Source organism: Lutra lutra, chromosome 8, assembly GCF_902655055.1.
Source record: "Lutra lutra chromosome 8, mLutLut1.2, whole genome shotgun sequence".
NCBI classification, from domain to species: Eukaryota; Metazoa; Chordata; class Mammalia; order Carnivora; family Mustelidae; genus Lutra; species Lutra lutra.
The window spans coordinates 54679395-54749109 of record NC_062285.1 but is presented as its reverse complement, the minus strand read 5'-3'; the positions used below and the strand labels follow the sequence as shown (position 1 = coordinate 54749109).

At 53.0% G+C, this 69715-nt stretch overlaps 2 protein-coding genes and 2 long non-coding RNA genes across 19 annotated transcripts in view; 1 reads left to right on the top strand and 3 right to left on the bottom strand.

Moving 5' to 3' along the window:
- Positions 1-11084: 11084 nt before the first annotated feature.
- On the bottom strand, positions 11085-16388 carry LOC125106624 (uncharacterized). Its single transcript, XR_007129372.1, has 2 exons — positions 16084-16388; positions 11085-11404 (listed from the first exon to the last, which is right to left on the bottom strand). It is a non-coding gene; the product is annotated as an uncharacterized LOC125106624 (long non-coding RNA).
- Positions 16389-16391: 3 nt separating this feature from the next.
- LOC125106625 (uncharacterized) lies at positions 16392-39296 on the top strand. Of its 6 annotated transcripts, none has more exons than XR_007129378.1 (4): positions 16392-16934; positions 25506-31599; positions 33488-36464; positions 37635-39296. It is a non-coding gene; the product is annotated as an uncharacterized LOC125106625 (long non-coding RNA). The 6 variants fall into 6 exon arrangements; XR_007129376.1 differs by lacking the exon at positions 16392-16934 and having other exon boundaries at positions 21167-25608; positions 30784-31599; XR_007129374.1 differs by lacking the exon at positions 16392-16934 and having other exon boundaries at positions 21167-31599; positions 33488-33651; positions 34409-36464.
- Positions 39297-54603: 15307 nt separating this feature from the next.
- Positions 54604-55188, bottom strand: LOC125106623 (protein CFAP276-like). The gene has a single exon (XM_047740944.1). It carries the CDS (start codon positions 55186-55188, stop codon positions 54673-54675), a length of 516 nt encoding a protein of 171 aa, XP_047596900.1. The 3' UTR covers positions 54604-54672.
- Positions 55189-68077: 12889 nt separating this feature from the next.
- The window catches only part of SMUG1 (single-strand-selective monofunctional uracil-DNA glycosylase 1), a 5961-nt gene continuing 4323 nt past the window's right edge, over positions 68078-69715 (bottom strand). For all 11 annotated transcript variants that reach the window (XM_047740941.1, XM_047740936.1, XM_047740935.1 and 8 more), the window contains one exon: positions 68078-69112. In XM_047740941.1, coding sequence (XP_047596897.1) covers positions 68585-69112 — 528 coding nt within the window. In that variant the 3' untranslated portion in view covers positions 68078-68584. The remainder of the gene's footprint in view (positions 69113-69715) is intronic.

Sequence of the window (69715 nt, the reverse complement as noted above, 5' to 3'; positions counted from 1 at the left end):
GGAGTGGAACTCACAAGAAGGCACCCTTGAGGGAGGGGCTAGTCTGGTTCAATTTCCACCCCCACCTCTTGTTGGTCCCCTGGCCACAACTGCAGGGACCTACTCTGTGGGGTCAGGATGAGGCCCACCCTCTCCCAACTCTCCAACTCAAGGACTTCTTGGATCATAGAACAGGAGAGCTGGAAGAGGCCAACAGAACATCAGGTCTAGCCCCTCCTACTACCCACGGGGCAACTGAGGTCCAGAAAAGGTTTGTATATGTGGCCATTGGTGACAGAGCCAAGGCGAGCATCCCAGACAGTTAGTGGCAGAGTTAGAATTAGACTCCCAGTCTCTTGTCCTACTTAAATACACACATTAGTATATGAAGCACCTTTCACAAACATTATCTAGGGTGGGTTTACAATTCCCATATACAGATGAGAAAAACGAGGCTCAGGAAGATTAGTGATTTGTCCAAAGTCCCACACTGGTAAACAACAGATCCAGGATTTGAACCCCAGCTTGATTGGCTCCAATTCCAGTGCTCACTGTGCATTTCCCTGCCCTCAACACACACACACACAGAGTCAGGTTGGGCCACTTTCCCGGACATTCACTTTTCATCCCTGGGACATCTGCAGTCAGAAGTCTTTTCTCTCTTCAACCTACCTCTTCCTACCCAGGACAGTGTTCTTTGCCCCAGAAGAAGGCAGTGGGGGTGTCCCTGCTACGGTTCTGGGCACGGGCTGTCATGATCTGAAGCCACGCAGAGCCTGTTCTCCTGCACACAACCCTGCTCCTGTCCACGGTCACTGAGGCCTCAGCCATAAATCCCCAGGTCTCAGCTCATAACCATTAGCAAGCGATTGGGCTCATCAGGACGCGTTTATGAGACTCAGGTCAGATAAATGGATTGCCGGAGGTCGGGAGCAAGGAATCTCCTCGCCTTGCCTTGCTTCTGAGGTGTCCCCACCACCCAGAGGCCGGCAGATTTCATTTGACTTAACAGCTGCAGGTAGAAGTAGGGGTGTTGTCGCGGTGGGGTGAGGCTGTATTTCCCAGGTGTGGCAAAGGGCCAGGAGATGTCAAGCCTCAGAGAGCTCACAGTTGTCGGGGCTAGAGACACACACACACACACACACACACACACACACAGAGGCACACGCATAAGCCCATGCACACTCTCACATCCCAGCTCAGATTCACATCCAAACTGCTCAGCCACCACCACCACCACCTCCCAGCACACTCACTTCAATGATGTCCTCACACGGCTCCACCTTTGAGGCTTATCTAGATCAATGCTATTCAAACATCACTGTGCAAGCAAGTGACTAGGCATTTCATTAAAATGGTGATTCTGGGGCGCCTGGGTGGCTCAGTTGGTTAAGCGACTGCCTTCAGCTCAGGTCATGATCCTGGAGTCCCGGGATCGAGTCCCGCATTGGGCTCCCAGCTCCACAGGGAGTCTGCTTCTCCCTTTGACCTTCTCCTCGCTCATGCTCTCTCTCACTGTCTCTCTCTCTTCCAAATAAATAAATAAAATGTTTAAAAAAAAATGGCGATTCTGACTCAGTAGTTCTGGAATGGAACCTGGCATTGTTTTTCTAATCAGCTCCCAGGTGAAGCCCATGCTGCATCTCCAAGGATTTTATTTTTTTCTTTTAAGATTTTATTTATTTATTTGAGACAGAGAACAAGAGTGAGAGAGAGCACAAGCAGGGGGAGTGGGAGAGGGAGAAGCAGACTCCCTTCTGAGCACGGAGCGTGACATGGGGTTTGATCCCAGAACCCGGGATCAGGACCTGAGCCAAAGGCAGATGCTTAACCCAGTGAGCCACCCAGGCATCCTGCTGCATCTCCAAGGATGTTAAACAGTGTTCCTACGTATTGAAGGGCTGGGAGTTTCAGAACTTGGAAGAGATGGGGGTGTGTGGTTTGGAACACCCCTCTCCTCTGGGAGATTCTGCTATGCACACCCAGTCAACTGAGCCAGTTCTGGAATGCTGTTCCCCCTTTCTTCTCACAGCTCTCTCTTGCCCTTCAAATCTGAGCCAAATGTCACTTCCTCAGAGAAACAACCAACCACCCAATTTAATGGGTCCCTACTGCACCCAGTCTGTGATTTCCTTAGCCCTCTTCAGAGCAAGTACCACAATTTGCACCTACCTATTTGCCCACCTGTTTTGGTCTGCCTCATCCCTTTGAAATATAGGTTCCCTGGGTTCAGGGATTATGGGCAGGCTCTGTTCATTTATGAATTCTCAGTACCCAGTGACTAGCATATAGTATGTACTCAGTAAATATTGCTGAATGAATGAATGAATGAATGAGGCACTTTCGTGTTGAGAAGTGATGGGGGAAAGAACATCTGAATAAGGATGGGAGGCCAAAGGCAATTAGAGAAAGCTTCTTGGAGGAAGGAAAATGGGAGGAAAAGAACATTGCATGAAGAACTTTGGAGACACGACCAAAGGAAAGGAGGGAGACAAGTGCTTTTGGGCAACAGATTGGCACTCTGGTCCCATCTGACATAGCAGGGGAGGGGAAAGGGCCTGGAGGGAGAGCTGATGGTGTCAGGGCCGGTGCTGCAGGGTCTTAGAAACCACGGCGGGCAGCAGGAAGGCATATGGTCCTCCTTGAACCTCATGGGCAAGGTTCTTCCCTTATTTCTCCTTTCCCATGCCTGCCAGATTCTCACCGAGCCCCTCTTCCATGCAGGGCACTGTGCCGGGTACTGCATTTACAAGGATGAACACAGTGGCTCTGGGTCCTGCCCTCATGGAGTGCTCAGTCTATCAGGAGCGACTGACATTCAACAGATTGAATTGTTTGAGCTGGGCTAAGCCAAAGGAAAGGTGCCTGATGAGGGGTGTGAGGGATAGTGGAGAAGTTTCCCTATGACATGACAGTCACCCCAAGTCCTGAGCAGGGAGGCTCCGCTTACATCCTGGGCTTTCCTGCATTCCTGGGCACTGCCCCTTTAAGAGGCACGCCTCTTCCCTGAGCAAAGGAGGTTCCGGGCAGGCAGCCGAGCCTGCCAAGGTTGTGGGCTATAAATCAATGCTGGCACTCCCTTGGCAGTGGGCGCTCCTCTGAGTTGCCCAGATGGCGGGCAGGCCTGTGGCTCCAGGGGCAGCCAGGCTCACGAGAGGGGGGAGGCGGGCAAAGTGGGGACACAGCTGGGCCCTGGGCCCCGATGGCAGCTGTCCACCTCTGTCTAAGGGCCTTGGGCCAGAAAAAAATGCCAAGGTCCTTCTGTGCCCGTCACAGAGACCTTCTGACTCCTGAGTCACAGGCTGGCACTGGCCTTTGGGGTCACAGCCCTGACACTTTCCAGTGATCCAAGCCTCACAGACATCCTCTGAGACCAAAGGCCATGGGGTTTTCCTTCTGGATGACCTCTTGGAGTCATAGTCTGTTCTAGCAGCCAACCTGAAAGTTCTGCCAGTGGTTTGACCCTCTTCCCTCTTGCCAAGGCATAGCCAAGGCCTACTCGTTAACTCTCTGAAGGACCACAGCTTCCCATTTGGTGGGGGCTTTGGGACTGTGCTGACAGGTCCCCTCTGCCCTCACTTTAAGCCTCCCAGAAAGACAGGGGAAGATTTCTCAAGGTCGGCTGCAGAGGGTGGAACTCCACCCTCTTGGGGGTTGGCATCCCTCAGCCACCCTCACAGGTGCTGTAACAGAGGGAACATATGTCGCTCCCACCCCAGAGGACAGTAACAACATCTCAGCCGCCACAGCCCCACAGAGTTGGGCCCAGCAGGCCTTGACAGAACTGGAAAGGCAGCCTCTCTCCTGGGCCTGGGCCTGGGCCTGGGCCTGGGTTGTGTGTGGAAGGGTGGAAGCAAAGCCTGGAGACCCTTCCCACAAAGGAATAGACAGGCTTGACTGCTCTCCCTTCTTCCCCCACTCCCAAATAACCAACATGTATCTAGCAGAGTGGAAAATTCCTGGGTTGTAAGACATGCTAGAGATTTCCAGGGGTGTTCTTGTCCTCAGATTCTCCTGTGAAAAGTCAGAGCTTGCAAGAGCTTAGAAATCTTCTCCCACATGCTCATTGTACCAATGAGGAAATAGACCCAGAGGAGGAGATCCAGGTCTTTGGGCATTCAGGCTATGTCTACTATATGATGCTTGCTTCCTGAACAGAGACTCCCTGAGCCACCACTTAGCAGGATATATTATGCTCTCGCTGTAATGGAGCAGATTGAGGTTAGACAACAAGTAGGACTTTCTCAGAAAACTAGATTATGGAAGAGGCTAAGACAAAGTAAAGGAATTGAGCTCTCCGAAAGAGTAAGGTGGAAGCAGGGGGGGATGGAATTTTGCACAAAGGAAATCTAGAGAATGTCGGAGAAGGGGGCTGGCATGGAGCCGGGACAGGGCCTCTGAGATGTGGGGCTTCTGGGGTTTTTCTTTGAAGACCTCTGGCCCTCACCTGTTCCAGGCTTCTGGGAATCTATGGTAGTTTAAATTCGGTCCTTACCTTGGCTGATTCTCTTGGCTTATTTCTTGCTCTCCCGGGATGGCTTATCTGGCTGCCAGAGTCATTTGCCGTCTCTAATTTGTGTTTAAATTAAAGTTCCCACAAACAGGGGCTTAATGTGCTGTTACCAAGAGCTCCCAGGCCCCCCGCAGCTCTGGGAAGTTGAGGGGGCTGGGGGAAAGAGGCCATTTTGCACACATGGAGGCTGTGCCCACTGGGCATAGGAACCTAGAGTGGGTCATCCCACTGGATGGCTCTGGTGCTTGTTGCTATCCGCAAAATGGGGGTGCCTCGGGGCAGGGCGAGGCAAATCTTACTCACAAAGAGTTTGGTGACCAGTAGATGGGTCAAGGGGCTCCCTGGTGGTTGTTCATCTTTTTTTGGGACCTTGGAAAGAAGGGGGGGGGTAAACAATAAGAAGAGGGCAGAGGGGAGAGAAGGTGGAGGTACAGGCTTCACCTTTTAGCACTTACACGGAGTATTCACTGTGTGCCAGTGCTGTTCTCAGGGACCCCACAGCCGCAGACTCACTTAACTGTCTCCACACCCTGATGACGTAGGGGTTGCTGTTATCATCAGCCCCGTTTTTATAGATGGGGAAACTGAGACATAGAGCAGTCAAGTCCCATGTCACACCGCTGGTAAAAGGTGGATCCGGGATTCACATCTGTGGGATCTGGCTACAGAGTCCCAGGGCTGTGCTGCCACTGAGGCAAGATTTGTCTGTCACCCTCTAACCCCTTGATCACACAGTGGGGCTTTTCTTTGATTGCCAGAGTGATGGAGACAGAAGGAAGCTCCCGCATGCTCCCTCTTCCCTCTCTGAGCCACAGACTTCTCATCAGGAAGGTATGTGCAGGGATTCAGGTCTCAGGAGCCCAGAGGGGACAGGGGGGCAGAGCAGACAGTGGAGGTGGGCCCTCGGCACCAGCCCCTTTCCTGCCAGTTGGCCTGACAATGGCCTTCCTGCGGAATCGTCCCACACTGCCTCTTGCTTCTGCTTTCCCGGGACCCACAGGCAGTGATCCTGCAATGAAAACACTTAGCAGGGACGCCTGGGTGGCTCAGTTGGTTAAGCAGCTGCCTTCGGCTCAGGTCATGATCCCAGCGTCCTGGGATCGAGTCCCACATCGGGCTCCTTGCTTGGCGGGGAGCCTGCTTCTCCCTCTGCCTCTGCCTGCCATTCTGTCTGCCTGTGCTCGCTCGCTCTCCTCTCTCTCTGACAAATAAATAAAATCTTAAAAAAAAAAAAACAAAAAACAAAAAAACAAACACTTAGCAGAGCACTGTCCCTCACCCTGCTCCAAACCCTGTCTCTTCCTCTGGGGAGCCCCTGCAGAAGAAGGGTAATAAAGCTAACCTCGATCTCTAAACTGCCTGTGCCCTGTCCTCTGCGGGAAACAAATGACGCACTCAGAAGGGCTTCACTGAACAGAGTTTAATGACATGAGAGTCTTCAAGGTATAGATAGGATTGAGGGAACCAGTAAGGACTGATGAGAGGCACCAGGAAGTCCCAAGGGACAAGAAACAGAAGTGGTGCCCCCAAAACCTGACAAAGCCCCGGGGTTGGGGGGCAGTGGGCAGCAAAGCCGTCATCCCAGAGGAAGCACAACCCCAGCCAGGACTGTGGGCAGGCAAGAGGGCAGGCAGCAGGGGATGGGAAAGAAATAGGCTGGCTCCTCTCTCCTTCCCTGCCAGGACCCCTGCGGGCCAAACCCAGCCCAAAACAAGAGGTCGGGAGCCCAGAAGAGGCTGTCAGCACAGGGCAGCTGCGTGGGGCCTGGAACAGCTTGGCCAATACCAGAGGCAAACAAAATCACCCACCCTGTTCACCTGGGATCCCCCGATGACAGCGACTTTATGGCCAGCTCTGTTCCCACCTATGGCCAAAGAGTAACTGACAGGGAAGGAAATTCAAGACTCCTTGTGTGACAGAAATGGTCCAGCTCAGGAGAAAGGTGACAATGGAGGCAGAAAGAAGGTAGATGGACAGTGGGCTGCCTGGGCCAGGTGGGAAGTGCCCCTGAGCGCAGGGAGAGATAAGGAGGGCAGCCGGGGGTGGCGGGGAGGCAGAGGGGTTGGTGATGTCAAGGGGCGAGGAGAAATGACTCTACGGTTTCAGGATTCAGTATGAATCACTGTCATCTTGTTCCTGCCCTCCCTTCTAGACAGTGAGCCCCTGTAGGGTAGGGATTTAGTCTTCTCCATCCTCCATACCTAGCTCAATCCCTCTTAGGTGCACAGTGGGAATGTGTTGAAGAAATAAGTAGATAATAAGTAAATGAGCAAACAAGCCAATTCACCCCTCACGTGCACACACTGGGCCCTCGTCGGGGAACACTGGTGAGCAAGTAACACACAACACTCCGGCAAGTTTTCTTTCCAGCACCCAGCACCTCGGATTTTCAGGGCCGCCGTTTGGTCACAGGCCACTCAAGCCCCCAGACAGCTCTGCTTCGACAGCACCTGTCCAAACGCACAGTGACTTCACTTGGCTGCTCCTGATGAGGGAATAGGGAAACAGCGAGTTACTTCATTTCACACAGCAGCCTTCCTATGAGCTCTTTCTCCAGAGGAATCCTGATCTGTGGCTGGAGCTGGATTCCCGGCTGGAGCCTTTGGCAGGAGATGGGAGGCGAGAATGACAGTGCCAAGGAGACAGCTGAAGGATCGTCACCCTGGGAGCCACGGCTGTGGCTTGCTTTTTTCCAATGGGCCATAAAGACTGAGGGAGGCAGGGGGGAAGGGGAGGGGATTCACCAGAAAAAACAAACTAGAGTTCCCAAGTGTAGTCACCGTGCCAAGCCCACCTGGGGCGGTGATTACACACAGACTGCTTCGTAATCCCTGCTCTGCCTCTTGCTGGCTGTGCAACCTTGGGCAAGACACTCCACCACTAGGCCTCAGTTTCCCCATCTTCAGAGAGATGTGGGGAATACTGACACCTACTTCGGATGGTGGTAGAGAAGAATAGATGAGTTAGCAGCTGTGAAATACTTCACGAAGAGCCTGGTCCATAGTAAGCCCTGTATGAATGGCATTACCCAAAATTGAGCCGGACGCTTGGGTTCTAGCCCCCACAAACTCCCTTTTCCTGGAACAAGGCCAGCCATGGATACCTCTCAGGTTTGTTGTGACAAGGGAACTAATGCATGGGGAAATTATAAGGTGTGAAAGTTTGTTATTTGTCATCAAGACCACGTTAGCGGCCTGATTTAGCAGGAGACAGGGAGGGACACGAAAGCGCTGTCACTCATCAGCTTCTGATTATCTGCCTTGTTGAGGTCCCCTTCTTGTCAGCGTCATCAGCTCTTTGGCTGGTTCAAGTCTTTGGTTGACAACATCCAGGCCTCTTATGGGTCCCTCCCACATAGCCAGGGCTGGGTGGAAAAGGCTGGTCCTTCCCTTCCCACCCACACAGCAGGTACAGCCCACAGACACAAACAATCAGAGAGGGGTTGACACCTCCATCTTGGCCTGCTTTCCTCTGAGCAGGAGGGGACAGGCCGAGCAGGGACAGGACAGGGGAGGGTGGCCAGTTCCTCTGTGCCAGGGCCTCAGAAAGAGAGGTATTTGTCTTGGTCATACAGAGCTGGAACGAAAAAAAATACACATCCCAGAGTCCAGTACAAATGTTGCGCCACTTACAGTTGCCTGTGCAATTCCAAATAGTTGCTTAACCTCTTCCAGTCTCAGTCTTTCTCATCCTCAAAATGGGGATAATTTTACCTAATGAAAAGGGTGAAAATCAGTGATATCTATAAACCCCTTGGCATATGGCAGGTCCAATAACTGGTAGCTCTTTAAGCTAATATTTTGCATTATCCATGCACCGCCACCTCCGAAGGATGGAGGAAAGGTGGTGGGCAGCACAGAGTGATCTATGACGCCGACGTTTACGGTTTTTTTCCAGAGAACATCCTGAGGACTAAGTGTACACTTGTTCATTCATTCAACAAGTGTTGCAGAATTTGTCCAAGTTGATTTTGCTCAATTGTCTTTGTTGGACCGTCACCACTGGAACTGCAGGGTCCGCAAGGGCAGGCAATGTCTAAGGAGTTCTCTGGATGCCTAATGGATACTTGCCAGAAGAGTGAAATGGATGGAGCAAGACTGAAATGGGTCAGACAAGGAGGTAGATGTGAGAGGCCTGCCTTCCCACCTCAGTCATGCCTCCGAAACTTTCTCCTGACCAGGAGCCTCCACACACTTTCCTTCAGCTGTAAGATACTGGAGGATCACTGGAGACCAGGCTCAAGGAAACTTTTCCCCTGCGGGAAGACATACATTCACCTGCTTACGTGTCTTTGAAAGACCTGGAGAAGGGGCTGGGTCCCCCAGGCCGAGGAGTACAGCAAGTGTCCAAAATAATAATGATAAAAGAGGAATTGATAGGAAGGCCTGGGTGACTCTGTCAGCTAAGTGTCCAACTCTTGGTTTCGCCTCAGGTCATGATCTCAGGGTCGTGGGATCGAGTTCTTTATTGGGCTCCACACTCAACTTGGAATCTGGAGATTCCTTCCCTTTGCGTCTTCTTCCCCCTCTTTCCTGCCCCCCGATTGTGCACCCCCCCATCTCTCTAATAGAAAAAATCTTTAAAAAAACAAAAAAAGGCATTGCTAGAGAATGAAAGGAGTAGCCCCCCTCTGAGTAACCTAATGAGGGGAGGAAAATTCCGGCTTAGTAGCATGTAATTAACAAAAAACAAGACATGACCTGCTTTCATGGGCATCGGGTACTCCCACCTGGGAGATGCAGTCATTCTTGCCCACAGACCTCATTCTGTGTGATCCAGGCTGTCTAGAGACATCAGAGTAAAGGGGGAATCATAATATCCAAAAAAGGTGGAAACAACCCACTATTACTATCCAGCAACTGGTGAGTGGACAAACCAGATGTAGCCTAGCCGCACAATGGAATATTAGTCAGCCACAAAAACGAATGAGACTCTGAAGTGTCCATCCGCTCTGCACCAGGGATGGCCCCTTTCAGACATCAGGCTGCGTGAAATCAGCCACACATCGTGATTCCCTTCACATCAAAGTCCAGAACAGGAAAATCGATAGCAATAGAAAGCAGATTAGAGGTTGTTTAGGGTTTCGAAGGAGGAATGGGAGACATGTGGATGATAACTAAAGGCTGTGAGATTTCTTTTTGTGGTAATGAAAATGTTCTCGAACTGTGTTGATAGTTGCACACAACTGTGAACACACTAAAACCACCAAATGACTCGCTTTAATGGCGAACTGCGTGGTATGTGAATTCTCTCTCAAGAAACTTTAGAGAGAGAGCATGAGAAGGGAGAAGGGCTTTTGAGAGAGAGCAGGAGGGCTGTGGTCAGAAACAAAGGCCAAGCCCTGTTGGCCCTGGCTGCCTACCCCCCGCAAGCCAGAGCCTGCAAGTCACATAGGCAGTGTTAGGGTAACCCCCAAGCCATGACTTGGGAAGATAAATTGGCCCCAGAAGGTACGGGGCTGGGTCTCTTCTCCCCTGACAGCTCCCTCTCTGTGTTTTTTCTGGCACAAGAAACATTCTGTCTTCTTGTATAAATAGGGGAAATTTATGAGACTTTTCCCCCTTCTCCTCCCTGGTGGGCTCCTCAGAAGGGGCTTAGTGGGGAGGAGGGAGATATAAATGTGGAAAGACTTGAAGGAGTCAGGGATCTTGGCTCAGGCCCTGCTCTCCTCTCCCTCTGCATGTTTGACCATCTGGGTGAGGAGGCAGTGGGAGAAAAGGTACAGGCCCAGGGAGGCGGCTCTCAGAGGCAGATATCCAATGGGAGGGGCACGGAGGACATTAGGGAAACATGGCTTAGGTATCCTGAAGCATTATCAGATGAGAGAGAGGGCCCCTGCCTGGTTTCTGTCCCTGCTGCGTGTTGAGGCAGCTGATACAGTGGGAAGAGAATTCATCTTGGATTCGGAAAATTACAGAAGAACTAAGTAGGCAAACTTAAGCAAGTCATTTCCTCTCTCTGAGCCTCATCTCTAATAAAAGGGGGGAAGGATTACACTTATCAGGGGGGTTAAAGCTGGTGTTAGTGATGGGGCCCTCTTTTCAAATACAATCTAAAGCAACAACCCACCTCTAACATGGGTGTCCAGCGAGTTTCTTAGGTAGAAGGGAGGGTGGGGATGAGAGATGCCCTGGGCCCTGTGAGGACTGTGATGGGGTTTGGCCAAGCACAAGAGGATCTCCAAGGTCTCCTCCTTCTCCTTCTGCAGGAGCAGACTTGGCCCATACTAGAGAGCTCATGCTCTGCACACTCCGGGGTTGGGACCACAGTTTGACCGCTTACTGTGTGTCCACAGGCACATCACATAGTCCCTTCGGGCCTCAGTTTCCTCATTTTTTTTTTTAGTTTCCTCTTTTGTAAATTAGAATAATAGTGATCCCTATCTCAGAGGGCTGTCATGCTGATCATATGAACCAACATGCCTAATATCTGACAATCATTAATGTTGCTATTAGAACTAGTCTATGGTCCAATGTGATCCTGTGGGGGGCGGGGAGAAGGGGGGATCTGGAAGTGACAAAGCTGGTGTAGGAAAGTACATTAGGAAGGACGAAGGCAACACTATCAGAACGAAGGCCCCCAAGCACAGTCGCACACAGAAACCAAGTTTATTTCTCATGTAACACTCTAGATGGAGCAGTTCCTGACCATGGACTGCTCTGCTCCACCTTATCAATCAGAAACGTGGCTTCCTTCCGTATCGTTGCTCAGCTCTCTCCCAGGGATTCCTCCTCTGCTGGCTGCGTGGTCAAAGCGCTGTCTCAGGTGAACGTGGTCCAGCTCATGGAATGGGGAGCTTACCCAATGTCTTCAGGCTCTCAAGGCGTTACTTGGCTCTCATTCTCCTGTGGCCACATCTGGAAGCCAGGGCACCTGGGAAATGGGGTGTCCAGATGGGAGGCTCTCATTCAACTAGGAGAGAAGGGATTTTATCGAACCACTGACAGTCCTAAGCCAGGGCTCAGACCCACACCGGCACCACCCTTTCCCTCTTCCCTCTCAAAGGAGGGGAAATAGAGACCGAGGTCCAGAAAGCAATGGGATCCTCATGAGGTCTATGTGATCCCCAGTGGCTATCCCTCCATGAGCAGCAGTCACAGGACAGTGACTTGGAGCCCTTGCTCTGGAGAGGATACCCTCCTGTCCATCTTCTTCATAAAGATGTGAGATGAGCTTCTGCTCCCACTGCCCACCCGCTCCTTTCACATGGTCTTGGTCCACTCTCCACCGCCTATTCCCCGTCACTATATGTGACTGCAAATGTGGGGGTGCAGTAGGAATGGAAGGCAAGACCTGGGCCAGGAGGCCATGCTGTGCAGGCAGCTCAGGCACATCCAGCTGCTAAAGGCGTGACCTGAAATGGGGAAGCTCTCTGAGCCGCAACTGACTCTTTTAGAAATAAGAATAAGAAGCTTACTTGGGGCGCCTGGGTGGCTCAGTGGGTTAAGCCGCTGCCTTCGGCTCAGGTCATGATCCCAGGTCCTGGGTTCGAGCCCCGCATCGGGCTTTCTGCTCAGCAGGGAGCCTGCTTCCTCCTCTCTCTCTGCCTGCCTCTATGCTTACTTGTGATTTCTCTCTGTCAAATAAATAAATAAAATCTTAAAAAAAAAAAAAAAAAAAGAATAAGAAGCTTACTTGTCAAGGTTGTTGAGAGCATCACACAGGATACACCTGTCTATAATGTCTGTACCCGGCACAGAGGAGGCCTTCAAGACATGGTGATTTTACTTGGCTCCAGCACAGCAGACCTGGCCCCGTAGCCAGGCCTCACCCACCATTTGCATGGCATCTCCTCCCTCCCCTGCCTGACCAGTGTACCACTCCCCCCCTCTTCTTTACCTCCCAGCCTCACCCCCTTCCCACCTGAACCTTGGTCCATGCTTCCACCTCCAGCAAGTCTTGTCTGATGAAAACGTTCCCACTCAGCCCCTTCCCAACCCCGGCCCTCACTCCCCACCACCCTCTGCTGACTGCTCCACCATCCTGGCTTCCACCTTTCCACCACTTTCCATGTGTCCTGCCTCTACCTCCAGGTCACTCCCCCCGCACCAAACTTCAGGAAGTGTGCAGCAATGTTAGGGGGTTCAGACTGCTCATCGGGCAGATCAGAGTTCAGATTCCAACTTTGCCAATTTCTGACTATGACTTCAGCAAAGTCACGTCTCTTTGGGTCCCTCTGGAGGGGTTTGGGTATTTGGGGGCTGGTACATAGCTCTTGGGGATTTAGGAAATGTCAGTCTCCTCTGCTATCCATCACATCCCCCAGCCCACACTCCAGGGACAGACTCTCTGCCAAAGGGAGGTATTAGACCAAGAAACCCTCTCAGGGTTCGGGCCGGGGGAGGCTAGAAGGGACTTCCCCTTGAAATCTGTGGGCACTGAACAGAGCCGCCAACCCAAGAGCCACAGCAGAGGCCAAGAAAGAACTCAGGTATCCCAGCCCCCACGGTCTCACTACTCTCACCACATACACAAGCCCCCCCAGGATCCCCATTCTCCTACCCTCACCACATACACCCCAGTTGTTAGACACATTCAGGGATGGGGGTGAGATCAGATCCTGATCTGATCAGGGTCTTAGAGAATCCATGGAGCTCTTAACCTCTAAGAGGTTCCATGCCTCTATCTCCAACCTTCCCGGATCAGAAAAGCAACATCAATAACAAATGCTTTTACTGTGCTTCCCGCTCCACTGACATCATTCTAGACACTTCACACACACGCACTCAGTCTGTACAACAGCCTACGGGCTGGGACCATTAATTCCGTTTTGCAGATGAGGAAACTGTCCTCTGGAGAGGTGAAGTAACTTGCCTAAGGTTACACAGCTAGCCTAAGGCAGGGCTGAGATTCAAAACCAGACAGTGGGACTCCAGAAACCATGATCTTAACCGCTCTGCTGGAATAAGGGAATTCACTTGTAGTTTCTATGTGCCAAGTACTGTGGAAAACATAGCACCTGTATTTCATTTACTCCAAAACAACGCCCTGAGATGGCTACTGTAAATATTATTCTCGTTTTACATATCAAGAAAGTTAAGATCAAAAAAGTTTTAGGCAACTCACCTAAAGTCCCACAGCTAGATAGCTTCAGAACCCCTACCTGTTTTGTCTCACATCTCCCACCCTCGCCCCCAGCTCCTCCTTCTTTAGATGGGTTTTAGCACCTTCCTTCACAAATCTGCTTTACCCCCACAACCCACAACCACTCCCATTCACTTCTGTCCCTTTCCCTCCCCACCTCCCCCTGCTATGGCCCCACAGTCCCTGCCTCTCCCCCACTAAGACTGACAAACCTTTCAGTCCCTCTCCCTCAGCTCTCCTCAGTTCCTCTGCCCTCTCCCACAGTTCCCACTGAATCAGATAAATTTCACCAGAAGAAAAAAAAAAAAAAGACCATCAGACATTCCCCAATCAGGCCCCCACTGCGCCTGGATGTGGAGCCCCCAGAGGAGGCACCTCAGTGGCTCTGTTGGAGAGTCAGAAATAAAACCCTCATTCTCCTCCCCCACCCCCATTTCCCATCACTCATCTGGGAATCCAGGGCGAAGAAGGGAGCTAAAGTGCAGAGCGTTCATTTAATATTAACAAATTGAAATGAATTCTTTTAATGCCAATTAACTTGGAGCGGCCCCTTATTAATAGTAATTTAGATTCATACTTGGGAGAAGCGGGTAAGGGGGCTGGGCCAAATGTGCCCAGAATGTCAATGTGACAACGGAGCTGGAGAACTCAGAGGGGAGGGGCAGCCGCAGTTTGACTTCTGCTGAGTTGGGTTCTGTTTCCCTCAGAGAAATGGACAAAATCACAGGAGGTGGATCTTTGGAAAGAGATTACTCTGGAATTTCGATTTTTGTGCTTACAATGATTCTGAAGAGGCTAAACTGTTATCACACAATTTTGGTGGTTTACTTCACAGTTATGTTGAAAAAAAAAAAAAAAGATGGGGCACCTGGGTGGCTCAGTGGGTTAAAGCCTCTGCCTTCGGCTCAGGTCATGATCCCAGGGTCCTGGGATCGAGCCCCACATCGGGCTCTCTGCTCAGTGAGGAGCCTGCTTCCTCCTCTCTCTCTCTGTCTGTCTCTCTGCCTGCTTGTGATCTGTCTGTCAAATAAATAAATAAAAATCTTTAAAAAAAAAAAAAAGAAAAGAAAGAAAAAAAAAAAAAAAAAGAATTTCCTCAGAGCTGAGATTTACCCCAAACTATCCTAAGCCTGACCTCACTGACCAGCGTGTGATGGAGCCCCCAGGCGAGCTCACTCTTCCTTCTTTGTGTTCAGTCCAGCCAGAACCGAGATCAAAATGGGGTGCCCTAATCCCTGCCACCTCCACCTTAATCAAAAGTAAAAGAAAGGACTAAACATTGCGTTTCTTCTGGGAATCTTCTTCCAGAAGGTAAAAAATACCAATAGACTTACCCTGAGCTAGCAGCTTACATTTAGGGGAGAAAAAAATATCTGCCTGTACTTCCTTAGAATTTAGGGAAAAGATGAAAATGAAAAATCCAACTTTGTATACAAAGAGTTGCTCAGAATAAAACCAAGGAGAAAGAGCTCAGTCCCAGACTAAAAAGTCAAACATATATTCTGCTTGCACTGATTTTACTGGGTGGTCCTACTAAAGGTGCCCAGAACTAGAACCTTGAACGTAGGCTTTGACCCAAGCAGATCATTTCTTCTTCCTGGGTGTCCCTCCTTGGCTAGGAGGGTGAGTCAAATTTGAAGCTGGGAATTGTAGACCTTGGGGGTGAGAGTCCTGAGAGGAGGAAAAAGGAGTGCAAAGGGGGCTGGGGAAGGGTTAAGAAAATATATAAGACTGTGAAGTTTATAAAATAAAAACTTTAAAAATGGTTTAACAGATAAAAGATCAAATTTAAAGAACAAGTCAGGGTTTAAAAGGAGGTAAGATACAACAAAATTGAGAGCTTAAAATAAACAAAAATGAAGATAAGGCATAAAACACTTCAAGTAAATTATTCTTCAAAAGAGGAGGGGTTGGAATTAATCAAAAGAGACCTTGTTCACACCCCCCATAGAGTTTCCCAAACAATAAATTCATTTACCAAACAAAAAGAGAATACAAACTTAACAGTTTCACACGGAGGGGAAAAAAAAAATTATGGAGAGTCAATAATGGCTAAAAAATGAATGAGGAAGGAAAAAAAGAAACAAACAAACAAAATTGAAATCTGCTGATTATTTGTAAATACTGAAATTGGAAGATGGAATGGAGAAAGGCGGGAAACTGACATCTTTAGAGAAGTGAAACTTGCAAAAACAGAAGGTGTAACTCATTCTCAAAGAAAAGTAAACTCTCCATAAGTAGAATGCTTCTCCCCAAAAGAAGAAAATATAAAACGGATGTAAAAAGTACCACTCACCCTTCCTCCAGAAAAGTGTATTAATCTGAAATTAATCTCCCCCCAAATCTGAAATAGATTATACAAAAAATAAATAAAAGGATTGCTTTCTTTCAACTGAGAAAAACAAAACCGGATTTAAATTGCCTAATGGGGCAGGAAGGGGGACGTTGTTTGCAGGTGCCAGATAGGATGGGGGAGGGGATGCTTCAGGGGAGGAAGACCCGCTTACCTTTTTCTGGAGCAGTGGCCGCTAGACCGAGGTGGGCGCGGGACACAGTGAGTGTCTACGTGCGTGTTAGGTCAAAAAAGAAAGAGGGAATCCGGGTGCCCCAGTACGAAAGAGGAGAGTAGAAGGACTGGGGGTACCCACCTCCCCACCTCCGCGCATCTCCCTCCCTCCTGTACCCAGGCCTAGAGAGCTACTGAAAGTTACAAATTGCTTCCTTTATTAGCTCATCCCGGGCGTCCTGGTCATTGGCCAACCCTGGACCACGTGGTCCTCGTACCAATCGATCGAATTTCTAGTTGCAATTCTCTGTCTGTCCCTTGGCTCTGGGCAGGAAAGGCGGGGGACCGGTGGCGCGGGGGTTGGGGAGGGGCTAAAGAGGGGGGTCTCTTCGCCCCCTCACCCTCCTTTTCCGCCTTGTCCCGGGCCTGAATGGCCGCCCCAGAAGGGGTTGAGAGAATGTTGTTGGCTGGGACACTCCCGGGAGGGCACAAACTGGAGGAAGCGGACAGACACTACCATGGACCCAGGGCCCTCTCCTCCCAGTTCCCCGGGCGGGGTCGGCCACGCTGGCCACACCCTCTTAGAGCGCCCGCCGGGTCCGGGCGGTCCCGGGGCTAGCAGCCCGGCCCCCTTGTGCCGGGCGCTTGAATGTCCTCTCTACGGATCACAGCTTCGGCCCACACTTTGGGGAAGGTGCTTCCCTGGGGCTCGCTCTGGATCAGGCGCCTGCGCCCTCAGGGGCACCCTTCTCACGCCACTGCCGAGTTTGCGCCCCTCCTGGGACAGTTTGAGAAGTGAACAAACTTTTGAACGGATAAAAATCAAGAGGAGTCCGTCTGGAGCAGGAGCAGGTGAGCTGGGCTCAGGAGGGGTACATGCCCTTCAGCCTGAGGACAATCTGTCTCTCCCTCTCTCTGTCTCTGTGTGTGTCTCTCCTCCTGACTCCATTCCCCCTTCCCCTGCAGGCTGATACTAATCTGCCCTCCCTCGGAGGAATTGGGGCTGGGGCAGGGCGTCTGTCAGTTAAGTGGGTCCCGAGCAGCTTTCCTTCGCGGAATTTGGGGACTAAGGTGGCAGCTGGCAGAGGTGGAAGGATTGCTTCTGAAACTGGGGAGGGCGGGAGAAATTGGGGGCCTAAAGACCCGAAGAGTCTGGGTGTGATAACTGCTTTCTCCAAACGCAACTTGCGGGAACTTCAGAAAAGTTTTTTGAAGGAAGATGGAGAGGGGAGCAGAGTTGGGGTTTTGAGGTTTAACGTGGGAGGGAGGAGAGCTTCGCTTCCCACGCTGAAGGAGGGATGAATTTGCTTGTTTCCCCAATCAGGGTGGATTATCAATGCCCCGGACCTGCTCTCCCAGCAAACTCTGAGAGACGCTTGGAGATCCCCATAGGGGTCTCCGCAGAAGGGGAGAGAAGTACCAGCCGAAAATAGCAGTTTCCCACTCTCCCGCGGAGGGGGTGGGGGGCGGGGTTATCAGTCCCGAGCCCCAGCTCTGGACAACCTCAACCCCAGCTGCTCCGGGACCATTGGATGATTTTAAGTTAGGATGACACGAGAGAGGGAACAATTCCCAAATTTCTTCCTCTTTTCCTTGGAAACCCATTTTGTTGCAGAGATCCAACTCCCGAAGATGCAAGAGTGCCCCTCTCCATCCTCCACCCCTACCACCCCCATCATAATCTTCCTCCTTTCTCCAGAGCTCAAGGGAGAGCAAGGAAAAGAGCCCCTTACTCTGACTGGGGGGCTGAGATTGCCCCCATCCACACAAGGGAAGTCCCCGGAGAAAGAGATGGTTCTTTTAAAAGGAGTCAAGGGCAGAGGGTGGTTTCAGAGGGCGCAGCTGAACTTGGGCATGCCCTGGTTGAGAGTGGGGGGAGTAGGCAGGTCCCCGGTGGGGTGCTGGGCCTTCCTTGCAGGATGGTCTGAGAAAGCAGGTGAGGGCAGAGGCCGTGGTGGGTGTACCAGCAGAGCCTGGGGAATTTTCCAGCCCCGCGTGCTGGGAATGGGAGGCCCAGCTTGGGCTGGCAGGTCCCCGCAGCATCTGAGGTTTGTGGGTCCTTCCCTGCACAGCCGGGCAGGCAGCAGCTGGCAAATTTGGACCAGTTCTTGGAGAGGGTCGGAAGGGGTTGTGTATCCCAGGAGGGACCATTCTCATAGTAGTGCATGGTGTCCCTGGCCAGTGCCCAGCCCACACCTCCAGAGGCTGCTTGGCCCTGCTCTGTAGGGAGCTCAAACCTGCCCAGGCCTTTGTTTTCCCAGCGGGCGCCTGAGGTTTTTCCGCTGGTAATGCAGTGGCTGTCCAGGACCTGCTCCTCCTGGAGCCTCCGGAATTGGGCCTGCCCCCCCTAACAGGTTTAAGAGGGCCCAGCCCGCACTGCCTAAAGACCTGATCTCCAGAGTGTGGGCCTTGAGAAGTCCAGGGGCAGACAGGAAAGTGATTGATACCCCCAAACTAAGCCCTTTTCTTTCCTTCCATTTTGTGGACCTACCAATCTCTCCAGCCCAGAGGAGTGGGGTGGAAGAAAGGTCTCATCCCGCCGCAATTCCAGAACTGACCCGGGAGCCAACTGGGGCTTTTCTTTGGCGGCTGCCCAGGCTCTGGGTACACTAAAGAGAAGGTGCCTGGTTCTAGGCTTCACCCCCCTCTTGATGAATCCAGTCCTTTCGCCTCTATCTCCCCAACACTCCCCTCACCAAGATCTGTGGGGTTCTCTCTTTTACTCTGTCCTTTCTCCTCTTCCTCTTTCTCTTTTTTATCAGGATTGACAGAGAGACAACAATTTGCTAAGTCTTGTCTAAGCCTATACTGGGAAGCTGCGGACTCAGCCCCGACTTCTCAACTAGGGGGAACCGCCCCATTCCCAGACCCTTGAATTCTGCCCCCAAGTTGAGGGAAGTTGACAAAGAATGGGTGAAGGATGGCTGGCCTGCCATGGGACAGAGCCCCAACCCGGGGAGGGTGCAGTTTTTAGCTATTTGCCTGTTGCAGAGAGAGGATTTAGAAACAAAGGAAGAGAGGGGGGGAAATGGTGGAGGAAACAGCACAAAGAACTGGAAAATTTGTGAACAACAAAGATAAAAGACTGGTGGGGGAAGAAAAGATTTGAAAAAGCCCTAGTACTGGGGACAGAAGTGCCTCCACGAGGGTGGGTGGGACAGAGGTGAACATGAAGAAATTCTGGTAAAGAACAGAATGATAAAGCAGAACTTGTTTGTTTTGTGGGGGGGGGGGAGGCAGAAGGGAAGGAAAGAGAAAACAAAGGAATGAAAGAGGGAGCTTAAAGTAAAGGAAGCAGGAAGGAAAAAAGTAAAAGAGAAAAGAAACAGAAGGGAATAGACAGGAAAGGAGGATGGGAGGTGAAGGGAGGGAAAAAGACAGAAAGAAAGCAGGGTAGCTTGGGGGGGCAGAAAGAAAGCCAAGAAAGGAAAAAGTGAGAATTAGAGAGACAGAGGAAAGAAAGGAGAGCAGGAAATCAGAAATCAGGTTTACAGAAAGGGGATCCCAATTAGGAGGAGGGAGGGAGGAGGGGGAAGGAGGTGGGAAAGAAGCCTGCTGTGGTCGCTGTGGCTGAGCGGGGGTGGGGGGGGGTGGAGGGGGTGGGGGGGTGGGGGTGGGGGGGGTGGTCTCCTGGTGCCCCACCGGCACCCGCTAGGCTACATTGGCCTTGACCTCCCCCCACTGGCTGCCCTGTGGGAGGGAGGTGGAGGTTCTCACCAGCCCTCTGCAACCAGCTTCTCTGAGAAGCAGCTGCCTGAGCTGGAGAAGGGCTTCCTTCCGCAGCCTTACCTACCTCCAGCCCAGCCCAGTGGGCCTTGAGGCTCAGCGGGTCCAGATCCACTTCCAAAACCAGAACATGAAGCCAAAAAGGTGGTTTAGAGAGGGATGGCTGGCCAAATCGCCATGGCTGTCTCCTCACCCACAGCCCCCAGCGCCTCCACCCTGACCTTGCTGCAGGGGCTGTCTGCAGGCGGGCTGCCTGGTTCTGCCATGCTCTGGCTGTGACCTTGGGCCTCAGTTTGATCAGAGGTCAAATGAGTCCTTTGTGCTGGAGGGTTCTTCTATAATTGTGGTTACAATGCCTGTCTGTGTTTGTGCAGGTGAGAGAGGGGTAAAGAGAAGGCCTGCCCCCCCACTCCCCCCACCCTCACCACCCCAGGAAAGGTATCTTCATTTTCTTCATTGGTGAGAAGAAAATTCTTTCTTGGCCAGCCTGACCTCCACCCATGCTCCAAAGAACTTCCTTCCAGGGCAGAGGCTTTCTCTCCACCAGAAAGGGTTGTATTCATCTGTACGAGGCTTGGCGTGAGGTTTTCCAGGGCTGAAGGGGCCAGAGAAGGAAGTCATTCTTGAAAGAGAATGAACACATTTCCTACTAGGGCGAGCGGACTCTAGGTCTGCAGAACACTGCACTGAACTCATGCACACGTAGATGTTAATTGGCAAAAGGGCTTTAGATTCAGCTGCAGAGGAATGAAGGGGGGGGCGGGGGCATGGGGGGGGCGTGGGTGTGTGTTTCTGGAGCCTGTTGGGCCTGCACTCCCGGGCCCTGTTCACGCGCTTCCCTGGACAGCTGCCCCGTTTGATTCAAGGGGCTTTGCTTCTTTTCTTTTCCCTTTCCTTTTTTTTTTCTTTTCTTTTTTTAAGAGGGTTTCTTTTTTTTTTTTTTTTAAGATTTTATTTATTTATTTGACAGACAGAGATCACAGTAGGCAGAGAGACAGAGAAAGAGGAGGGAAGCAGTCTCCCCACCGAGCAGAGAGCCTGATGCGGGGCTCAATCCCAGGACCGTGGGATCATGACCTGAGCTGAAGGCAGAGGCTTTAACCCACTGAGCCACCCAGGTGCCCCTTTAAGAGGGTTTCTTTTTTTTTTTTTTTTTTTTTTAAGATTTTTTTTTTAATTTATTTGACAGAGAGAGATCACAGGTGGGCGGAGAGGCAGGCAGAGAGAGAGAGAGAGGAGAAAGCAGGCTCCCTGCAGAGCAGAGAGCCCGATGTGGGACTCGATCCCAAGACCCTGAGATCATGAACTGAGCTGAAGGCAGAGGCTTAACCACTGAGCCACCCAGGTGCCCCTAAGAGGGTTTCTTAAAGCCAGTTAGGTACCTCCTTTGTTTCCCAGCAGTGCAAAGGGGAAAGTCACTGAGATGAGCCCGATCTCCAAGGGCAGTCAAAGCCTTGGGAATGGGCTGGGGGACCTCAAACAACCAGCTGCCACTAGGTTCCCAGTAGGCCTTGCACTTCTTCTCAGGACCCTGGGTCCAGCACTTCCCCACACTGCGCTTCTAGCTGCCCCCGCCTCAAGCTGCTGCTTCCCTTCATCTATCTTTCTCTCTCCCTCTATCTCTCTTGCTCCCTTTCTTCCTTCCTGTTCTTTCTGTTCTCTCTTTCCCTCATCACTGAGCCCAAGATGGGGCTTTGAGAATCAGGCTTTGCTCTGAGACCTTCAGGCATGCTACTAGGAGACCTGCCCTCGGGAGGACATGGATGCAAATATGAGGATGGGAAGATAAGGGTCAAATCAGGGAGTCAGTTTGGCTGATCAGGTGTGGGATGAATCCGCTGGTTTTCTCTAGCAGTCCTGATTATCCTGCATCCCTGCCGCTCATCCCAGAGAATCTGTTCCCACCTCATCCACCTGCTGGCCTGCCCTTGGCCATAGGGCTGAAGTTGCTGGTGCCCCCAAGGCCATTCTTTCCCAGGATGAGGGAGGGCTTACAGGAGCTCCCCTTGCCTCAGCGGGTAGGGGTGCCGGGGAGGGGGTGTGGGGAGGTCAGGGACTCTAGGTCAAAGCCTCAAACTAGGAAAGAAGCAAAGCCTATCTCCTGATGCACTTCGGGGTCCTCTCTCCCTTGGGTGGAGAGGTTGGTTGGCTCTTGGCTCTTGGCTGTCTCTCCAAGGAAGACACCTGATCAGCCAGGCCCCCAGCCTGCCACATCTGCTTGGCAAAGAAGGGAGACCTCTCCTTCAAGGTCTGGTGAAAGGGATGCAGACTGTGTGCCCCAAGCAGCTTCCTTGCCTCAACCGGCCCTTCAGGGAAGGAGGGAACCTACTTGACTTCACAGGATCCCGATCTCAGCCAGCAGAGCTGTGACAACTGCAGCCACATTCTGGAGCCTGACACTGGAGGAAGCTTCTGCCACTCGGCTCTCCTTGCTGCCTCTTTGCTGCCTTGGCCCCTGCTCATTCCACTGTGTTGTGGCTTTCTCCCTCATTCCCGGGGTGGGAGGGATGACAGGGAAGTAAGATGTTCCTCCCCTTCCCCCTAGTCTTTCCCCATGCCCCACCAAGCCTCAAAGCTACTGATCATAATCAACCACTGCTCCCAGCCCTGCTCAGAAGGGACTCGCAGTGAATTCAGATTCTCTTCTGGGCAGGAGGAAGAACAAATGCTCCTTCCTCAGTCCTCCCTGGCTCATTGATCCATTCGAAGGCCACTGGGGGGTCAAAGTTGAGACCGGATTGCTTCAATTGGTTTAAAATTAGCATTTTTAAAAATCATACCGAAGGCCCAGATTTCTCACATGGGAGGAATGGGAGGTCTCAGGGTGCTGGGCTGGCTCAGTCCGTAGAGTATGTGACTTTGGATTTCAGGGTCATGAGTTCAAGCCCACATTGGACCTAGAACTTAATTTAAAAAAAAAAAAAGGAATAGGAAGTCTTTACCCAGACCCACACCTCCTCTCTGGCCTTTCAAACCAGCGATGATATAAAGGCTCGTTGAGGTGAAGGCATGGAAGGAGAATGAGCAGTTGGCCCCATCTACCAGCTTCAGCGGTTCGTTCCGCTAATATTTATTTAGAGCGTACTGCGAGGGAACCATCATCTGTACCTCAGTTTGTCATGGACCGTCAAGAGCCATTCCTGCCCCTATGAGGCTTCAGTGTGTATGGACAGATATACAAATAAATCAGTGGAAAAGAAAGTCTGGGTTCAGCTGATTTCTACCGCAGCCTTCCAGGTGCCTGGTCTCAGAGCCACCAGCTCTGAGGGAGCCCCCAGCCCCCCCACCCCAGCGACCCACACCAACTCCGTTGAAAAACAGGACGGCCCTGGGTCTCGTTTGTTTCCCGCACTGGAAGAATATAAAATGGGGCAAGAAACATGCACTGGGATTGGCAGACCTGAAATAAAGGGTTTGGGATGTCGGCGAAGGGGCCTTCCAAGGGTCCCGTTCCGTTCCACCCTTGGGACATGCCCTGTCGCCGCGCGGGGTGACCGGTTTCTCTGGGGTTGCCGAAGCAGGCTTGGGGTTTGCCTTAGTGTAATCACATGCCTGAAGGTGACAGTGAGGGTGTGCATAAGCAAGTAGGCTGAAGGGGGGGTGTTCAAGTGTTCCCACACAGGGCTTGGCACTGGAGCAGGTGTGTGTGCGCATGCACGCTGCGGGGCCGGCTGCACACAGATCTGAACATAGCTCTTCATACATGACCCTCTGTGTTTGCAAGTGTGTGTGTACCCTCTGAATTATTATAAAATTACCCTGACCCTTACAGAAAATCCATACCAGCCTCGGCCTTTCTCCCCCGACCTCTCGACCTCTGGGGTGCCTGAGGAAAGAGCTGACCCGGTCACTGCCTCCCCCAGTCAATGAGTCTCTCTCCATTAGCATAAAACATGAATCTGCTGGCAGCTTGACAAATTATAACTAGCAGCCAGAGTTTTGCCAACTGGCTGGCTTGGGCGCTGTCTATTTATCATTGAAAATGGTAAATCATAAGAATCCAGATGACTTAATTATTCAAATCCACCCAGGACCCAGAGAAGCTGCAGTCCCGTCAGTCTCCGCCCTGGGCTCAGGGAAAGGGCAAGAGGACGGTGCTGGAAGCTTGGGTGGGGGCTGGGAGATGCAGGATCCACGGCCACCCGTCTCCTCTGCCCGGCAAGCCCACGTTTCTCTGCAGCCCCTCCCCTCCCTGCCTGCATGCTACTGTCCCCAGAAGAAACCAAGCCGATTGTTTTGGCTACTGACCCTCCCAAGGCCCCCCCTGCCTGCCACCCATCCCCTAGCTCACACAGGAGGTTCTCTGCATCTCTTTGTGTGGCTCTCTGCTAGCTTGCCCTCTCTTTCTCTTTCTCTTTCTCAGTGCCTTCATCCTCTTTCTCCTCTTTCTCACATTCTTCCCCTCCCACCTCTCTTTCTCTCTCCACTCCTACAGATGGATCCTGACCTCCCCCCCACCCATAACTTCTCAGATGGAGGTTTGCCTGCGCTCCTGCCCCCTTTGTTTATACACGGTCCCAGAGGTGCCCTCTCAGGACCTCCACGCACCCACACTACTCCACCCGTACCCCAGCACTTGAGTCCTGGGAGGTTTGAATTCTCTCCTCCGTGGAGCCACATGGAAACGTAAGTGTCATGGATGACCTTGGCCTACTCAGCCCCTCACCCCCACCCTCCACACACCTAACCTTCCTTCTGTGGGTTTCTGAGCACCATTCTGCACAGCTGGGGAGCTGGGAGACCGGCTGTCACAGATATGCCCCAGCAGGAGACAGGACTGGGTCCCAAGAAGGCCCACCCTGGGGCTGTCCCCCGGCTCCCCACACTGGACCACCTCACACCGGAGCAGAGGGATCGCTCAACTTGAGAAAAAGAAAATCTGTTTGCAGAACAAATTGTGCATCCAGAGGTCTTCATGCTGAGCTTCTGGGGTCCCTTTGATTTCTGGGTCCTTTTATCTTTGTGTCCTCACAATCCAGTGTAAATATGTGCTATTATTTCTTCCAGTCCTGGACAACAAAGGAGGTGGGCGTTGTCCCCAGCCCCCAGTGGGGGGTGGTGCTGGGTCCTCCACCTTCACCCATCATGCGGAGGAGAATGTGGGCCATGAGGGGTTCACTACAGCCCCTCTCTTTGCGTGGCATCCTGACTTATTCTTTTGGGGGGCTTGTTCTCTCTGTGAAGGCCCCAGAGCTCCAGCCCCAGACGTGCCCCAGACGTGCCCCAGAGCCCACTTCTGTGTCTGCAGATGCTTGTCAGGTTGGTTCAGAGTGACCGTGTCAGCCTGTGTGTTTGTCCCCACACTTTCAGGAATCCTTATGCTGGAACAACAAGTGACAATGTCCCCACCAACAGGACACCTGAGGAAATAGTCCTCTCCCCACAATTCCATTTTAAGGCCTCTGAGCAACGGAGCTCTCAGTAAAATATCTATCTTGATGAATCATCAAACTCTAAAGAGGGAGCTACTCATTACTGCTACTGAACCTGCGTAAGTTATTCCTTGAGTCTAGCCTTCTTCTCCTTTCAGGGTGGAGTATGGGGATGGGGCTCCCCAGTCTCCAGAGGGGACTCCTCCACTCCCTCTCCGAGAGAACATCTACAGCATGTCAGGGACGCTTCCAGCTCGGGGCTCATCCTCACTGCTAAAACCCGCATCCCTTCCCTCTTCCCTCCCTCCCAACCTTTCCAAGCCAGGTTCCTGTTTGACCGCAAGGGCAGTGGTGAGGGGTAAAGCAGGAGTGGAGAGGATCAAGATTCAAAGGCAGGCCAGCAGCTGGACGCCAGGAAGATCAATAAGGTAGATAGATTGGAGACAGGTTTCTCCCACTTCTTTTTTTTTTCTGCTGGCTCAGCGGCCCCGCCCCAGCTCCTACAAGCAGGTGGGGGACAGAGCCCAGTCCTGGCCTCTCTCTGCCCTTCTAACTCAAACAGGTTCCTAATCCCTGGGTAGAGGGTAAACAGCCTCCGAACACCACCTGCATTAACCACAGAAATGCCGCCGGTGTATTTTGGGCACTCTTCCCTCCCGCTCCCCCCAACCCCATGTTACTAATTAGCCCAAGAGCTTGGGAGAAGCTTGGGAGGGGCAGCTAAGAATGCCTTTGTGCAGGCCCTGCGAGCCCAGGTCTGAGCTCTGGATAGTGTCTCTGGAGCTCGAACCACTGATGGTGGCAGAGGGCTTCCAGCCCCCTCCCCACTCACTGACTCCTAAATCAGCTCAAAGGGAGACGGAGGCTTTTTTCTCTGCACCCCTCCCCGAATCCCCCTGTCTCCCCTTGGCTGTTCACAGCTGGGAGGCAGGTGGGGGATAAGAGGGAGAGTAGAATCGGCTCTGGAAATCAAACGACCCAATAAAAAATTAATTGTCTAATTAAAACCATGAGGAAGCCCCTTGCCAGAGTTTGGCTCTGAGTCGTCAGGGCTATAAAGGGTGGGAAAATGAGTCTCAGCTCCTAATAAATTCCTGATTTGCAGCTTGGTCTATCCGCGAAGGAGCGCTGAGCGTTCTGCCAGGGTAGAGCTCCTGGAGGTCACTCCTTCCTCCCTCGGCCCCCAGCCCAGGTGATCACACCCACTGCCACCTCCACTCACCCAACTCAAGCCCAGGGAAAGGAGTCTCTCCAAATGGGCAGAAAAGGCTCTGCTCAGGGAGGGCAAGCCTTTCTGAGACTGGTGCGCAGGCCCCCTGATGTGGTGCTACCCCTCTGCTTCCTGGTCCTCCAGGAAAAGGAACTTCCTGGAAACTTCTCCAGCTAGAGAGGTCTTCGTTTAAGTTAACTACTAATTGTTATAGACAGGCTTACTGTGCAGATTCATTTTGACCTCACCTCCTCTATTTTTGTGAAAAATACATCTTTACTGAATTTCCAAACCAGCAGCTTCCCTCCCTTAGGCTTTAGTGCTGATTTTTGCAGATGAATGATGGGCGACCAAGCTAATAAATTTAATATTCCCCACACTAAAGGGCTGAGCACACACTGCCTCGTTGGCCAGATCTTCTGGAAGAACAAACACGGAGCTAGTCTAGAAAGGAGTGCAGAGCTAGGCAAGTCTTGGGTGTAGATGAGGACCCAAACCCTGAAAAATTGTACCAAATCTTCCCTTGAATCTGTCCAATGCCTCTCTTCCCGCCCTTCCTTGGCAAAAGCCAATGCATTATACATCGTCAGAGGCATTAATTTGCAATAGCTAGAGAAGAAGGAGGAAGTGGTTAGCATACAGCCCTCAACATCATAATATGTCATTTTATTATGTAGAACACAATCCTGGATATAATATCTGTGATTTGTTTTTTAAACCCAGGAGAACAAACAAGGGTGTTCTCAGAAGGACACAGACTTATCTCATATGTACCTCTATTAATTAAAACATTTCTGCAAAGTCTCCTTTTAAGATGGACTTCATAGCTCTTCTACAAAATGAATTATTTTTTGACTGATCCCCCAAAAGCAAAGGATAAAGATCTGTCACCAATAAGGACATTCAATAAACTGAGTCATGCACCCTGAGGAATTGGAAACACGTGGAGTCCCTGGCCCTTGTTGGCCGGAGGGGCTTCCCCGCCAAGGTGACTGCTGGGTGTCTGTGTGCTCCTTCTGAGGTCCTTCTCTGTGGCCACATCTGGAATATATTATTTATCATTCCTGATAATCCTTCCTTCGTTCATCTGGTTGTTATTTTTCATCCTAAACAGTGAACTAAGCTTTCCCTACTAAGGAGAAAAACAAAAGGAAACAAATTCCTGAGCTCCATGTGGCTCAGGATCCCATTTCAGATTTCAGCAAGGTCCCATCCACAAGTGTCACCATGGTGGCTGGATCTTCCGGCTCCCGAGAGCCCCAAACCTAGAGACTGGGGCACAGACCCTGGTGCCAATTTGCCTTGTGCCCACCGGGAGCCAGGCCCCACTGGGTGCTTACATATGGGTGACCCTTTTTAGGACGGGACTAGCAGGCAGTTTTCCATCCCCCGATGGATGGAATTGGTCATTTCTTGTCCCTGCTACCTGGTGGAAGACTGCATATTCCTCCCAGGTCCTACTGTTCCTGGAGAAGCTCCGGTTTCCTGATTCCACTTCTCTGGAGGACTTAGCTTCAGAGGTCATTCTGTGAAGCTCTGTGTCTCTGGGCAAAACTCCCTTGAATATTCCCAGTCCTCAGGCGGACCAGCTTGAGTTCGTAAAGAGAACCCTGAGCCCAGAAGGGCAGGACAGTGGCACGCGTTCACACCATTCGGGGCAGGGGGTATGGGGGTGGGCAGGGCACCATGTGTACTGAATTCTATGTGAATGGCACCACCTAGAGTTGTGCTCTAGGAGCGCAGAGAGCGCTGGTCCCGGAGCTGAGTCACCCTGCACCCCAGGGGTGCCCGGTGACTCCACATGGCATTCAAGGGTGAAACACCTACCTTCTGACAACTGATATGTCAACACCTCAGCCCCCGAGAAAGGGCTTAAAGGGGAAACCCTCCCTGCCTCACTGATGGCTGAGAGATCTAGGCTCAGCACACAGCTCACCAATCTTCTCTATTCAGCTTCAAAGGCAGCCCCAGCCCCAGGGAGGACCTCAGGGGTATGGAGCAAAGCTGATCTGACCTAAATGGACAATGGATAATGTTGCCTGAGCACAGGTGAGGCCAACCCTAGAAATCACAGGGAGACCTAAGATCCCACCCGGCCGGCAGTTTGGGGAGGGAGGGGAGCAGGTAATGGAGGGGCAATCTTCAAGGTGCAGAGGCATTTACCGTTGCCCCTCCTAGACTGAAGAGCACCTTGCCTGCAAGCAAGCTGCTCTAGCCTCCTCACCTGTGTCAGCCTGGCCCATCTGGCCCCGGTACTTTACCCTCTGCAGAGCTTCCCTCTGTCCTTTCAACCCCTTCCATTTTCTCCTCTCCCAGAGTCTTTTTGAACAAAACCTACTGACCTCTGTTATTTCCACGACTTTCCCCTCAAGCATTCTCTCAGCCTGCAGGCATTCAGGGTCCCCCACCGTGTCCTCCCCTCACTGGGACAGGGCCCTTTCCCGTGTCCTAGTCACCCCATGATGCCAGGACACCCCCGACTCAGCAGCTCACAGATGCTCTGCTCTCAGAGCCCCAGATGAGCTACCACATCAAAGACTGGGACACCAGCACTTAGAGGATGGGGACACCCAGTCAAGGACCAACCTACCTTGACTGAACTCCCTCTTTGTTCTGGCATCGTGGGCCACAGAAAGAGCAGGGGTAAAGAATCCGGTCCCAAAGGGCACTGGGTCATGCAACCAAAAAAAAAGAAAAGACATAATCATCCCAGACTTAAAATAAGTCTTTATCTTAAGGTTCACCTGACCATGAAGGTGAACTTAGTGGACAAAAAATTTCAGAGGTGGGAGAAAAAGCTGTCAACTAGAATCCTCCCAAAAGACACCCGGAGGAGGTCAGCTGCAGCTGGGATCCCCTCAGAGGCCTCCCGGAGGCTAAAGAATCATCACATGGGTGGGCTCCATTTCCCCAGCACATTGGCCACTGGGGAACATCCCTGGGCACCCGCTCTCTGCCAGGCTCTGCGCCAGGCACCAGAAACACAAGTGCAAGGGAGTCTGTGCCTTCAAGGCGCTGTCAGCCTAGATGGGGGAAGAAATTGTAAGTAGATCTCCATAAAGCAGTGAGGGAAGGACCATCACTTCTGGTACAGCCAGGCATTATCAGAGCACCACAAACACACCTAAATCTGTCTGTGGAAAGGGCAGACGAAAGGGGTAGGGAAGGCATCCTGAAATGGGGAGGCCAGTGTAAACCAAACACATGGTACCCCTTCTCCCTGCACCCCTCCCAACGGAAAGTCACCTTCCGCCCCACCAGCTTCTTCAACCAAGGTCCTTGTGGGGTGTGCACACCCCAGCACACTTTCCCACGCAAACTTGAAGCAGATAACTCCAATCCTGAACTGGGATGGGAGCTCTGGGGTGCCTCCCTAACCCATCTACCCCTCAGTTCTCCCACCCACCCGGCACAATGGCCGCGTGCTCTCTGATTCCCAGCCTTGGAAGAACCCTGGGCAAGAGAGAGGGAAGACCCTATCATCTCCGGGAATCACTTGGTCTGCCACCTTCCTCCTCCCCACCTTTGGGGAAGATGGCCCTGCTTCCCCCTGGTTCTCCATCTGTGATCTAGTGCCCACCTCCCACTGCTGCAGCTCTTCCTCCTCCCCACCTTGGAAGAACACACGCCTCCCTCCAGATCTCCCTCCAAGGTGGCTGAGTGGGAGGGAGGCCACCTTTGGCCCCATTTTCCTTGGCCTAGGCGGGCTATTTTGGAAATGAGAAAACCCCTTTGCCCTTTCCTCCCCTCTGGGGAGCACCCTCCCTCCCCTCTCCACATTCCCCAGAAGTTCTCAGACTGAGATCCATCCTACGTGAAGTTATGTGGTGAAATCAGCGCTTTCCTGCCCTGCAGGCGCCAATGCTGGGAAGGGAGCCTACACAAACCTTTGATGTAGGCACGTTTTTAAAGGCCCACCTGTCCCCTGTCTCTCCCCAGCCCCCAGCCTGAACTGCTGGAGCCCCTCATCACAGCTTTAAATCCCAGGCTCCCCACCCCAACCCGGCCAGGATCAGGTCACACACACCCTCTCCCACTGGGGGTAATCAAACCCAACCACGCTCACTCAGGGACATCTGTCTCCAGTGAATAAGGAGCGATCCCAAACTTGAGGGGTTCGGTGACACTTAAAAGCTTCAAGCAGGAAGATCTGCAATTTCTCTTGGAGTTGGGCCTGTGGGGAGGGTCACTGGGAAACCCTTGTTTGATGTTGCGCTTTCATGGCTGTGGTTTGATCCAGATGTTCTCCACTTGTGGGATTTTCTCCTTGGGAGGGAGGGGCCCTTGGCTGTGAAGACATTTCCACCATGTGCACATGTGGGTCTGGGCCGGCCGGGTGGGGGTGCTCCTCTAGCTGATCTCACTCTGCTCCCACCAACCTTATCTCCCCCAGGATCACAGCTGTTCCCTCCACACTCAAAGAAGAGAAGATAGCATTCCCACCAAGGGGCATTCCTAGCCCCTTGTAGGTTTGCTGTGTCACGCTCTAGAAATGGCTCTGCCTCTCTGTTCTTCTGGCTCCATAAGATGAAGCTGAATTTGGTGCCCAAAGTTGGTTCATTCCCAGATCGTGAAAAGAATAGAAGAGCAAGTTCAAGAACCAGATTTCTGGCCAAGGAACAATCATCTAAGAAATTGTAAGTGGGATTGACCTGAGTGTGGATGAGTCAGGGCTGTGGAAAGAGGAAGTGGTCATCCCTCTGGGGGGTCAGTCCTACCAGGGTCGAAGTAAACCTTTCCAGACACACAGACCCCTCTGCTCCCTCAGAGCTTGAAAAGGTTAAGACTCAAAAGCTGCCCTGAAACCTGGAAATCTTTCCTTCAACGTTAAAAGTCTTCAGACGTTCCTCCTGCTGTCCAGCCTCAGGGACTGCTCCCTATTCCAGGAGGCGCCTCCCCCAAAGAAAGCATGTCGGTCACAATCAGTGATCCTCCAAAGCCCCAGGCATCCTTCTAGACACTTCTGTCTTCTGGAATCAGAAGAAGGGCTGCCAACTCCATCAGAAATCAGATTGCTCCTGGAGCCGTGCCGGTGAGCACATAAACACTTCTTGAATCCCTGCCCGCATCGTAGAGGTCATGGCCTACACTGGACACGTGGGTGTTGAGTGATGGAGGCCGGGAAGGCAAATGAAACTCCAAGCCTTGCCGGATGAAGGCCCCAGGCTACAAGCAGATCCTAAAGGACTCACCTCAGCCCCAAGGTTGGGTAAGTGGACTATTTTAGGAGGGGACTGTGTGGGGAGAGAGAACGTGTGGGAAGCTTCTTGCAAGAAGAGGAGATTTGGGGGAGACGAGGGAGCGGGGGAGCCACGGAGTGGACGGAGGAGGGCCCAGGGCTGGAGAGACCCAAGAGAGATAGTCCAGTGGGAGAAGAGTGAGCTGCTTCTGCCAACAGCCCAGAGGGAAGGAAGGCAGAAGATGGGAAAAGCCCCACAGGCTATCCCACCTGGAGAAACTGAACACCGTCCCCAGCTCCCCTTACTCTGTGTAACACCAGAAAAATGCATGTTTGGGGGATCAGCTTGTCCCCTGGAGGCCCTGAGGGTCAGTTCTCAGGCCCACCCTTCCTTCGGATTTTGATGCAGTCAAGCACAGATGGGTCAGGTCATAATGGTGATGGGGTGAGTGGCATCGGGTCTCCCTGGCTTGATTTTTTTCTTATTCCCCTACATCCTCTCTCTCTTAGGCAATAATTTCTCATTTCACTTGGTCTTATATACCCCATATGTCTCTAGCTCAGAGAACTAAGAAACACTCCATCATTCTTAAGCTGGGCCTTGCCACCTGCGAGCCCCTCCCCTCTCACACATATGTTCACACAACTGGGGCAAGTGGTAAGTTTCCCCATGGCCCCCTCCTGCCCCTCTCCCCCACTACTCTTCTCAGCTTTCGGACTAGAATTAGAGCTTTCTCTCCAGCTGGGGGGTGGCAGGGCCATGATAGGAGATCTTCACAGCTGGATAGCAGCTGGAAGAGCCCCACCTGTTCTGTGCACTCACAGTGGCTCCCTGGAGGTGACCAGTGACAAGGGGAAGAGGCGCTGGGAAGTCGTGGGCTGGGGGAGCTCATGCATTGGGATTCGGGACATGGTATGGTCTGGTCTGGGGTGCAGGGGAGGCCAGGTGCTCAACAAGGTCTCCTGGGTCTCTCAAGCGGCTGATGGTGTGGGGCACAGTCCGCTCAGGGCATCTGAAGACTCTTCTTCCCCACCTCCTCCCCTCCGCCTCTCCTAGTCTTCATTACTGTGGAATCTAAGTGAGGACACACCTGTCCCAAGTGCTGCTCTCAATCCGTCCCCCCACCCTGCCCCGTGACTTCCACTTCCCTACACCCTTCCACCCGTGCCCAAATCATCACCCTGCAGGCTTGCTAGAGTCTGACCCAAACTCTCTACTCCAGAGACAGACCTGTCCCCAACTCCCACTGCTGCTGTGGGTGGAGAAACTGACATAGGACCAGAAAAACCATCCTCTGTCTCTTCTCCTGAAGGGCTCACAGACCCCAGGCCCCCTCCCAGAGTCAGAACTCCCAGGTAACATGAAGAACCTGACAGGGGAAGGGCCCTCATTCTCTCACTCGGGTCTGGAAACATGAGAGCTTCCCCTGTGCTGTGAGGGCTCCGCTTCGGCGCTGTGGAAGGCTCACCACCACCAACCCCCACCTACCCTCCTCCTCAGCCCCATTACTGCCAAAACAGAGCTGTTTGGACAAGTCTGACGCCCAGGACTGGGCTAAGAAGTTCGGGCAGGAGGGCAGAAGTGAGAGACACTTCCTCAGTGTTTCCTGCAAGCCCACTAGGCTAGAGGGCCATGAGCAGGTTCACTGGGTCACAGCCCTGGAAAACTCCCCGGGTTGCACGTGAGACCACTGAACTCCCTGAAGCTGGTAAATAAGATCCTGGCCACCAAGCAGTCGGCACAGAGGTCCTGCTATGTGCTGGGTTGGATTCTGCAGGGGGAAGTAGGGGAAAGGAGGGTCATTTCCCTAGTCTTATGCTCCATATCCCACAGTAACCCCCAGAGGTACATAGTAAAAATGTGGGAGATCCCCATGCTAGTACAAAACCCCATCATCTTTTCTTCCCCTCTGCTCAGACGTGTGATCATATGTGGATCTCAGACACCCAAGCTAGACAGAAGGAAGGACTTCCCCAAGTACGGGTTGGCAGTGCTGTTAGCAATTTCATCAGACATGGAGGCTTCTCTTCTTGGAAGGCGGTGAAGCAGGAGAGTCCCCGTGCTGCTGAGTCAGGGATGAGGTAAGTCCCCCGTCTTCACAAAGATTGGGGGAGGGGATGGCTAACATGACACCTCAAGACCCTACCCAGCAGAGATGTGAATATGAGGACAAGAGGACACACAGAGGGACAGATGGATGGAAGGACTGGAGGAGCAGGGAGGGGGAGCATGGTGGGAGAGATGAATGGTCTCCATCGGACTGATGGATGGCGGCTGAGGTTTGTTTACTGGCAGCCCCTAGCCCACCATCGCCAGGGGAGAGGAATGGCGGCTGGTACATCAGAGGGCTCTTAGGGAAGCTCATGGAGATGATTTAGATGGGAATGAATCAGCTCCATATGGATTAAGTGTCCCTGCAAATCCCAGGATCTTACAGATGAGGGGACGGGGCAAGGGCACCAAGGGGAGGGGCAGGGGAGGGGGCAGCGTGGAGCTGGTGCAAAGAAACACGGGCCTGGAGCCAGGTGGGGGGGTGCCCTGGGAGGGCCCCAGGGGGCCAGCCAGGCACCAGTGGTGTGCCCCCGGGTCTGTCCGTACCATGTCTCTCAGGCTCAGTATCAGGCTTTAGGGGAAGACCCTGTATGCAGGAGTGCCCTGTCGGGAGTTTCTCTCCATTTTCCCTCACCTCTTTCTCTCTCCTCCTCTCTTGCATGTGTTTTTCCATCTTTGCTCTTGGGTCCCTCCCCCTTCCTTCTCTCCTCTCTGTTTTAGTCTCTCTCCTTCCACACTCCCCTCCTCTCCTGCCCCCTCTCTCTGCTGCCCTGCTCCCTTCACTAGAGGTGTGGCTGACAGAGAGCTGCCCGCAGGTCCTGTGTGCTCCAGTCCTCTAGTCGGCCCTCCCTCTGGATTCAGGTGCAGCACTCCCCTTCCCTCGGAGCCCTCAGGCTTGGAGGCGTCCGAGAACACCAAAGGTGGTATGAAAGTGATTTTTTGACTACAAAAAGTTCTTTCTCTTCCTCTCTGCCTACCCTGCCCTCAGCCCTCCGTTCTCCCGGTGCCAGAGGAAGCTGGGAGCAAGACGCCCACACTCAGCAGACAAGGGCAGGCTAAGCAGACCAGGCTTTCCCGTGCCACCAGAGACAGTGGGTCACCTGCTGGCTGGGGGGCTCCCGGAAGCACTGTCTCCCCACTGTTCCTCCCATGCCCCGTGCAGAGGGCCCCAGAGCTGACTGCGGTTATGAAGCCGGCTGCCATGTGGACGACCTGGATCAGAGCACGGGGTAGTCATATATGACAATTGTTTGAAATATCACAGCCGCTCTCCCCCCACCCCCACTGGTGATCTATGGGCTGCGTGCCCTGTAAAAATTATTTATCGGGGCCTCAGAGTGTCCTGATTTAGTGCCGCTGCCTCTGGGGCTGAGGGGCCTGCCTGTCCGCCAGAGCCTAAGCGTTAAACGACGCTAAAAAGTTAAACGGCCAACGTTGGGGGCTCACTCGAGGAGGCGCCATAAAGCTGTCGGAGCTGCTTAAATCAGGAGCGAGGATTCCCCGGGACATCTTCTCACCATATGCCACAAGCCAAGACGGCTTTCCTCGCCGCTTTGGACTCACCCAAACCCAGCAGCCCACACTGGGCAGGGGCTCTGGGGCCAGGCCGGGGCCAGAGCCAAGAAGGAGGTCAAGGCTGACCTCTCCTACAGACCTTCGATCAGCAGCACCGGGCCCAGGGCCCAAGAGTATAAGGGAACACACCATCCAGCCCTCTGCCCTTGGCCAGGGCTCTCCTCATTCACACCCCATGTTTAAAGACCTCCATCAAAAAGCACTGCGGCCCTCTCTTCCCACGGCCCTGGGGGAGCAGCACCTTCCTGTCTCTCACTTCTGTCCCCCAGTTCTGTGCCACGAACCCCCTGTGAGGCCAAGTCAGTCTATGGTGTGACCTCCAGTCTCTTCTGTACCACCGCCGCCCCCACACCCACTTGCCAGGCTCCCTGAAGAATAGGGCCCGGCCCCGGCTCCCCCCACTCCCCACAGACACCTCTGGGGGTCCCCGCACAACACTCAAGACTCAGTGGATGGGTTTCCAGGCTGAAGCCCAGTCCGTGCTGCCCCCGCCCGGCCACCAAGCAACAGGGAGGTGGGTCTCCGCAGGCTGTCTATCACGCCTGCTTTCAGCAGCAGTAAAACTTGCCTCTTAAAACCTCTACTTGGGTCCCTAATATTTGCCTGGCTATATATCTCCGGTGATATATGGACAGAAATTGCTCGTAAATGGCTATAAAACCTCTTAGTCGGGCTGCGGAGGAGGCGCCTGAGTGTGGGCACGGCCCAGGCTGCGGGAGGCTCAGAAGCCGAATCATTCCACCCAGCAGGGCCCCAGGAATGAGGGGCTGTGTGTGGGACCCTCAGCAGAAGAGTGGAGGAAGGAAGTCCGGGGGACATTCTACAAGCTACTTAGGAAGTCCTGCAGGGCTCGCTTACCTGGCTGTCCCCGTGAGGGGCTGTGCAGCTTTAGGGAAGTCACTCAGGGGCTCTGTACCCTGTGAGGATAGTGACACCCACCCAGCTCCCTCTAAGTTGTCGTGAAGAGCAAATGAGGAAAGGCCTAGAGAATTCGTCAGTGCTTTGCAAGCAAAAAAAGCTGCGTAAAATTGGATGCTGCCCTCGGATGGGCCCAGTGTCTCGTGAAAGCCTTCTACCTGCTGGATTCTTGACCTAAGTGTTGCCAATCCTAACAACACCCTGCCATGCAGATACGACAGTCACATGTCACAGACGCAAACCTGGCTTCACAGAGGGCACATAGGTCGTCAGGGCCAGGGACTGATTCCAGAGCTGGTGCCCTTTCCACAACATGAGCATGAGATCCTGGCCACAGGAGGGATAACAGGTAAGAGGCCAGGGGGGTTTCCATCAAGGAGGTGGGGGACACTAGGACAGGTGGCTTCTCTCCCACTCCCTTCCCTTTCCAGAGCGCAGCCGCTCACTCAGACATTTTGGTTGCAGTCCCGGCAGGGCCCGAGAACCAAGGGGTTCCCTCAGCATGTTCCCAGCCACTATAACCCCTCATCCAGAGAAATAGCTCCCCAAGTAAAGAGGTTGACCTGAGGCCTTGTGGGAGGCCTGTGCTCTCCCCTGTCACCACAGACCGAGAGACACCAAGTTTGGGTGGCCCAGGGGATGAATGGCCTTCATGGGGACAGGTCAGCAGGTATAGACCCTAGACAGCCATGTCCCAGATCCCCTGGCCCAACCCCCAGCTATCCCTCCCTTCTGGTCACCCCCCCCCCAGCCTTCCTCTTCCCCCATCCTGTGACCTCTCTGGTGACCTCATGCTCTCCCTCTCCCGCAATATCCCCCTGAGAGCTTCTGGCTGTTCCCTCCCCCTTCCTCCCTCCCCAGGCAGCATCCCTCCTTCACCTAGCTGCCTCTTTTCTCTACTTGGAGCTCTGCTTCTCTTCCTCTCCAAGTCCCTTCAACCCTTGCCTGTCCCTTTTGGTTTCCCACGTTTTCCCTCCCTTGTGGTGTCCCCCCAGCTCCTGGGTGTCCCTTCCTTCCATAACCCCCTCCCCCAACCCTTCTCCTAGTGTCCCTCTGGTCTCTTCCCACCTGCCCTCCAGGATCCATAGCCTCTGTCCTGCCCTTTGACCCCCTCCATTGACAAACCAGGACAACAGTAGGAAGGCCACCCCTCTGTCCCACAACTCCCCTTCCCTGGTGGCTCCCACCCCCAACCCCACTTTTCTTTAAGTTTCCAAATCAACCTTCCTCCAATAATAATGATAAAGCAGGAAGCCGGGCCGGAGGACAGTGCAAATTTTTCTTCTTGACACGGAGTTTCCGATTAAAGGCAAAGGGACATAAATCCTCCTGCGTAATTGCTGTGCTCCAGCTTAGAGCCACTTGGAAGGGAGGCTCCCACCCCCTCTGCCCCTGCCTCCAGGAGCCCCACCCCCATCCTGAGCAGGGCTGTGTCCCCAGAGCCTGGGGCTGGGTTGGGAAGGGGGAAGGGAATGGTGTGGCATAAACCTGAGCCCAGCTCCCCGCATTTCCCTTCCAGGGGTCCCAGCCCAGATGGACTGCTACCCGTGGCCACCCCAGGGAACCCCTCAAGCCTTCACACTGAGAGGATGCCGTATATCTTGGCAAAGCTTCTCAGCATCCATGATCTCAACTGATTCTTTGGAGGACTTTGAGAATGACCAAACAAGTATCAGATAGAGGGAGGGGGCTGTGAGGACCACCAGAGCAATGCCCCTCTCTCCCCTCACAGGAAGGGCAACAGAGCCTGGGACGGGGGCGGGCTGGTGGCAGGGCAGGGTGGGAACCCTGTCCTGGTCTGGTGGGAGCTTGCCCTCTCACATACAAAGGAGGGCTGACACTTTCCAAAGCCATGAAATTGGGGCCCAAACAGCCCCCCCATCATCTTATCACCCAGCAAAGAAGCTTCTATAAAACTCCAAAATGCTCAATGTTCTTATCCCCCAAGATCAGAGAAAACACTAGAAGTATGTGTGAATTGCTCAAGGTCCAGGGCTCAGGGGCAGAGCCTGGAGTCGCCAAACCTCCCCAGTCCACATCTACATCCACTCTTGCAGTGTCCACACCATCTGCCTTACAGAGAGACGAGCCTCTGGCCACTCTGCTGCTTGAACTCAGCCTGGCCAGGACACCTGCCTCAGCCTTCAAAGTAACCCTCAGTTCCTGTGAGAGCCCCACACTCCCTCCCTCTCTTCTTCCCCAATCCTGCTGCCCACTCTCCCCTCCAGGAGGCCGTCCTGACATGAAGCCCTTGGTTCTGCTTTTCTCTGTTTCTCCCTGCTCTGAACAGCCTCCTCCATGTCCATGCTCAGGCAGCTGCCGGAGCGACTCTCCTCGTTCGTGCACAAGGGGAAGGGGCCTGCATCCCCTTCCTCTGAGCCGCCACTGCAGCCCCATCCTGCAGCCCTCTTCACCCTCTCAGACCCAACCAGATCTGCCCAGTGGCTGTGTGTACGTAGATACAGTATATGGCTCCTGTGGTCCTGGGAACCCAGCCGCCTCACCGCCTCTTCTTCGGTGGAAACTGCTGAAGTCCTAGGAGTCCCACATCAGACATAAATGACCATGGCTTCTGGGGTTCCCTGGTCCCCCAGGGGTCTGGAGACCCCTTCCCCAACATCCCAGGTGAAGGAGGCCTTCGGCTAGAACCAAAGGACGGTCACATCTGCATCCTGCTTTCCCATCTCTGAGTAAAACTGGACCCAAAAGATTCAGGCAGGGCCTCCCAAGGTCTAACTTCTAGGTCTCCTGCTTGCGCTTCTCAGAGATTGTGACAAGGGGGCAGACAACTGGGTCAGTCTAGCAGACCCTGACCGATATCCTCCAAGTTCTCTTCAACCCGAGTCCAGCGCTGTGCACCTGCTTTCCCGCAGGTGAGAGGAGAGGAGAGGAGTCTTCAGGAAGAATGTCCTGTCTGGGTCAGGAAAAAAACCAAGAAGGGGAGGGTGGCAGGGTGGGGAATAGTGAGGCCAGCCTGAGGGGCTCAGGTGCCCCTGCAGGGAGCCTGGGTTGAGGTTCCTGGGCCACGGTTGGGGGGCGCTGTAGCCCAGACTGGACCAGGTGGTTCTGGGAGTTACTAGAGGGTTTTCAGGGGCTGTAGCTTCTGGATGCTGGTATAGGCTTTGGGGGGATTACAACAGAGTTGCCCTAGGGATTATAGTGGGGTGTTCTGGGCATCATGGTAGAGTTTCTTTTTTTTTTTTCTTTTTAAGATTTTATTTACTTATTTGACAGAGAGATCACAAGTAGGCAGAGAGAGAGGAGAAAGCAGGCTCCCCGCTGAGCAGAGAGCCCGATGCGGGGCTCGATCCCAGAACCCTGGGAGCACGACCTGAGCCGAAGGCAGATGCTTTAACCCACTGAGCCACCCAGGTGCCCCAATGGTAGAGTTTCTCTGAGATTTCTGTTGGGTTAGTCTAAAAGGCCAGAAGCCTGTGCTTCTAACCTGGGCCCAGTAGAGGAAAGAGCTAAGTCCATAAAAGAAAGCTAAGGGGTGGAGAGGACAGAGGAGGGCCCAGCTCCCAGGAGGGGGGCTGTTAATCTGACACTGCAGGGAATTGGGCCTGCTCCATCTCAACTTGGTATTCCCAAACCCTGACCCACAACCTCATTTGTTGACAGTGAGGGGCTGGGAGCAGAGAGGGGTCCTTGCTCCCCTGGGAGTGACTACAGGCAAGAGATTATGTATGCCCTTGGCTTTCTCTAGGAAGGAAGGACTGGAGAGAGGGCCCTTGATGGCAGGACCGCCCTCCTGGGTGGGTGCCCTCAAGAACAACCAGACTCTGGGCTCCAACCTCAATCCTAGAGCCCTCCCTGGGGGTCACTTAGGCAAGGGAGAATCTGGAGGGGAAAGACATAGACCTTTCTCTCTGGAGACCCCAGTTTTCCAGGATGACAGACCTTCATCCTAGACCCAGACAAATAAATGGAGAATAATCCTTGTGGCTTAATCATGGAAAATTTCCTCAGAGATAGCAGTATGGGGCAAGCAGTGGGCAGACAGGTGGAACGGGAGGGATCCCGAGAAGGAACAGGCTGAGGGCCATTTCAGAGGTGAGTAGGAATAAGGGTGATTTCCAGCCCCAGAGACTGGGAGCAGGGAGAGAAGGCTCACTCACTCTTGTGTCCATCATTCACTCAGCAAATATTTGCAAGAGTAGCCACGAATCAAGTATGGCCAAAGGAGACACAGAGATGAAACAGAGAGGCAGGAACAGCAACTGGAGAGGTTCTCAGAAACTCAGTTCCTCCCCCCAAAATATCAGAGTCCATGTGCGGAGTTTGCCAGGTCCCTGCTAGGGAAGCACCCACCTCCAGGCCTCTCTAATCCCAAAGAAATCCATGATACATCATTCTTGCTTCCTTCGTCCCCAGGGTCCCATACCCTGCCCCAGCCCTTGCCCTGGGGCTCCTGCCTCTCAACTCTGCCATGCTCTCTCCCTCTGGGCAGACTTGGGGGCATGTCCGGGCCACAGATATAGCAGGAGGGATTGGGGCTAGACATGCTGAGTGCCTGGCTGGCAGCAGGGAGGAGGATACCCAGGGCTCCAGGAGGAACCAAAGGAGAGATGTGTGAGCATAGGAGTCCAGGCTTGAGATCCTCAGCCAGACTCTGCCTTGTGCTGGGGAAGGCATCATTCATTGGCCCAGGGGTGGAGATGGGGCAGCGGGGAGGGAATGAAAAACACCCACAGCCCATTAACCTACTTTTGCAACTTCATTAAAACAGAGTCTCCAACATGTCGCCATAAATTGTCTTCTGAGGAGGAAGCCAGATCCAACATCTAGTTTGAGCAGTAAAGCCTCTGAGAAGAGGCTGGAATAACCAGGTGTAAGGGACATGGGGGGTGAGGGCGGTCACCGAGTGGCTCTGCAGGCTGAGCCAGGATGGCTGCCTACCACCCCAATCTCCTAAGTGGGCACGCCACAGGGTGGGGGGAGGGTGCAGGGAGGGCCTTTTCTATAATATTGTACTGTTACTGCCCTGATCGAGAACCCTCGTACTTCCAGGGTCCCTCATAGCAAACCTAAAAGCTCCTCCTAGTCTGTCAAGAAGCCTCGTTCAAAAAGCCCCATTCTGGCACCTGGGTGGCTCAGGCGTTAAGCGTCTGCCTTCGGCTCAGGTCATGATCCCAGGGTCCTGGGATCAAGCCCCGCATCGGGCTCCCTGCTCAGTGGGGAGACTGCTTCCCTCTCCCACGCCCCCTGCTTGTGTTCCCTCTCTCGCTGTGTCTCTTGCTGTCATAGGGGGAAAAAAAAAAAGAGCCCCGTTCTGGCCTGAAGCCCCCTTCCCCAGGGTGTGTTCTGAGTATCATGCTCACAACCCTGAGGACGGGTTGGGGGGGACCCTAGCACCCTCCAGACAGCCTAAGACCTGCACCACCCTAGCTGAGGCAGCAACCTGGTTCAGTGGAATGGGCACCAGCCCGGGGGGTCAGGGGGCTGGGCTCCCACTCCCCAGCGGGCTGATCTGGTCCAGTCCTCACCCAAGTAGTGACTGGGTGCCCAGGCCCTGGAGGGGGACTGCCGGGGTTCCAATTCTGCCTTTGCCACCAAAGGACCTCAGCCAATTTATTTAACCTCCCTTGGTTTAGTGTTCTCATGGGAATAATTATACCTCCTAAAGTGAGTGAATATTAAATGGGGTGACCCATGGAAAACACGTAGCATTTAAGACCAGCACATCCTAGGGGTCAATAATCAAACAGGCTATTGTCATCATTATGCACTTCTTTGTCTAGGGAAGGAAACCAAAGCCAAGAGAGGGGAACTGATTTGGGTCAGAATTAGAGCCCAGACTTCCTCTCACCTAATTCAAGGATCTTCTTCAACACGTTACCTCTGGGCCTTAGTTTCTTCGTTTGTATAATGAAGGGGTTAGAGGAGACCTTTAAGGTATAATGAAGGGGGGGGGCGCCTGGGTGGCTCAGTGGGTTAAAGCCTCTGCCTTCGGCTCAGGTCATGATCCCAGGGTCCTAGGATCAAACCCTGCATCAGGCTCTCTGCTCAGCGGTAAGCCTGCTTCCACCTCTCTCTCTCTCTGCCTCCCTCTCCGCCTACTTGTGATCTCTGTTAAATAAATAAATAAAATCTTTAAAAAAAAAGGTATAATGAAGGGGTTAGAGGAGACCGTTAAGGTTTCCATGATCATCATCATCGTCGTCATCGCCTTAGAACTTCTTTCCAAAGCAACCTAATCCTGAATCCTGACACATAAAGGTGGACTAGGTCCAGAGAAAACGGTGTGAGGGAAGGAGTGGTCTGGAGCCTGAGCAGCAACCCTAGGCCCACCCCAGAGACTGGGGATATCCAGACCCCAAGTCAAGCCCTTGGCCAGGATGATCTCAGGACTTCTGCCACTAGTACTGTAGGAAGCCGGTGCCCCCAGAAACAGCAAGACCTGGGAGAGGAGGAAGGGCTGGAAGAAAGACTTTCTGCGGATGGGATGGTCTTCATACCCTCACTGCACAGCAAAGTGGTGGAGGAGGGAGGCACGCAGGGAGTGAACCAGAAGGCTCATTGAGAGGGGCTGGTCCGCAGCCCAGGCCCAAACCATCCTGAGTGCCTCCACCCTCCGCAGGCTTCCCAACTCGGAGCGGCCCGTGCTCCCGCCATAGCTGCAGCCCAAGAAAACACGGCTATAAAACAGACATTTGCTTTAATTTTGACTTGAAGGGGCAATTTAGCGCAGGCTGTTTGCAAGCTGTCAGAGTTCTTTACGAGGCTCTATCATGTTCTCCCAAAATGCTCCCCCCAAGTGGATTCCTGGGGTCAAAGTTCACACATAACTATTTAGGGGGAAGAAGGGTTGGAGGGAGCATGGGAGATTGTGGAGACTGTAGAACATACATACATACATATATATGTGTGTGTCTATACATAACCACACATATATATAGTTTGTTTTTAACTCAGATCAAGAGTGGCTGGGAGGGGCGCCTGGGTGGCTCAGTTGTCAAGCTGCTGCCTTCGGCTCAGGTCATGATCCCAGGGTCCTGGGATCAAGCCCCATATTGGGCTCCCTGCTCTGTGGGAAGCCTGTTCTCCCTCTCCCACTTCCCTTGCTTGTGTTTGCTCTCTCACTGTGTCTCTCTCTGTCAAATAAATAAAATCTTAAAAAAAAAAAAAGAGTGGCTGGGAAACAGCAAGAGAGAGCCCCATTAGGAGAGCCCCTGGTCAGTGGCACGTGCTGTGTGACTCTACCCCACCCTCCGCCCCTTCTGAGCCTCCCACAGCAGAGGCCTATCCCAGGCAGAAAAATGCAACTTTGTGACTCAGCCCCAGTCTCAAGGGCCTTCACACACTTATTCGCAATGACCCAGATACTTGGGACACTTGCATTCACAACCAAACCAATCTTGCTGAGTCCTGACTGGCATTTTCCTTTTCCTTTTTTTAAAGTGTATTTGTTTATTTATTTATTAGTAATCTCTACTGGCAACATAAGGTTCAAACTCATAACCCCCAAATCAAGAGTCCCGTGCTCTCTCAATGGGGCCAGCCAGGCGCCCCGACTGACACTTTTTGTTATTGGCCCTCTACCTTGCACTTCTAGTAACTCTAGCACCCCCACTCCCCCAACCCCCCCGCCAAACAGCAAACTGCTGACCCTTCTCTCTGCAATTTCCCCTCTGATACCCCTGCTTGTTTTCTAGGGTCCTTCTTTCCTAGGTGAAGGTGCTAGTTCTTATTAGATCCTTCCAAGGAGGGGAAAAGGCACCAACCCACCTCCTTCCAAAGCTAGGCTTGGTTCCTCTCCCTCAGTTTTCCTATGGTCCATCCCCCCTTCCCTCAAGAGCCCTGGGCTGAGAGGCATCAGTAGGAATAAACCCCCCCCACATACCATAAACCAAGCAGCTGCTCCCAGGTCTAGAGGCACCCAACGTCCCTGGAGACCACAGAGTGAGGAGGGTGTGGGAAGCCAGACCCAGGGTCACCTGAATCTGATACCCTACAAAAGTTTTGTAGGTACCCTTCCACTCCACACAAAAAAGGTTCCCTGCATTTCTCGTCCTACAGAGGCTGGGGCATAGGGGTTTGGGGGTACATACTGGGGCCTTCATCCAACCTCCCCCAAGGTGACACGGGAAGCAAAAGAGAGACAGAGGCCAAAATATAGGATGAGGGTCTCCCCTCACTGAAGACCCCCCCTCTTCCTCATATTTCTAAGGAATTTTTCTGGTCCCTGTGGACAATTCTAGCCTCAGTATTCCCAGGGAAGGGTGATGAGGGAAGGGGGACATGTCTCAGGCTGGGAGAGATCCCAGAGGTCAGGGTCAGATGGGGGCAGGATATCCCGGACGCAGGGGAATTGGGACTATGGGAATCAGGGGTGACAGGAAATCTCTCAGATCTGGCAGAGCAGTATCCCCACAGGAAACTCCCCCAGAGGAGTTGTCTGAAAGGGCCCTGAGGTGTGCTGCAGCCCAGACCCTGCCCGCCGGCCATGGACCAGGGCCACCACTAAGGCCTGATGCAAAGCCACTCAGGCTGACTGAAGGAGAGGGGAGAAGTGGTTCTCCCAGGCAATAAGCAAGGAGAAAAGATACAGAGAAGAGCCCACACAAGGAGAAACGAGATGGTAAGGGGACGCAGGCACAACTCCCCAGATAACTGTCCTTATCTGTGCTGCACGTGAATTAAGCTCCCACCTACTTAATGTTCTCCATTGCCCCAAAGCAGCCTGCAACGTTAATTCTTTCTTCCATATAGCTAAACTGAGGGTGCCAGGGGCCAAGGAAGGGGTCTAAGATCACACTTAATCTTTCTAGACCTGACACCAGTCTGCTTTCTCCCAGGGAGGGAGAACTCTCTGGACCCCGGAGTCAAACCGCTGTTGAATTAGATACCCCTCCCCAGCCCCCAGCTTCCTACATCTGGGCCAAAAGGGGCCATTTGTGCACCTAACCTGAGGAAAACACAATATTTCAGATTATGGAGGTCTAAACTCCTCATGGGACAAGTGGAAAATGGGACCAGAGAAGGTAAGCTGCTTGTCTGGGATCAAAGAGCCGGGAAGAGTCAGAACAGGGACCTGACCCAGTTCAGATGGATGCTGTTCCCGGGGGCCAGGTCCTCAGCGATTTATACACACAGATGCCAGGCACCGTGTTGGGACATGGGAAGTAAAGAGGAATACAGACAGGCCCTGCCTAGAGAGGCTCAGAACTGAGGACGGGGGCCCCTCACATCCTAACCAATAGAAAGATTTCTCCTTGGAACGTCAGAAACCAACCTAAAAAATAAGTTGCTATAAGTGGAGGCAATCAAAAAGGCCTCTTGGACGAGGCGAGCTTAACCCAGTAGAGATGTGAATGGGAAGAGGGCATGGCCCCTGGGGAGCCAGGCAGGAAGAGAAATGTAAGTGTATGTGACCTGGATTTCTTTTTTTTTTTTTAATATTTTATTTATTTATTTGACAGAGAGAGTGAGATCACAAGTAGACAGAAGAGGCAGGCAGAGAGGGGGAAGCAGGCTCCCCACTGAGCAGAGAGCCCAATGCAGGGCTCGATCCCATGACCTGAGGTGAAAGCAGAGGCTTAACCCACTGAGCCACCCAGGCACCCCAAGTGACCTGAATTTCTTTAGGAAAATACTCCTATGGAGGATTATGAGAGGTCAGGCTGGGAGGTCAGATTAGGACCAGATCAGAGAAGGCCTCAAATGCTAAGCTAGGGAGTCTGAACCTTATCCCACAGGCACCAGGGAGTCATGAAAAGTTTTCATCTGGGGTAAGAGGGGGACCCACCAAGGGGGTTTATTTGGAAATTTGCCCTAGAAGCAGCTTTCAGGGCAGACTGCCTAAAAGAAAGCCTGAGACACCAGGAGCACTGGAGCAAGGACCGGTGCGTTGGCTCTAGGGGTGTGTGTATTGTGCGTGGTGTGTGTGTGTGCACACACGCACATGCCCACATCTACAGGTAAGCGTGATGCTAAGATCAGGAAAGTCTGGTTTCACAAAACCACGCCGGTCCACTTGAGGGGAGAGATGACAGAGCACCAGCTCCTTGTCCCTTCTGTCTCCTTCTCACAACCACCCTGAATGGACAAGAGCATTGCACCCCAGTGTGCACATGAAAAGAACCCTCCTAGAAGCGGAGACACACACCCAGGACCAGAGCGAGCCTCTCCCCACCTGACATTTCCCCCAAATCTCCCGCCAGTAGTGAAGGACACCCAGGGCTGACCATCCAGCAGCCCATGAGCTCAGAAAGACAGTGATTCAGGTAGGGGGGCAGGCGTGGGGGCACTGCTGAGGACAGTTCAACCAAGACCCACGTAAACTCAGAGAGGAGGGGAAAGCATCCTGGAGAGGCAGAAGAAGAGATGGGAGAACCATTTGGAAGAGAGGTCCCTGGGGTCATTAGGAGCCCATGTGCTCCTTGCCTTCCTGCTCACTTATCTCCTCACTACAGGCACTGGCTGCGGTAAGGAAGGCTTTCAGGGACAGCTGTTTTTATTTTGTCTTCCTGTGGGAGCTAGAGTGCCAAGGGTCTCAGCCAAGAGACCCTCAAGAATGGGGGGATTGTGACTAATGAATCCTGGTGGGGTCATCAATGATCACAGCCACGCCATTATACCCACTGGTGCAAACATCAGCTCTCTGCTGATGTTCCCTGGTTTCCCTTCTTTTTATTCATTTATTTTTATTTGTTCTTTACTTTTTAAGGCATTCCTTTCTCCTCTTTTTAAAGTTTATTTCTTTATTTTAAAGATTTTATTTATGTATTTGTTTATTTGAGAGAACATAAGCGGGGGGGAGGGCCAAGGGAGAAGGTGACACAATTTCAAGGACTCTCAGTACTGAGCGTGGAGCCCCCCATAGGGCTCCATCTCACCACCTGGAGATCATGACCTGAGCTGAAACCAAGAGTTGATGCCTCACAGACTGAGCCACCCAGGCACCCCTATTTATTTATAAGTAATCTCTATGCCCAATGTGGGGCTCGAACTCATTGACCCTGCGATCAAACGTTGCATGCTCTACCAGCTGAGCCAGCCAGGCACCCCATTGGTTTCCCTTCTTAAAACCCATGGAGATTCCAGGGCACCCGGGTGGCTCAGTGGGTTAAAGCCTCTGCCTTCGGCTCAGGTCATGGTCCCAGGGTCTTGGGATCGAGCCCCACATCTGGCTCTCTGCTCCGCAGGGAGCCTGCTTCCTCCTCTCTCTCTCTCTCTCTCTACCTGCCTCTCTGCCTACTTGTGATCTCTCTGTCAAATAAATAAATAAATAAAATCTTTTAAAAATAATAATAATAATGGAGATTCCTAATTTGGAGATTTCTAGGATCTGGGAGGCAGAACAAATCTTGTAGGGGTCCCACCCATTCGTAACCATCTGTTTGCCCATCTCCAGCCTGGGCACTCGAACCCACAGGTCACCCACTGCCCTGTTAAATTACTGAAGACAAATACCTGCCCGTAAGTCCTTGGTGGCCCTATGGAGAAGGCTGGAGGAGCTCTTCCATCTTCATAGTCCCCAGCTCCTCCCCATTCTTCCCCAGGCAAGTCCAGACATACACAGCCTCCAACGCTGCTCTGCGACCATCTCTTTGAACATCCGGTTCAGGGTCACCGCCAGACCCCACCCCACTGCTGCAGGAGCATTCCGTGGTCTCCCTCAAGCCCTGGGGCTTGAACTCCAGCCTGCTTCCGCATTTATTTGCTGGGAGCCTCCCACCAGGCAGGAAAAGGATGATCTGATTTGCCTGCCTTCTAAGAAGTCCTCCAAACTTCTACTTCCGCCTGTCTTTTGCTCAAGTGCATCTTATCCCAGACTATCAGGAAGTTTCCCTCCACATTTAACATGAATCTTGCCCTCAGTGGAAAGGACTCGGAGAAAGGTCATTTATTCAAAGTCCTAGCTCAGCTTTCTGGGTCACTGGTAGTGTGCTTTCCTTCCCTCCATCAGCCTTCCAGAAGCACGCCCCTGACTCCAAGCCCCAGGCTAGGGTCCCAGCACCCCATTACCCCAGAGCAGTTCAGGGGAGGCCCGCCTCCAGTCCAGGCTCTAGCTCAGGATGTCAGCCTTGGCCCCAGTGGATCAAGGGGGTAGCCGTAGTACAGCCCAGCCCCCACCCCCGGCTGGAGAAGGAGGTAATTAGGAGCTGCGCGGTCCCTGTCCCCCAACAGGTTCAGCTGAGCAGCTGCATCCATCATCCGGGCAGCTGCCAGAGAAGGGAGGGAGGGTCACGTGGCTGGGCAGGACCAACGGGAGGGCGGGTGGGGGGTCGGGGGAGGTGGCGGGGCTGGGGATTGGCTGCTGGGCAGCTGGAGAGTGGAGAGCTGTAGGGGATAACCTGAGAATGACCTTGTGGGGACTTTAGCCCCCAGTCTCTGGTCCTCCCCAGACGCCCCCAGCTCCTAACCTACGGCCCACCAGTAGCCCTCACCTTGCCATTCCCTCTCTCCTTTCAATGCCACTTCTCTAGGGTGCATGGGCCCTTCGGACTCATTTTGTTTAAAGGAAAATGGCCTCTTGTGTGCTTAATAGGTTTGAAGGAGCGAGTGGGGGTGGGATCGCAGAAGAGGGAGTTGAGGTCTGGCCTGAATAAGGGCTGGTGACTCCATGAGAAACCCTGGGGGAAGGTTAAGGTTCCAGAAGAGAAAGGAAAAGAGGGAGGGAGGGAGGGGACCGTGTTTGGATGGAAGTGTTGGTGCAGGTGCGTTTTCCTCTAATTGCCTGCTTTGGTGCCAGGGTGTGAAGGAGTGTGTGCTGGCAGCCCCGTGCCTGGCGCGTCTCGTGGGGCGCAGCCTGGGACGTGTTCTGCATACTTGCATTGACCTGGGTGAATTAACCACAAGCTGCAGTACACTTGGGCAAAGATGGGCACGTTGACCTTGACCTTCCTTCTGTGTGTGTGTGTGTGTGTGTGCGCGCGCAGAGGCTCACGCGTGTACACATGCAGTTGTACCAAACACACTGACACAAGGGGCTCTCACTTGGCCTGTTTCTGACCAAAGAGGGGAACCCCACGACTTGCCTGTGCCTGGGACCCCCTCCTTGCGTCTTGCAACTGAGGGGCAGGAACACCCCCCCACACACATACCCTAAGAACCATAGGTCAGGGTGGCAGCTGGCAGGAGAAAAGAGGAGGGGCAGCTTCTCCAACACCTGTGAAGGTTCTTCGTTATATATGCAAATGTTCTCATTAGAGATGCAGAGCGCTTCCCGGAGCTAATCGCTGCTGGAGCTGAGTCTGAGGCACTGCTGAGCAGAAGGGGACTGCGGGCTGGCAGGGATGGTGGGGCCAGGACCGCTGCCCTCTAGCTGAGCAGTGCAGGGCCCTCATTTCCCCAAATCCCTCCTGGGTTGTCCTGGACGGGCAGTAGTGAGTCCTCAGTCAGAGTGAAGGCCAGGGGCAGGCACGGCTGGGCAATCAGCCAACCACAGCTCTGGCACTTGGATCTGCCTGGAGGGTGGGAGGACCTGGGGTGGGGTGGAGGGGATCACCCCCACCCTGGATCAGGCTTCCCAGCAGGTCCTTTGAGGAGGGCTGCAGTCAAATGCACACCTTCCCCCACCCCCACCTCTCCCTCAACCAAGCCCAAGAGGCCTGGAAGCTCTGGACCTTGGAGCTGGGACCCTAGTGGATACTACTGGCCCAACCTGACATGGACCACCACACAGCCTGCTTCCTAGGCCTCCATTCTTCCTTCTGCTGCCTCTCTGGGAAAAACAGTTTCTTTGTCGTCTTTTCCTGCCGCCTCAAGCAGAGAGAAAGGGGCCTGATTCTAGTTGCTGCTGCCTCTCAGCCCATTGGACACCCATTGACAGAGCAGCCATTCCTTGGGGCTGCCTGGGGCTTTTTCAACCTCACTGCCACCAACACGGCACCAGGGACAAACACAAACACGCACACACAGTCAACTCACACACACCCTCAGAAACATACAGACAATCATGCTCCTCCTCACTGGGACACACACTGCCCTGTTTATCCTAACTTGCCCTCAGACACACACCCACACTTCAACAATCTTGCCAGCCTCTGCTGTCCTTGAGCCCACATGTCACCCCATTTTGGGGACACAGTCCACAGAGACCTCCCCTGCCCTACCCCCCACCTCTTCTTTCTTCACGTCTCCCTCCCTTTCCCGCCCTCCTCCCTGGGCACCCGTTTGCCAGGGTTATTTATAGAAGCAAGCGATAAATTCAGTGTGTTTCTCGGCGCGCAAAGCTATAAATAATGGCACAGATCATTAAACCCCGAGAGCAGGCCCAGCCGCCCCACAAACAAGATGAAGTACAAACCACCACGTGAGAGGGAGAGAGGGAGGCACAAGGCAGAGCCCCAGACCCAGGGCCGGTGGGTTCCAGCCTGCACCCTGCAGCCTAGTCCCAGTGAACTTGGGCCTCCAAGGGGCCTGCCTGGGTGGGTGCTCGGGGAGGGGAGAGAGTGGAGCAGGGTGGGGCTTGTGGGCTAGTAGATGGAGCTCACCCCCATGGAACTGCCACACCCTCCGCTCCTCCCCCTTTCACCCTCTCGCCCTCTTCCCCACCCTCTGCTTCTCTTTCCACCTCCCTCACTAGGTTTTCATCTCTCCTGTATTTTCTCCTCCCAGATGGCTCCTCTTTCCACCTCTCCCTTCATCTCTCTATTCTTCCTCTTTCCTTTACCTTCAGCCCTTCACCTCTCCCTCTCCACCCACTGTTCTCCCCAGCCCTTCCTCCCCTCACCCCAAGTCCCCAGGCTCCAGGAGGGGCCCTGATCCCACCAAGGAGCCCTCAGAGGCAGAAAGTCCCCTGTCAGCAGAACGCTGAAGCTGGCTGCTGATTCAGTGTCTGTAATCTCCCAGGCGGAGGCAGCCATGGCAGGGGGGCAGGGAGGGGAAGCGAAGATGGATGAGGAGTAGAAGATCAAAATGGCATGGACACCCGGGACAGGCTCCAGGCTGAGAGGGGTTCCAGGGAGTGGAACTGGAGCCCCAAGCTTCAGCCCAACCCTGGTCAGTCAAGTGACAGACGTACTTTCTGGGTATAGAGATGGTGCCATGGGAAAGATAAGGCATATGGGAAGGAGCAGAGGGGAACAGGCAGGGACAGCAGGGAAAAGACACTGGAGGAATCAGAGAAAGAGGGGTCAGAAGGAAGCCAGGGAAAAAAGGGGCAGTGATAGAGGGATGACCCTACCCAGTCCCACCTATCCCAGGCCAATATGGACATCTGAGCAGCCATATTGTGCTCCTGAGTCTGGGCCATGGCGTGGAAGGTTTGGGGGTCCTGACCACAGCTCCCACAACCCTCCCTCCTTCATTTTTAGGAAGTACCTCTCCCCTTTGGGGTTGACCCAACTTGACTCAAGCCTAATTTGTGGAGGTCTCCCTCACTCAGCCCCCGCTCAGGTCACCTACAACCTGGTGTCTTTCCCTCCTTCTCACTGGGAAGTTCTTACCACTCCCTGTTTCAGTTTGAGCCGCTCTCTCGGGAGGGTGCGTCCAATGTGCAAGAAACGGGGTCCCAGAACACCCAGCAATGTTCTACTCTTTGAAGCCTAGTCAACCCCAGGGACCATAAGCAGATCTGTCCTGCTCCCACGATGTCAGGCAAGTAGACTTCAGATGGGACAGCAGGGATCAGGTTCCACAGCAACCAGAATCTGCTGGTGCTGAGGGTAGGGAGATGGCAGGACGGAGCAGTTACAGCTTCCAACAGTGAAGGGGGAGCCCTACGGGCCAGAGCAAGGTGCAGCCTGGCCTTGGGGCCAGCGGTGGACAAGAGAGCCTTGGAGCCTTCCCTGGCCATCCCTGCCCTCCATACCCCATGGCCAAAGCGGCCATCTGCTCCCACTCGCTCCCCTGTCGGCCGCTGTGATGCAGAGCTTGGTTATTTGCCGGGGGATTTATAGTAGGAGCCAGGACAGCAGCTAAATCCCCCAGCCACTGAGGTAAATCAGCTGCCGCGATGGGCCGGAACGAGGGAGCTGTCAGGCTGGGAAGCGGCGCAGCAGGGCTGGAGAGGAAAACACTTGTCCCTGCTCCCCAGGGGCAGCAGCCAATAAATCCCCTCAGGCACCGATTAGGGCTGCGGCCTGATCAGATCTGGAGAGCTGTCCGTACTGCTGGCAGAGGTAACACCACAGCAGGCAGTGCCCATGGACACGAGCGGCAGCCCAGGGGAGGGCTGATCACAAGAACCTCCCAGAACAGCTGGGGGCTGGCAGCAATGGGTGGGAGACCAAAGCTGGCTTTTCCAAGAGCTGGGTGAAGCAGGGTGACAGCTTAGGCAGGCAGGTTTTCTAGAGCTGAACACCTGGGCTCCGATACTGGCTCTGCCACTTATGAACTGTGTGACTGTGGGCAAGGTACTTCCTTCCCTGTGCCTCAGTTTCCTCACATGTGAAATGTGGATGCCAATAGGAGCGGCCTCGCAGTCATCATGGTGAGGACCTGAGGTGACAGGGGCTGTTAGTGGTGCCATAACATGGAATAGACTCATTTTTTTTTAAGATTTTATTTATTTATTTGACAGAGATTGAGATCACAAGTAGGCAGAGCAGTAGGCAGAGAGAAAGGGGGAAGCAGGCTCCCCACTGAGCAGAGAGTCTGATGAGGGGTTCAATCCCCAAACCCTGAGACCATGACCTGAGCTGAAGGCAGAGGCTTAACCCACTGAGCCACCCAGGTGCCCCATGTCTCTTGAGGTAGGTTAGATCTGGCCTCGTGCAGAGAAAGGAGAAGGGGCCAAATGACATTTGGAAGAATCCGGGGATGCCAGGATGCTGTTTAAAGAGAGAGAGCTCTCAGGGTGCACCTGGGTGGCCTAGTCTGTTAAGCATCAGGCTCCTGATTTTGGCCCAGGTCATGTTTTTGGGCTCCTGGGATGGAGCCTCACCTTGGGCTCTGTGCTCAGCAGGAAGTCTGCTTGAGATTCTCTTCCTCTCCCTCTGCCTTTCCCAACCCCCTCTGCTTCTCTCTAAAATTAATAAATAGGGGTGCCTGGGTGGCTCAGTCATTAAGTGTCTGCCTTCAGCTCTGGTCATGATCCCAGGGTCCTGGGATCAAGCCCCGCATCGGGCTCTCTGCTCAGTGGGCTCCCTGCTTCTCCCCCTGCTTGTGTTCCCTCTCTTGCTGTGTCTCTCCCTGTCAAATAAATAAATAAAATCTTTTAAAAAAAAAAAGGTCAATTAAATAAATAAATAAATCTTTAAAGAAAGAGGTCTCTCTGAAGCTCACTGGGCAGGAACACAAGAACAGTCTCCCAGGGCCAGTGTTGATTCCTGTGGCTAAGAGCACAAGCTCCCTAGTCAGGTTTGCTTTCAAGTTCCAACACTTACCACCTGTGAGACCTTCAGCAACTTATTTAACTTCTCTACACCTGGCTGTCCTCATCTGTAAAGTGGGGATGATAATAATACCTCACAGGGCTATTGAGAGGATTACACAACACAGAAATTCCTACATAAAGTGCCTTGTCCGTAGGAGGTGCTCATTATATTTTAGTCTTGTTTTTACTATCATTTTAGCAAGTGAATGAGAGCCACGCAGTGAACCCTAAATCCAAGCAGTGAAGCTGACAGGGAGAGGAATGGGGGGTGAAGGCTGGAGGTGGGGGCAGGGGCATCAAGAAGGAGAAAGGGAGCACAAATATGGAAGAGGAAGAGAGAAGCAGGCAGGTAAGATGGGAGACGTGGAGGCAGAAAAAGAGTGAATGGCTCAGAGATGAGGTAACGGAAGAGCTGGTGGGGAAGAGGCTACAGGGAGAGGAACTGACCGCAGATAGGGGGTGTAGGATCGGATCTGAAGGATAATGAATGGAACCTCAGAGCAGGAGTCAGCTGTGTGGGAGGAGGCTGTAGGGAGTACTAAGGGGCAAGAGAAATGAGAAGAAGTGTCTAGGAGAGAAGGGAGAAGAGAGGAGACCAGAGTCCAGGCTGAGAGACAAAGGAGGAAGAGCCCTATGTGGAAAAGCAGCGAGCCAGAGCTGCTGCGGCTCATCATGCAAACGTGATTCCAGGCGCCTCCAAACCCTGCACTCCCCCTTTCATTTTCAGCTTGGCTTCCTCCTGGCCCCCCTCCTGCAACCGTCCTGTCAGCCTCTACCTTCTCCCCCCAGGGCAGACGAGGCAGCAGGGAGGGTGAGGGGCTTAGACTCTGCTCACCAGGAGGCGAGAAGGGGAGGAAGAAAACTGTCCCCAAAACAGAACAGAACCCAGGGGTCCATGCCTTCTTCTGAGGCTCCCCCTCATCAGCAGTGCAAAGAACTGCAGGAGTGGAATACTAATAATAGTAGCTAAATCATTAGCACTTTGCTATTTACAAAGTGTTTACAAGCCCTGAGTCTCACAACAACCCTTGTGATGTAGGCAATATTACCCCATTTGTTATTATCATTATCAAGCAAGTATATAAGGCTTACTACCCGTTAAGCACTTCACCCATGTTAACCCTTTGGTTCCTGGCAACAGCCCTATTAGCCCCATTTTACAGATGACAAGCTGAGGCCCAGATCCTATGTCCCTCCACTTTTTTTTTTTTTTCATCCAGCACAAATTTATTTAATGGAGGTGGGCAGCAGATGTTCCACTATGATTAATTAGTCCAGGGGCCTGTTAACATTATGTAGAGAAGAAGCCACCATCATTCTTTCGGGAGTAGCCTCCATTGGTGGCTGCAGTGTGAGGGGACACTATGGATCCCTGGATGCTGTGGATAGACTCCTTCTTAGGGTTGATCCAGTATCTGATGTTAGACCAGGAAGTGATGGAAGGTGGTGGAGGAGGGGGTAAAAGTTCTCCAGGGAATTGGGTCTTGATGATTCCATGGGTATCCTGGGTAGTCTCCTGGTGTAAGAGTATCTCACTTTTGTTCTTGAATGTCCCTGTGTGGTGGTTGTACAAGGCTGCTAAGCGGAAATCCAGGTCATCCTTTGGTATCTCAGGATCAAAAAAATAAACATCCCGCCTCATGGAGGTGATTGTGGGAGTTGAGCTGAGCCGACTCCAGGGTTCCTGTTGCTGAGCAAGGTGAGCTGGGTTCTTATATGGCAGTTTCTTGGAGGCCCAGAGTTTTCCCAGGTAGATCTCATCGTTATCCAACGTAGGGTGCTGGAAAGGGTCTCGGGTGAAAGGCATGGTAAAATGCGGAGTGAGAAGCTGGTGTGAGGGATGGAAAGCCCGCCCTATGTCCCTCCACTTTTGCCTCACCTTTGATCTCTCCTCTTTGCTTCACCCATTTTCTAATTCTCTCCTCTTCTATTGTCCTCCCTCAATTCCCCTCTTCCAATCATGCTTCCTCACCAAACTTCAAACTGGATTTCTGCATGCTCTCTAGGCATCCCACCACCATCAACACCCCCAACCCTGCCCTGTGACCAGCAGGACCTATTGCGACTGCATCAGATCAGCAACCCCTTTGTTTGGTGATCCACCGTAGCAACCAAAAAGAAATCACAGTGGCTGAAGTGAAATGGGACAACATCTTCAGAGATGCTGTTTTCTCCCACCCCACATTCCTGCCCAAAAGATCTGAGATGATCTACCATCTCAGACACAGATGTAACAGAACATTAAAACACCCATGAAAGAGTAAGGAGAAACAAGGGGGAGGTAAGACAATGTTCTGGGAAAGGAAACCTAAGGATGGAGACTTACGCAGGGGAACCTAAATTTAGCAGTCAGTGCCCTAACAGTGAAAATGAATGAAACAGGTTGTGGCCTAAAACCTCCTTGCCTACACCAGAAGTTCCTTCATGTGTTCATCGATCATGTATTGAGCACCTACTGGGTGCTGCACAGCAACGTTGTGATCGACACCAAGGACACAGACCTCTCTCGTCACCCTACAAGGTGGAGATTGTGCCTGAGATGTGCAGGGCACAACTGCTCTAGGAGACTCAGCTGAAGGAGCTCAAGGGCAGGGAGCAATGTAAAGGTCAGAGGTCCTGGGACCCAGGGAGAGGCAGGGCCCATAGGACACTGTCCCAGAGCTGAGAAACGGCTGAGGTGTGTCCATGACAGCACTGGGACAGGTTTCTTGCCCCCCTCCCAGCCCTCTCACCAACCCCCCACTCCTGAGTCGCCTGTTTGGGACAAAGTCCCTGCCTGCCCATCTATCTACCTATCTCTGCCTGTGCAAGAAACACATGTGAAACTTACAAGTTGGTTCTTAGGAAGGCTGACACCTGGCCTGGCCAGCGCTGGAGGTTCCTAAGCAGGAAAGCCTCCTGGCATATGGCACGGGTGACATGCCCAGGGACACCCACTCCGAGCCTTGAAACACTCTGAGGGCATGGTGAGTGGTTGATGAGACAAAAGACTTTTTAGCACATTCCTGGGTGAGGGGGCGGAGGTTGTCCAAGCGTTCACCACCATGGACCAGCCACGCTGTTACCTCCTCAGCTGCCATGAAAACTGACCTTATCTTTCCCACCTTCTCCCTTTCCTGAAACAGTTTGTCCTCACCAGGGGCTCCTGCTTAAAAGAACTGGAGTTAAGGGAGAAGTTCAGAAAACTTCCCACATCGCAAAATTAGCTTGTCCCCACAATGAGGGAGGAAGGGACCACCCCTAGCTCTTCCCAAACCCAGGCACCACCCTCTCACCTTCAAAGCCTGACTGAGCCTCCAGCGAGTGCAGACAGACTAACATGACAACACATAGAGTTGGGTCCCTCCCAGGTAGGTCAGGGGAACCAACAGGAGGAAAAGCTTTCCAGGAAGCATATCTTTCAATACACACATCTCATGGCTCCCTAATGCATAGAGATTAAATCTGCAGTCACACTAAAGTACTGATTCTTCAGATGGGCATTTAAAGTCAATTAAACCCCTTGGTGCAGACCTAGAAGAGGCCCTACAGCTTCCCCTTCCCCTGTCACTCACCCTCTCCCTGCTGCTGGTCCCCATATGGCTCAAGGAACCTGTCCTGAACCTACGTGCTTCCAGCCCATTTGGCCTGGATTGCCCTCTCCACCAGTTCCTGGGGCCCCCAGATGCTCATCAAAGCTCTCCCCCATCTTCCTCCAAGACCAAATTCAAATTAGCTTCTCTTGCTCACGCAAGTTGTCTTCCTCTCCACTAGCTGGGCCTCCCAGCTCTGGTTCACTGGTGGGCCTGGTGCTGAGAGGCAGTCTGGGTAATGGTTTGTGGAATTGAACAAAAACTCCAAGCCTGTTCTCTGCCCAGCTTTCTTTTCCGTGAATCATGGAGTTCTCAGAAGTAGAAAGAAAGGCAGGGACATGGGGTGGCAGCTGTCTCCAGAGCCCCATTCCCCCAAGTCAGGGCTGGGGCCCCCAGGAGACAGAGGCTGTGCGGGAGATGCTACAGAGCCCCTGGGCTTCTGGAGGCTGTTGGGATGCAGGCTTCTGAGAGCTTTGGGGGCCATTAAACCAGTGGCGGTGGCCTTCCTTTTTCCTTTGGCTCCTCTTTCACTATCTCTGTCTTTCCCAATCTTCATCATTCTCTTTTTCAGTTTTAGATGGGATGCTCCTTCCATCTGAGAGACACCTCCCCTTAGAGCCTTGTTACTCAAAATGTGATCTGAGAATCAGCAGCATCAGCATCCCTGGAAACGTGCTAGAAATCAAACTTCCAGACCCCAGCCTAGATCTGATCAATCCAATTCTCCAGCTTAACAAGATCCCCAGATGGTTCGTGCACACATTAAAGTTTGAAAGCACTAGTTTGAAACACCAGAAAGGCCAGGCCAGGGACCCAACAGGGAAGCTGAATGCTTAAGACATCTATTCAGTCATTCCTTTTTCCTTTCAGTAAATATTTAATAGCACCCACTGGGTGCGAAGTGCTGTGCTAGGCACTGGGGATAAAATGGGGAGTGATTCAGACCCAGGTGCCCAGGCTGGAGAGGATGAGATCAGTGTTTCCCCATCTGGTTGCTCCAGCCCAGATGGAGTGGGAGGGAGGCCTGGGTCAGGAACAAGGGTGCCTTCAACAGGAGAATCTCTCAAGAGCCCGACGTTCCTGGGGGAGGCTTCTCATCCTCCAATGCAAAGAAAGAGTCAGTTGGTGAGACAGAAGGGAAGGTGCTATGAGAATGAGGGAGAATGCTGAGTAGAAAGAAAGAGAGAAGATGGAAATGAGGAAAAGTGGGTCTCAGACAAATCCCTTGAATGCTCCCAGCCACTCAGAGACACCCGCCATCTTACTTCTCAACCTCTCCATTGAGTGCCCCTCTAGGAGAGTACGACACCCCCATCCCCACTGCAGGCGAATGGTCTCCCACAAAGGGGTCCTCAGGGCTCTCATGAAGGGGGAAGACAGCCCCAGCCCCTCTAGCACCCTTTACCCCAGGAGCCGAGAGGGGCGAGGTGAGGTCACACACTGAGCAGGTGGACTGGTTTGAAGGGCACAAGACTAATAAGAAGCACACAGACTTAGGAGATGGGGTGGGGGCTTCAAGGGAGAGATGGCTGTGTGGAGAATGTGCAGGAGGCCTGTCAGGGACCTGTTTCAGTCAGCAGTGCACATGGGACAAAGAGTGTCCCGCTAGGACTGTTCAAGTGGAGATTGGGAGATGTGGTCAGATGTGGGATATACTTGGTGATAAGGCTGAAAGAACTTGCATACAGACTAAGTATGAGAGATGAGGGAAAGAGAGCTAAAGATGCCTGACCCTTAGGTGTGGGGCCTGAGCTACGGAGTGGTAGGGTAATCCATGGTGATCTGGGGATACTTCTAGAAGAAAGTGTTGGAGCAGGGTTGGAGGGAAGGAAAGACCTAGGGCATAGAGTGGGGGAAGAAGAGAGTCCATGCTGGAGAGTCAAAAGGAATGAAAGTGAAGAGATGGGCAAAGAATGGGAAAATTAGGGGACCTTAGTTCAAGCTCCTGAGGGAAAAACTTCCATCATCTGTTTCTCCTGGGGCCCTAAAAGTCCTCCATTGCTGTTCTGCATAGCAGAATTGGGCCCTCAGTAAACATTAGTTGAGTAAACACGTTGCTGAGATGTGGTCCAAAAGGCAGCATAGGGAGGTATAGAGAGTGCTCAGCTATGTCTCAGGAGCCCTGGCCACCTACTGACACAGGGACCTTAGATGAGACACTGTCCTCAGGGCCTCAGTTTCCCTACTGGCAAACCAGTAAAGGCAAACCAAGATCAAGTCCTTTCTCAACCCAATTCTTTTTCCCTAGCTCTGAGATCAGAATGCTGAGCTTCGGCAGCTCTCATCAGTCCCTGAGCAGGGGTGGGCTGAGGTGGCCGGTCTGGCTGGTGTGTGGAGTTTGGAGGGGAATAAAATCGACACCCAGCGAGTGAGTTGGGACTACCTAGATACAGGCCAATGACAGGCTGCCCACCCCACCCCATCCCCAAATCTTTCTTACTGTGATATCTCAGCATTTGGGGTGAATTTTTGTTTTGCTTTTATTTTGCAACTCCACAACTTCTAAATATTGAAATGCTTGGACTTAGTCATTGAATGTCCTCTATTTCCTAACTGTGTTCACTCCTCAGGGCATCTCCTTCATTGTCACTGATGACTCCCAAGTTTGCGTCTCCAGCCTGACTCACTTCCCTATTGAACTCCAGCCCTGGGTATCCATCTGCCCACCAGAGACCTCAGCTCGGGATGCTTAACAGGCAGCTCAAACCTATCACAGCCCACATGGACCCCCTCCCAAAGCCAGCACCTCCTGAGGTTGTCTCCATGTCAGTTCATGGTGGTGACTCCGTGCTTTTAGTCACTCAGGCCAGATCCCCGGTCTCACCCTGACTCCATTCTCTCTCTCACACACCCCATCTGGCCCATCAGCAAATTCCTTGGCTCTCTCTGCAAAGTATAACCAGATTGTGACTCCCTTGTCCCTACATGGTCTGGCTCCCCTTAGCTCTCAGACCCATCACCTAGTCTCTTCTCTTACTCCTTCTCCTCTGCGGCATCAGCCTCACTGCTGTTCCTCCAGCATACCACATGTGCTCTCGTCAGGGCCTTTGCCATTGCTGCTCCCTTTGTCAGGAATCCTCTTCTCCCAGAAATCTGCATGGGCACATAGCATCTAGAAAATGGCAGGCTCCATATACTGAGAGACCAGAGCAGGGACGAGAAAAGAGAGCAGAGAGGAAGAGGAGACAACCCAGTCTGGTGCCGCCCAATAAACAAAATGGAGGGTCGTGCTTGCTCTGTCTTCCTCCTTAGAGGGCAACAGCCCCTCTCTGGTTCCTCAGGAAGGACCCCACTCTCCGGCTGACCCTCAGAAGGGCAGAAAACTTTGATAACATCACCTTTTTCTGGTACTCTGTGGACCTCCGGACGCCAAATGTGGCAGTCCTCTCTGCCCCACCCGTAATGGATGTAGGGAAGAAGGGATCTCTTCTGGTCATTCACTCGTGACTCCCTATTTCCACCACCATCCAGTAGGTCCTGGGCCCATCAAGCCCACCCCACCTCCCACTTCTTATCCTACGCTTCCTTCTCCTCATCTGCCCCTTCTTGCTGCTCCCAGTCACCAACCCCCCATTAAGCACCCATGTGGAAGTAGGCTGAGGGGTGGAGACTGGACTGGGGAGGCCACAGGGCCCAGCCACAGGCCCCTTGAGTCGAGGGGAGGGCAAGTGAGCTGGAGAGGATGGCTGTGCGAGTGGGAGGGTGCAGAGGCCACAGGGGCAAGGAAACTGAAGCTGTGAGAGGGCACCGGCCAGGAAGAAGGGGTCACAGTCCGAGGTAGAAATATGGGAGAGAAGCAAAAGGTGACAGAAGGCAGGAGCCAGAGACACGAGGTGCAGCGGGGAGTCAGACACCCAGAGTGAGAGACAGACTGCGGGCGAGGCCGAGGGGGAGTCCGAGACAGCCCGACGGGGCGAGAGCCGGGAGCCAGGGGCGGCCAGCGAGGGAGGGACGGAGGGCGGACGGGCGGGCGGCCCCGAGCAGCCAGACAAAGAGAGGCGCGGCGAGCCGAGGCAAGCGGCGCAGGGGAGCGGCGCGCGCGGACAGAGCAGAAGGCCGCGGAGCCGGCTCGGGGGGCGGGGTGGGGGGAGGGGACGGGAGCGGAGGCGGCGGCGCGGGCGCGGGGGGCGGGGGGGAGCGGAGGCGGCGGCGCGGGCGCGGGCGGGCGCAGCGGGGCGGGGCGGGCGCCGGGAGCCGGCTCGTAAAAGCCGCGCGGAGCGGGGAAATTGCCGCCAGAATCGCTGAGCTCCACAAAACGCCGCCCGCACGGCCTGCCGCCGCGCCCGCTCCAATCTCCAGCCTCATCGCCGCGCGGGCTGGTTATGCATTTAAATGTTATTTAATTGGATTGCGGAGGAGCTGGGGGCCAGAGCGGCCCCCCGCCCCCGCCCCGCACGCTCCGCACGCCCCGGCTGCTCGCCTCCTCCGCAAATCTGTTTTCCGAGTCACAGATTGCAGCGCACCCCCTCCCCACACCGCCCCCGCCCCCCCACCCCCGCCCCGACGGCTCCCCTTCGCGTCTGGGCTCCCTCTCCCGTCCCCCGCCCCGCCACAAACGAAGCCAGAGGACACTCAGAAAGACACAAGTCCCTTGAAGAGGCACGGAAGCACAGACACACAAAGACATGACAGCAGCAAAAACGGGTCACACCAAATGACACAAGTGTCCCTCTGGAAGGTTAAAAAATGCCAAGACAAAAAAGACCCCATGGATCACAAAAGTACACAAATGTACAGAATACACTGGAAACCCACACTCCAGAGGGAACACATCACCCTACCCCTTGGAACTGTAAGTAACACAGGAACAAGACAAGTGCTGAGTAACCTCCCAGGGTGACACACAACTCTCCTCAAAGAGGGGTAAGGCCCTCCTCAAACACACATTCACTCTCTTAGTACACCCCTAATCGCTTGACTCTGTGTCTTTCCAGGGATGGAAGGCAAACCCTTCCTCCAGAGACATCTCCTTCTCTCAGGCCACAGTAGAAAGCATCAGGAGATGGGGTCCTGAGAGGTAACTGCATCAGTCATCAAATTTCTTAAAATTGATCCAAGAAACAAACAAACCTGAGCCCAAGTTACAACAGGTAGACTTGAGGGTAGATACTGGGAAGGCCTTCCTAAAAACAGGAAGTTGGAGATACCAAGAGGTGAAGCTGGGCATGTGTATGAGGCTGGATGTCTCTCCTAACAATAGGAGACCCATTTTTGCAGCCTGGACTAGGAGTTAGCACCATCAAGGTAGACGGAAGGACAGAATGACCGGCTGAGCATGTCCTCTACACACTCCCAACCAGCAGACAGGAAATTGCTGGCCTAAAATGATCAGGGTCAAGCTGCTTCAATTAATGAAAATGGAAATGGCAACCCGGCTTGGCACAGGCCACTGTGAAGGACCGTTCTGGGCTCTCAGCCACCCCCTCTGCAAGCCAGGCGTAGAGACTGAGATGGGGCGGAGATCCTTGAGCAGGATCTAGGGGCAGAAGAAGGGCCAAGAAGATATGCAGGAACATTCTATTGCCGTTGTTTTGTTCTGCTTCGGACAGAATAAGGGTCAAAAGAAGGAGGGAGAGAAAAAAGGGAGAGAAACTTCCCCCAAATACACTACAATTCAACCTTGACTGGTAAGCTTGGGCTGAGGCCAGGCTGGCATTAAGGCTTCTGAAGAAGAAAGCAATTCAGCTTCCCCTTAAGCAATTTATTTCTGCATCACCTGATGGTCATAGCTGGGAAGTTTATCCATGTGTCTAACCTCAGTGTCTCAGACTTCACTTGAAATTGTTTCCTTCTTTAGGGCATTAGGAAAAAATAGAAACCAAAACAGGGGGCCTACATCCTCTTAAACAAGAATATCTGAAAAGTCAAGGGACACCTATGTGGCTCAGTCACTTAAGCATCTGCCTTTGGTTCAGGTCATGATCCAAAGGTCCTGAGATTCAGTCCCTCATCAGGCTCCTAGCTCAGCAGGGAGTCTGCTTCTTCTTCTCCCTGCCGCTCCTTCCTTCTCTCTCTGTCAAATAAATAAATAAAATATTAAAAAAAAAAAAAAGAATATTTGAAGAGTCGAGACAGTCTGGCTGGGCCGCAACCGCCATTCCCTTCATTCCACTCATGTTCTCTGCCCAGCTATGCTCAGGCTGGGGTTCTGGTCTTTTTTGCTCCAGCACCTGGACATCCCCTGACACAACCTCTTGCAGTTTTCCATCCCAAAGTTTCATGGAACAAGAGATCAAATTAGTCTCCCACAGAGCGACGCCCAGCCCTGAGTGGTGCCAATTCCTTGCCTCCAGCTTCCCCCCTCATCCTGTTTCCTATCCTCTTGCAGGTGGGGCTGAGAAATTCCTGGAGATCTACCACAGGGGTCCCCTGGGCAGAGGCAGCAAGACAGCAAGGGATGTGGGAAACCTGCAGTCACAGCCCTCCCTCACAGGCACTCGCACCTCCTGTCCACACTCAGAGGGCTAATCATTTCCTTAGTCCCTGTGCCCAGAGCATTGTGTTTAGAAGTTGCTCACAACACATTTTCCTTTTGATTATAATTATATGTCTGCATCTCCCAGCACCGGTTAGTGAGCAACATGAGGACAATGACAGAGGTCATCGCATTCACCTCTGTCACTCCCTACAGAGCCTGGCATGGAAACTGGCACAGAGCCCACATTAATAAATGCTTGTTGAATTGGGAAAGGAAAGTGAAAGACCACACGGTGGTCAAACCCAAGACTCCATCTTCTTTTACATCATCCTGTTTCAGCAAGAAAAAAAAGTAGGAAGAGGCTTTTTCTTTCTCAAAACAGTCCAGCCTTCCATCTCAGAAGCACCCCGACCCAAGCATAGCTTGGCCTCTACCACCGCATACGTGTCCATGTGGCGGTGTGTGTGTGTGTGTGTGTGTGTGCGCGCGCGCGCGCGCCTCCGTCAGTCTAAGCCTCTGTCAGTCCTCTGAACCAGAATTTCAATCACCATCACTGGGCAAAAACAACTTGTGGTACTGGGACAGGCACCCTGGGGTAGATCTCCAAAGCCAGATTCATGCATTACTTGCAGAGTCATCCTGAAACCTTCCTTTGTGCCAGGTGTTGGGTTACCTACTTGGGAAGGGAGTAGAAGCGACCCTCTCCTTCCCTCGAGGCACCCACTGCAATCCTGCCTTAACCTTGGCTGCGCATCTGCCTGGGAAAAAGAGATAAGAGGCTGCATTGCAGACCTCCCAAATCAAAATCTCTTAAAGGGGAACTCAGACACGTGCCTTTTTTTAAAAACCTCTACAGGTGAATTGCATTTCTCAGGCAGGGTTGTAAGCCACTGATCTCTTGATCAATGCTGCCCCAGAGAACTTTCTGCAATGATGGAATGTTCCATATCTGTGGTGTATGTGTGGCTCTTGAGAACTTGAGATATGGCTAGTGACTGAGGAATTGAATTTTTTAATTTTACTTCATTAACTTAAAGCTTTTTTTTAAAAAGATTTTATTTGTGTGAGAGAGGAGTGGAAGGGAGGGAGGAGCTGAGTACGGAACCCTGCTGAGTAGGGAACCCATGTGGGGCTGGATCCCTGGGGACCCTGAAATCATGACCTGAGCCAAAGTCAGAAGCTTAACTGAATGAGCCCCCCAGGTGCCCCATTAACTTAAACCGCCAGACACGGCTAGTGGCTACTCGTCAGACTGCAAAACTCTAGATAATCCCAAAGCACTTCAATTTGGCTTTAAAATATTTCTCACAATATTGCTTTGTTGCAGTTCAAGTCTCCGTTCCTTTGCTCAGTAGAAAACAATTAGTTTCCCCTCCTTAAAGACATCTCATCTGCACTGAAAAAAAAAAAAAAACTGTTCTAGAATGAATTGGGGGGCACGGGCAGCCAGTCAGGTGGCCCTTTCAGGTAGCTGAGCCACTCCACCCCCCTACCCACCTAGACTGGAAGAAAGGTACTCCTGAGTACCCTCTTTTGTTACAGGCTGACATAGGTTGGGGACACGAAAATCACTGGCATGACCTGAGATGCCTATTATGAGCCAAATTGTGTCTCCCCAAATTCATGTTAGAACCCTAACCCCCGCGAATTTATTTGGAGAAAGGGTCTTTAAAGAGGTAACTGAGGGGCGCCTGGGTGGCCCAGTCTGGTAAGCGTCTTCCTTCGGCTCAGGTCATGATCTGAGGGTCCTGAGATGGGAGCTTTAGTCGGGCTCCCTGCTAGGCCGTGAGTCTGCTTTTCCCTCTCCCTCTGCAGCTCCCTCTGCTTGTGCGCTCTCTCAAACATACTCTCAAATAAATAAATAATGAAATAAAGAGGTAACTGAGGTTAAATGAGGTCATAAGGGTAGAGCCCTAATCCAATGACTGGTGTCCTTGTAAGAAAAGAGGCAGCAGGGAGACACACGCAAAGAAAAGGTCATGGGAAGACATGGTGAGAGGGCAGCCGCCATCTGCAAGCTGAGGAGAGAGGCTTCAGGAGAAACCAAGCCTTCTGGGAGCTGCATCTTAGACTCCCAGCCTCAAGAGTGAGAACGCTGAGAAAATAAGCATGTTTAAGCTAACCAGTCTGTGGTATTTTTGTTAGGGCAGCCCTGGCAGACTACTATAGTGCCCTTAGGAAAAGGCAGGCCCAGGACCCTACTCAGCCTTTGTGGACAAGATGTACCCCAAAAAGCAAGTACGACAGCTCTACTAGAAGCCAGATCCAGCACTGACTATGTCGGCACCTAAGTCTTCAAGCCACCACCCTGGTCATGACCGTTCTAGTGCCCCTGTGCACTGCCCGGCCCTACCCCAGCTCATGAGTCTTGCCCCCAATTCCAGGCTCTCACCTAGATGGTGCTGTCCCACCAGGACACCTTCCCTATAACCACCTCCCTGTTCCCTTGTTGACCCCACTGCACCTACCCTGCGTCCTACGAGGCCTGTTCCTTCATCCCTGTCTGTTGGGTGTTCTAAGTGTGTGTGATCTGTGCATCTCACTTTCCCCGATGGACTTCCAGTGCTCAAGATTGGTCTAGCATTCAAGATCCTTCAGAAGATCGCTTCGACTTACCTCTCTCTAATTTTTTCTCCCAACCGGGCAAAGTCAGCTCATCTACGCACCACCCCTTGAACATAACGATGTTCTCCTGAACTCCCAGTCTCTAAGGCCACCGGAAATGCCACCTCCTCCAGAGAGCCTTCTCCACCTCGGCTAAATGCAGAGGGGCACAATGGCTTCCCTCTCTGTGCACCTAGCCCAGTGTCTCAGCCAGGGCGTGCACCACGGGGCAGGAACAGCTCAGCACCACGGCTCTGACAGCAGAGAGGAAAGGAGTCTAAGGTGTGTGTTGGGGGGGGGGTGCGAAGTCTCAATGCCATTCCGATGGTAACTCCCCTGAGTCAGCACACTCTCCACAGGTCTAAGGGGACTGTCCCTAATAAGACCTCCCTCACTTCATGTGCCAGCTGCAAGTTCAGAGGTCCCCAGGCTACAATTCAGGAGTTCCCATGATCCCCTCAGGTTCGGTAATTCACTCGAATGACAGAACTCAGGAAAGCACTTTCTTAGAACCATGGTTTTGTTACAGAGGATACCAATCAGAAGCAGCTCAAGAGATACAAAGAGGCAGGGATCTGAAAGGGTTCCAAACCTAGCTGCTAGTCCCAACTGTCCCACTGAAATGGGACAGAGCACCCCACACCCATTGTATTCACCACCCAGGAGGCTCGCCAAAGTGTGTGTCCAGGGTTTCATTACATAGCTATTATCGATTGAAATCACTGACCCCCATGGTTGAATTCGACCTCCAGCCCCAAGTTCAAGCTGGTATCACCTGGCTCATAGCCCCAACCCACCAATCTAACGCCAATCTAATGGTTGGCCTTTCTGGCATAGGCCTCAGCCAGAGTCAACTTCAGCATAAACTTGGGTATGTGGTCTGAGGGGCCCTCCGTGAATAACAAAGACCCTCCTATCACTTGGGAAATTCCAAGGATTTAGAGACTTGCCTCCCAGGAATCAACTGACAAAAGCCAGTCAAATTCTTCATCATATAAATGATAAAGGGACACTTCCACTAAGAAAAAAATTTTTTTTAAGTTTATCATATATATATATATATGTGTATGTATTTTTTTTTTAATTAATCTCTACACCCAACATAGGGCTCCAACTCGCAATCCTGATATGAGTCTCATGCTCCTCTGAGCCAGCCAGGCTCACTTACACTAAAAATCTTTTTCATTTTGGAAGCTGGCCTGTCCCAGGAGCTAGAATCCAACAATGTGTTCCTCATTAAGGTCGCAAGACCTACTCTATTCCCAACTTGAGTCACCTTTCCAGCCCTATTAAAGGGCACAACAACCAGTCATCCTACAGACATAAGAAATGAGTTAGACAGAAATAGCGTGCTCCCATCCACCCATCGCCTGCTCCCCACAGGGCCCTGAATAGCCGACAAACCCCTGAAACCCTTAAGCTCTGATAACACCACGAGAGTTCTTTTTTTCATCATCTCCCTAGAGACCCACAAGAACACCTTGCAAACAGTGAAGAGGTTAAGGGAAAATCTAAACTAACCCTTCCATCTCGGACATGCAGGAGAGGGAAAAAAAGGACCCACACGAAGGGTTTAGGAGCCTTTTTTCCTTTTAAAGATTTTATTTATTTATTTGAGAAAGAGTGTGCTAGTGGGGGTAGGGGCAGAGGGATACGAGAAGGGAGAGCCAGACTCCCTGCTGAGTGGGGCACCTGAGCGATCATGACCTGAGAGATCACGACCGCACCAAAGGCTGGCTGAGCCACCTAGGTGCCCCGATTTGAGAGTTTTTAATGCTCGGACGGAAAAAAATCACAGGCTGGGTTTTTCATAAAGTTATCGGTCCTCCTGTAGCAGGACAAGGATCCGCCCCTCACCCAGCAAGGTCTTCGGAGTGGGGGAGCTCCCCCTGTAGTGTGGTACAGTGACACCACAATCAAGAGGCAAAAAAGCAAGAAGCAGGAGCCCCCACCTGCCAGGCACGACGCAAGGCACTTTCAAGTGTTATCTCACTTAACTCCCACCCCCACCCCATGCGGCAGGGAGCCCCATTTTACAGACGAGGATCCCGAGGCTTGGAGAGGTTCATTAAATTGGTCCAAAGTCATAAAGATGACAAAGTCATGAAGTCTCAAAGCCAAGATGAAGAAAGCCAGTCTTCTGGTCTTCCCCACTCGGCCACGCTGAATCCTTTCTCTGATCCAGCTTCCGTCTCCCGGAAGAAGTTCACTCGTATCACCCACCCATAACCCTCCATTTGTCCTGGTCCCTGTGAGGAAAAGGCTCAGCTTGAACGCAGCTGTTCTAAGAGGACAGGTGAGGATCCTGGCAGGCTCTTCTCTCAAACACAGCCTCAGAAGTCACTCACAGCTGACCGGAGGCTCCCCAGAACATGGTGAGGTAGAGCAGTCTGCAGACACCAAGCCTCTGTGCAGCCGGTTACCGCAGCGGCAATGCTCAAAGAAGGTGAAGGATGCAGGGAGTAGTGTCAAAACTGCCACAGCAGGTCCCAGCAACCAGGGAGCCCAGAAGGAGCCTGTGGCTCCAGTCCAGGGGGCGCACAGTCCTCTGCTCGCCCTGGGATGACCTGGGGGCCTGGAAAACCTCCTGTGCTGGGCCACAGGGGCCCTCACTTTGTTAGCAGCGGCAGCAGGCCCAGCTCATTCAGTCTCTCCGTGGCTGCTGCCTCCCATCCCCTGTTGGCCTGGGGGCTTCGAGGTGAGGGATGCAGGAGCCCCTCCACCTGCACTTCAGGCATCAGGCCTGCCAGAGCCCGCCGCGCCCGCTGCTCCGCCAGCCGCCCCACGCCCACCACCAGCCTCACCCCCAGAATCTGCACCTGTCGGCAGAGGGCCGCGTCACAGGCCCCAAGAAGCTGTTCTCTCTGCCTGGCAGGTAGCTCAGCAGGCGTGAGGTTGCGCCCACTGGGAGTCAAGAAGAGCAAAGGACACAGATTGTGGACAAAACAGCGATGGAAGAAGACCTCAGGCTGTCCACAGAGGTTCCGGAAAAAGCCCCAGAACCGGGCACCGCTCACCTCTGAGTGAGGGCACTCCAGTCCCAGCACTGGTCGCTTCGGGTGCTCTTGGGGTGGGGTCAACACAGGTCCCCCAATGCCCAACCAGTCCCGGACTATACTCACTTCCCCAAAGGGCACCTGCCAGGAGGGGGGAGAGACAAGAGGGTTTCAGTCTGAAGATCGGACACCTGGATTCTGCACCAGTTGACCCCTCCATACCCACCATGAGGCTCCAGCCTGGACACCCCACCCCCATCCCCACCACTTTCGCCCAAAGGCCTGAGACAAGGATGATTCTGGCCCTATAGTTTGATCTTGCCCATCCTTCTCCAGTTTTTTATTGTGGACTGTGGTGTAGAAGAATCTGTTTGCTTCTATCCCCACTTGCCTTTGGAACCACATCCAGAGAGTATATGGGACTATCTGGCCCTCCACAGGATGTGATGGGTGGTACTGGGGCAGACAGATGGTCTGAGACAGAAAGACAGCCAGGGTTAGAGGAGGCACAAGGACGGGACTGACCAGCGCTCTCTGGGTGCCCTCTCAGCCCGGAGCCTCAAGCTGTCATTTCCATCGATCATCATTGATCACCTTTCATCCCCCAGTTGGGGTCAATAAAAGCGATTGAGCCTCCTGCCCTGAAGCCTCGTTCCCTCCCCCATCTGCCAAGCACCCCCACTGAGGGGCATTCACTCATCCCAAGGTCTGAAAGGAAAGCAGGCAGGCCCCCAGAGCAGGCTC

Excerpts from the sequence above, each read along its gene's own strand:
- LOC125106623 (XM_047740944.1), bottom strand. The coding sequence starts at position 55,188 with ATGCCTTTCACCCGAGACCCTTTCCAGCACCCTACGTTGGATAACGAT.